This window comes from Theropithecus gelada, chromosome 1 (assembly GCF_003255815.1).
Source record: "Theropithecus gelada isolate Dixy chromosome 1, Tgel_1.0, whole genome shotgun sequence".
NCBI classification, from domain to species: domain Eukaryota; kingdom Metazoa; phylum Chordata; class Mammalia; order Primates; family Cercopithecidae; genus Theropithecus; species Theropithecus gelada.
The window spans coordinates 18,509,457-18,581,545 of record NC_037668.1 but is presented as its reverse complement, the minus strand read 5'-3'; the positions used below and the strand labels follow the sequence as shown (position 1 = coordinate 18,581,545).

The 72,089-nt window shown below is 42.1% G+C and overlaps 2 protein-coding genes and 1 long non-coding RNA gene across 3 annotated transcripts; all 3 read right to left on the bottom strand.

Annotated features, from left to right (window-relative positions):
• Positions 1-2,752: 2,752 nt before the first annotated feature.
• Positions 2,753-4,489, bottom strand: PRR9 (proline rich 9). Its single transcript, XM_025362831.1, has 2 exons — positions 4,454-4,489; positions 2,753-3,947 (listed from the first exon to the last, which is right to left on the bottom strand). The coding sequence occupies exon 2, from the start codon at positions 3,925-3,927 to the stop codon at positions 3,577-3,579; it is 351 nt and encodes a 116-aa protein (XP_025218616.1). The 5' UTR covers positions 3,928-3,947; positions 4,454-4,489; the 3' UTR covers positions 2,753-3,576.
• An 11,336-nt stretch (positions 4,490-15,825) lies between these two features.
• On the bottom strand, positions 15,826-17,496 carry LELP1 (late cornified envelope like proline rich 1). Its single transcript, XM_025355431.1, has 2 exons — positions 17,395-17,496; positions 15,826-16,252 (listed from the first exon to the last, which is right to left on the bottom strand). Exon 2 carries the CDS (start codon positions 16,229-16,231, stop codon positions 15,947-15,949), a length of 285 nt encoding a protein of 94 aa, XP_025211216.1. The 5' UTR covers positions 16,232-16,252; positions 17,395-17,496; the 3' UTR covers positions 15,826-15,946.
• Positions 17,497-29,337: 11,841 nt separating this feature from the next.
• Positions 29,338-57,809, bottom strand: LOC112614630. The gene is made up of 3 exons (XR_003117106.1): positions 57,682-57,809; positions 55,681-56,207; positions 29,338-30,917 (listed from the first exon to the last, which is right to left on the bottom strand). It is a non-coding gene; the product is annotated as an uncharacterized LOC112614630 (long non-coding RNA).
• Between the last annotated feature and the right edge of the window lie 14,280 nt (positions 57,810-72,089).

Here is a 72,089-nt window from a genome sequence, read left to right as displayed (position 1 = left end):
TAGGGTGCTACTCAGGGCTGAAGCATTTGTGGGTCCAAAAACATTAAGAAAACCCTAAGTCTGGGCGAGCCACTTCCCATCACTTACCTGTCTTCCTCCTTTCCTTTAGTTTCAAGCCATGGTCACACATTCTGCTGGTCCCCAGAAGTCTGGGCCCCCTGAAGAGCCTCCCAGGAGTGTTCTGGAAGCCAGGGAAACTTCCTGTCTCCTGAGGTTGCGGTCAGGTCTTCTGAATCTCCCTTCATGGGAGGCTTCCTGCCCCTGTGTCCCATTTCCACATATAAGTTAGAGTTAGAGGAGTCACAGTATTTGATGGATTGGGAGGAGCTGGTTGTCACCCACTGCCTTGCAAACCTCTAGTTCATGGGACACAATGCATCCAAAGGCAGCTCCTGTCGCCGTCCAATAGATCTCATTATAAGAAAATTCTTAAACTGAGCCCAATTTCATGATTTCTGCCCGTGGGTCCTAACTTTGTTCTTTGGCACTTCACAAAAATCTCACTCCTCCCTCATAAAAGCACTTAAAATATTTGAGTTCAGCTGTCCCACTCCCTCGGGTATTTTCTTTTGTAGACTAAATATTTTTCAACACTTCCTGATGTGAAAGTCTTTCAGGCCACTGCTCTGCTTGCCTGCCTCCAGGCGCTGTCGCAGGTTTCCAGAGCCTGACTTGGAATAGCAGTTTCTCCATGAATATCTTGAATGACTGAGTGAATCCGCAGCTCCTCCTATGAATTCCTGTCAGTTTGTATTTTTTCCTCTTGGCATGTGGGGCCCACAGATCCACTATTGTCTCATGTTGAGTTAACTGTTAACTAGAAACCCTAACATCTCCTTAGTAAGACCCCTCCCTACTTCCTGAGAGGCTCAGCACAGAAGCGGCAGCTGGGGAAGTCTGAATGCTGTGTCCTAGCTGTCCCTGTGGCCTCTGTGGCCGTGGACTTGGTCTGTGTCTTTAGAGACCAGGCTGCAGCAGCAGTGGCCCAGGCAGTGGCTGGGGCAGACCTCTGTGAGCACGAGGAAGTGTGGAGGTCCCTATGACAGAACTAGATGAAAGCCTGCTGGCTGCTTGGCGTCTGCTCACCTATCTGCAATCTGCAGACTTGTCCCCTTCCTAACAGTAGAGGCCGGCCCCGAAATCAGCAGATTTCTCCTCTCTCTGATAAGTCTGGACTCCCCCTGTTCATTAGCACCGTGCTCCCTCTTAATGCCTGGGTGTCTGATCTTGGACTCCAATCTGTGCATGCCTTTGATGCTGGAGAACAAAGAGGTTTCTTGGACTTGAGCCAAGCTGGAAAAGTGTTTTTGAACAGAAGCTTCACTGATAGGAAGGCTTCTCTGGTGCATCTCTGAAGAATGGAGCTCTGGGAGCTGCTAGCCCTAGGGAATAGCTGGCTTATTCCAAAGTTGGAAAATGGATGAGAAAACCTATTTCAACTAGGCAAGGAGGCAAGAGAACTGTGATTCAGGCATCTGGAGATGTTCAGGGACTTGAGACACCCAGGAGATTTTCACAAAGGTACCCTTGGTGCATGTGGCCTGCAGAAGAGACAGCTTGTAGCTCTGCACAGGGATACTGACTGCCTGCTTCACCACTGTCTCTCCAGCACCTGGCACAGTGACTGACACCTGGTAGGTGATCAGCGAGCATGTTTTAGGTGGATAAATAAATGAATGAATGAGAAGACAGTTTTTGGAAATCTTTTCTGTATGCCATAGCACTTTCATTACAAAAGTAAGAGCTCCATTCTGGAGTCAGAGGGACTTGGGTGAGCATCCTGACTTCACCACTTACCGGCTTTATGACAAGTTCCTAAGCAATGGGCAGCATAGGAACTCCCCAAGGTTGCTGTTAGAATCTCCATAGAGAATGTGCATGGAATTCAGGGCCTGGTCCATGTCACCCACAGACTCAGTGACCCTCAGTTTAGCCAAACAACTGAGACATAGAGCTCCACACGCCCTACAGGGACGGGCTGTCCTGGCCCTCCACCTCCTCCTCAAGAGGCTTGAGGAGGGAGGGGGACCGGTAGAATGGGTAAGAAGCTACATCCCACCCCAGGAAGCTGGTCCTTGGCATAGCTTCCTTTGGGCTCAGGTTGGAGCTCGGGCCACTGCCGAGGGAGCAGCCTGTGACTATTTCATGTCAGTACAGTGCCCTCTCAACCCGTTCACAAACCCCAGTGGCCGCTGCCTGTATTTCCTGCATGGGTAGGGAACAGCAGACCGGTTACCCAGGCCCCAGGCCTACCTGAAACCTGGCCAGATGGCAGGGCAGACAGTTTTGGTTCTCGAGTCTGCATTCATCTCAGAGGCATGCTTCGCTCTCTCCTTTGACACAGATGCTATGTTTGTAGGTGTCATGAATTAACTTGGGATCCCTCTTCCACACATCTCCCCTCCTTTCCATTTCAGCCCTTTCCTTTGGAAAGCAAGGATCAGAGAGGAAAGATGCTGTAGCAGAAAGAACCTGGACCTGAGGTTTTGAGTGTGGGCAGGTCCTAGCCCCTTCCTGGATTTTCTCATGTGTGAAGTGTACAAGTGGGTGAACCTAGGATATGTTGTGGGTAGGGTGGTCTCGGTGACCTTCAGGAGGTCTCTTCTGGAATTGCTGTTTTATGCACCGGTGAGGTCTGTATTTTATTCCTGTTTCAGATTACTCCCCTCCCCCACCAAAGGAGGAGACAGTTATCACAAGGACAGTGAGGGGTTTGATGGTGGAGAAAAGAGAACACACGTCAAGTCAGGTATCAGCCTTAGGATCAGCTTTATTATGTATTTTACCTTCACCAGGGAGAGGAAGGCAAGGAAGCTGGAGAACAGACCAGCCTGCATCACACAGACACAAATCACATCTCTAAAGAGTGTACATGGTGAGAACTAAGGGCTCACATTAGACCAGCTGTGAAGCACAGAGATTGACAAGGGCACCAAACATCCATCTCATCTTTCCCTTCTGGTTGTTTTGATTCAGTTATTTACATACTTTTGGCTCATTTTAAAAAAGCACAACCAACATTTCAATGTTCAATAATTTCCTGTTTTTTTTAATGTACAGGGACAAAATCATCCAATTTTTGATTTTTGAAACACCGCAAGTCACTTTGTCTCAACACCTGTGGTGGCGGCGGTGGTGGTGGTGGTGGTGGTGGTGGCGGCGATGGTGGTGGTGGTGGTGATAAGTGGAAAGTCCATCAGAATTCAGTTTGTTTTGTGGCTCATTTGATAGCCTGAAACTCTGAAAGATGAATGAAGGCATCCTTGGCTGTTACACCCCCAGAGCTGGGTGAATTTTTGCACCAAGGAAGCTGTGCTAGGCTTCTGTGGTCTTCCCTGACAGTCACACCGTTCCTGCATTTGAGACCTTCATCAGACTGCTGAGAACAATGCTTATTCACAGAGGATGATGAAATATAGAAAGACACAGACCAAGTCCTGGAATGCTAAGGAAGCCAGGAGGCAAGAAGGTACATTGCACACAGAGGTACCCACAGAAGAAGGTCACCAGAGCACGGGCTGGGGTCAGGGTTTCATCTGCTGCCCATCTTCTTGACCCCAGAAGACATAGGAGCAGCTACTTCCCCTTGCCAGGGGATGAGCACTTCTCCTGGACTTTCTGTGGGCAAACCTCCACACATTTTGTCTGGAATAGCTCCTGGCATGGCTCTGCACACTGAGGTGGACATTGATCTTGGCATGGAGGTAGGCATGGATCTTGGCCTTGCTGTGGGCATTTTTCTTGACTTAATTCCTGGCACTGAGAAAGACATACCTCCTGGGCCTGCACTAGACACTTATCTTGGCAGGGGTGCTGGCACGTGGGGAGGCACACCTCCTCAGCCTTTCCCTGGCACTGCTCCTGGGTCTTTTGGAGGCATGGAGGGGGCACACATGGCTGCTTGCACTGCTGCTCACTGAAGGACATCCTAGGGTGATTTGCAGAGCCTGAAAAAAAACACAATATTCGAAATTATCTGTGTTAAAAATATCAGTGTGGGAACTGGGGAATAAAGGGTTGAGAAAGAGGAATGAGGAGTGGATGGAAGAACTAATGGAGTGGAATAAGGAGTGGAAGTAAGAACTAATTTCTTTGGCTGCTTTTTATCTCTTTCTCTTTTCTATCCTGGCTGCAGCTCCCTGTGGCACCTGTCTCTAAGGTGGGAGTACTCTCATGGCCTCTGTCTAGACATCCATAGCTCCAAACCCCAAGTCCTACTGCAGGTTTTTTTCCTTCTCTTCTAGTCTACGAATCCTTTCGAAAATCAGGTGCAAGAGACTAGATAGATAAATTCTAGTCTGGATAGAATATACAGGATAGTTTGTGAGGCCCAAGAAATGGCAAACCACTTAAAAAATCAGTAGAAAGTACAGTCCAGAGGAGGAACAGAACGGTGGCCGCCTAAAGACAGACAGAGTAACAGGAAGAGAGAGGGCACAGATGCCCCACTTACCTGATCTTCAACAAGACTCAGCAAAAGCTGTGGACTGTGAAGCCCGGCAAGGTGGGACTTTTATATGGTGCTTAGTCCAGCCTCCTGCGGGACTGACTGGCCACATGGGCTGCGGTACTAATTGTGGAGTCACCGTAACAAGCTTCCTCTGAAATCGCCGATGGTTTGAGTCACTGCTTGGGATGCCTGTTAATCAGACTACATTTTGGCCTGTGGGTCCTCATCAGACCTCAGCAGGGAGGGCCTTCCCTCAGATCTCTCTCATCAAAGGCAGCAGGAAAAGAATGTTCATAAAGTGTTATCTCAGTCTGTTCAACCAGGATTCCTTGTCTGCCCAAACTGGTACAGGATGTGGGGAGAGATAAGATCCACCTTGCTCATCTCATCTTCACCAATGGGAAGACATTATGCCTAAGGCCTGGGGCCTCTCTGGGTCAAGGGCTTACATGGCTTGTTGCAGACACCTCTTCATCAAGCCTAGAAAGTCACCCTTCAGATGCAAAGACGAAGGCTTGCCCTGTGGTTCCAAGCGAACAAAAGCCTTTCAGCCTGCTGAAGACAGTGATTTTCCTGCATGGTGGTCTTGACGGAAATTGGGATTCATTTGTTACTCTTGGGTTGTGAAGTGGAGTGAAGGGGAAAAGAGAGGAAGGAGAAGGCAGACAATCTTCATCTTCTCAACCTGGATTTATGACACCCTTCTGAAAGTGGAGTTACTCACAGAATTTTCATAGTGACCAGGAGAACAGGCTGGAACAAAGTTAACTTGTCTCTTTGCCTACTGGAAAAAGTTTTCTTAGAACTCAGGTCAATAAAAGTCAGGGGATGAAAGGAAAAGTTTCAAAGCAAACACACCCAGTTTTCTCTACCTCTACTTTCTAGTTTGGGCTGTTAGTTTTTACCTGATGTGTTCTCCCTGTGCCTGTGGAAATCCTAAGCATTCTGCAAAGCTTTACTCATGTCTACCACCCTCTCACAGCCTTTCCTGATTACTCTAAACCAGAAATGAATCCACCTCTCTATGAATTCCCATGGTATCTATTGTTTGTATTATTCATATGACATTTACTATTAAAATTAGGATTTTCCAGATATTTATATATAGATCTTATTTTTTCCTGGGTTATAAGTTCCTAGAGGATAGGTACTATGCCATAGGTATAGTAAGTGGAAGATGATGGAAGACAAATGATTATTGATGGGGTAAATGTATTAATGAAGGAATGAAGAAGGTGGATGTGGGAGAGCTGGGAGTAGAGGAAAATCTCATTTAATTGAAAATGGGAAAAGATTTACTTTGAAAGAAGCCCCTAGTTCCATAAAGTGGTGGTTCTGTGTTTGTTTGCTGAAGTTCATATTTATGAAGTTGAATTTTAAATATGATGATGTTCCCTTCCTTTCTCCTTAATTTGAAGTTATATTTAATCTCTTAACTTGAAGTGGTAGGTTTAAGTCATTTCCTAAGAAAAATATTTGGCTAAAATCAGAAATGTCTCAAATGTTTATATAGATTTTGGATGCTTGATACCTGAAAAGTTTTTAAAAGGTAAGCTGGGGAGACCAGGAGGCATTTTTGACCTTTGAGACTGGTTCTCAGAGGTTAATGTGACATCACCATGAGCCCCATTGGTGTCCTGGCAGGAGAGAGAGGCCTGGGTGTGGAAGGACTTGGAATACCCAGCTGTATATCTGAAGAGACAAAGTCATTTGGGGCATCTGGGAGAGTAGGTGTAGGGTGGGAAGACTCATCCTTCTTTTTCTCCTCTTTTTTCACCTCCTCCTTTCAATCTTCTTCTTTGCATTTTTCATCTTTTCTTAGAATGCCGTTGAAGAGACAAAGCAACTCTCCTGTGTCCTAGAAAACAAGGAATTTTCCATCACTGAGTTTAATAATATGTTCTTTCAGTCACTCATGGCCCCTATGTGATGTCAATGCCTTTCCCTTCCAAAATGACTCACAGTTTCATGGAGAATATGGCCAGAGGTAAGCTGCTATGCTCCAGAGGAAGGCCCCTTCCTTGGTTTTGGGTGGAAGGTTGTGGAAGGCTCATGGGGGAGGAGGTGTCTGTGCTTTGTCTTATTGGACAGTAGGAATTACCCAGGCTAGGAGGGTGGACAAGGGCATTCTAGGTGGCCTCTAGGAAGGAATCCTTGTTGGGAGGCTGTTGAAGTACAGAGATACAAGGGAGATGAAAGGAGAGGTGGAGGCCAACTTAGGAAAGGAATGAGCAAGAGACTCTGGGAAGACACTCTCTTAGCTGGGATTTCTGGAAGTTTCCTGTGACAGGATGCATGAGATGACCTTGCTCATGTCATGTACATGTCTGTGACTTTGGTTAAGCCCAAGGACAAGGAGACTAAATAGAAATGTGCAGAACAAGAGACTACAGCATGTTCTCATGGAGGGGAGGTGAGCCCAGTTAGGTAGAGCCCAGAGTTTGACTCCTCTCACTGGATGCCCTGCCTGCCATCGAGTTGATTCATGACAGTGGAACAATCTTGAAATTGACCCAAAAGTCCTTCTGTTGTAGGCAGAATAATGGCCTCCTAAATATGTTCGCCACCTAATTGCTAGAATTTAGGTTACTTGGCAAGAGAGACTGAAAGTAGTGAATAAAATCAAACTTGCTATTCAGACGACTTTAAAATAGGGAGATTATCCTTGATTATCCAGGTGTGGCCAACATAAGCACAAGGCTCTTAAAAGCAAGAAGAGTCTGTCAGAGTGATGTGATTTGGGAAAGGCTTAACTGGCCATTGCTGATTTTGAATATGGAAGGAGTCCACGAGCCAGAAATGAGGGCGGCCTCTACCGTCTGGAAACAGATTCTCCAGTGGGACCTCTGGGAAGAGGTGTAGCTTCGCGGGCACTCTGACTTCAGTCCGGAGAGACTTTGTCAGCCTCTGAGCTCCATCACTGTCATAGTGTTCACTTTTGTTGTTTGAAGCCACTAAACTTGTGGAAACTTGTCACAGAAGCAGTAGAAACCTAATAACCTTCCCAATGCTGGAGGCTCTTGGGAGCTCTTGAAGAAGGAAGCCTCAGATGAAGAATAAAATCTCATTTGCCATTCCCTCATTTAAATATATTCCTACTTGTCATATCAGCATCCTCAATCAAAGGCTAGCTTTTGATAAAGAGGCACTGAGCTGGGTGCAGTGGCTCACGCGGATAATCCCAGCACTTTGGGAGGCTGAGGCGAGTGGGTCACTTGAGGTCAGGAATTTGAGACCAGCCTGGCCAACATGGTGAAATTCCATCTCTACTAAAAATACAAAATTAGCCGGGCATGGTGGCGGGCGCCTATAATGAGGTGCCTATAATCCCAGCTAATGGGGAGGCTGAGGCAGGAGAATTGCTTGAACCCAGGAGGTGGAGGTTGCAGGGAGCTGAGATTGTGCCATTGCACTCCAGCCTGGGCAAAAAGAGTGAGACTCTATCTCAAAAAACAAAACAAAACAACAACAACAAAAGAGCCACCGAGATATATGGAGAAAGAACTCAGGATCCCATTCATCTGGGGTTGACTATCACATAGAGTATATGCAATATTGGATAAGTGATTTAACCTCTCATAATCTCAATTTCCTCTTGTTGAGAAAGGAAAATACTATTTCACAGATTTCTTGTGAGGAATAAATTAGAGAATGTATGCTCCAAAACTTAGGGCCATCAAGCTACTTATGAATATTACTGCAATCTGAATCAATTCAGGACTCACCTCCTCCATGAAGCCTTCCTTGATTCCCCTGGTTCTTCTTGTTCTATGTCCTTTGCTCTGTCCCTCCAATACTTGATTTTTGACTTGAAATTTTTTTTTTTTTTGAGATGGAGCCTTGGTCTGTCGACCAGGCTGGTGTGCAGTGGCACGTGATCTCAGGGCACTGCAACCTCGGCCTCCCAGGTTTAAGCGATTCTTCTGCCTTAGCCTCCCGAGTAGCTGGGACTACAGGCACATGCCACCACACCCAGGTAATTTTTGTGTTTTTAGTGGAGATGGCGTTTCACCATGTTGTTCAGGCTGGTGTCGATCTCTTGACCTCATGATTCACCCCCTCAGCCTCCCAAAGTGCTGGGATTAGAGGCGTGAGACACCACACAGTTTTCTTTAATACAGGTTCAAATTCTGCTATGCATTTCTCTCTCCACATGTGTGTCATAGAACATCTAATACATGCCCAAAGCCAAACTGCTGATCTTGCCTCAAAAACTCCTCCTACCACAGTCTTCCTCAGCTCTGTAAGTGGCCTGGCCTCATCGTCTTTAAAATAGGAAAGTTAGACTTTCAGTCCATCCCATCTCTGACATTCTGTGATACTATATATGTGATCATGAATGATCAGTTTGGGTAACTATGTAACTTTGTAGTGTGTGGACACATGTGTGTGGGCACTTTTCCCCTGGTCAGGTGGTAATATACCCACAGGAAGACCCAGTCTTCTGTCTTCTGCATGTGGCAGTGGCTCACTCAGTGACTGATTGACCTTAGGTGACCTGTCTTTTCCTAGGTGTAGGAGTATTTGGGGTCTGAGTCCTCAAAAATCAATCTTGGTGGCCCAGTATCTGGGGTTGTGGATTAGAAAGCTTTGGAAAAATTGTCTCACCCCAAATCTTAAGATAAGGTGACTAAGTTGTTTCTGTGATCATCTCCAGCCCTCCAGCAAGATTGGAGTTAATCTGATTTAATGACATCTGAGATTTAAGTTTTTAGACTTCTGGAGCTGTCATTACTGGGAGCCAGGGCATAATTAGACAGGATCAGCAGGAGAGTCTCAGGTGTGTGCAAGGCAGTTTTTTTTTTCCTCCCATTCCCATCAAACAACTATCTCCTCTGTTCAGATCTTAAAAGTGCTCAGACTCCTCTGATCCATTCATCTGCATATTACAGGGCAATGTCTCTGATAGAGCTGAATGGTGCAGAATGTGGTTTCCTGCAGAGCGGGTGCCACTGGGCAGCTTGCGAATTCCTGGGCAGAAGTCTACCACCCCTCTCCTTTCCTTTCCTCCTGTGTCACCCACACAGGGGTCTGAATCAGAGGTGCGAATTCAGGAAAGAGCTGTGAATCACAAGCCCTCAGGGCCAGACGGGACTTGAGAGGCCACTTGATTCTACGTCCTTGTTTTAGCCCCAGCACGTGCTTTAAAAAGGAGACACAGAACTATTTATTGACTGCGTTTTTTAGATGAGGAAATTGAGGCACAAAAGTGTCAAGGGCCTTGTTCAAGGTTACATGGTCAGGTCATGTCTGGTCTGGGCAATGGTCCACGTGAAAAACATTTAGCAGACCAGTGTATTGAGGATTCCTTATAAGCTTTGGGAAGACAACAAAGACGCAGACCAGCCAGTGGCTGTTCACAGTTTGGGATCATAGGAAATACTCATATGTACATGCCATCATCTATAGGGTGTCCAGGGCCCAACCTGGGAGTGGCGGGGTGGCCCCTAACTCTACTTGCCTTCAAAGATATTTGTCATCCTTTTGTGGAGCTCCCTGTTTCTCCCTCAAATGTACTGCTTCACACAGCAGATAGCAGGAAGCTTTTGCTGCAGTAGGTGATGGGTTGTGACTCCAAGTGTGTACATAGGTACTAAAGTACTGTTGGCATCTTGGCTTCCTAAGTGCAGTTGCCCACACTAGGGGCTTGACATAAGTTATCTCACTTCATCGCCCCACCCTTGCCCCTTGGTGAGACTTTTTGTCTCATTCCTCAGGTGAAGACCTCGAGCTCCCTTCTCCCACTGAGGTGAAGCATCTTGCCCGGCTCCACAGCTGGCTGGTGCAGTGCTTGCTTGGAGCCCATGTCTGTGGGATGCCAAGCCCTTTCCCTTTCCTTGCTGCTGCGCGAGGTGAGGGACCCACATGGAGGTAGCCTGCATCTTCCTGGCAAGGCAGGAGGAGGGTTGGCAGTATCTGCATCTTGTGCCTGAAGGAGAAAGTGGCCAAAGGCAGGACTGCGACAAGGGCCAGGGCTGCCTTTCAGCCCCAGGTCACTCATGCTGAGTCCCCTTCCTCTCTCCCCACTGTCGTGTTCTGGGGATGACTCCATGCCACGAGGTTAAGGAGCACAGTGGACAGGGGCTCAGTCCAGAGCAATCCCCTCTTGTTTGGGAAAGTGGCTCTGCAGCCTCTGAGCATCCACTCATTGGTTATTACTGCATGTCTGTGATGTGTGCCCGGCTGCCCCTTCTCAAAGGGCAGGCTGGTGGGACAGTCAGGTTACAAACACGTGGCCAGAATGTGGAGTGATAAGGAGACAAAAGCATGGAAGCTCTGAGACCACAGAGGGGCATCTAGCCAGCTTGGGGGTGGGACATGGGGAAGATTCTTGGAGCAGGTGACCCCTGAGTTGACTTAAAGGGTGAGGATTTGCCCAGGTGGATCATTCAGAGGAAGATTCAGTGGAGGCAGAGAAAAACGATAGAAAAGGGAGTGTAAAGTCACAAAGGCCAGAGACTCTGTGCTGTGTGCCAGGAAATGCCAGCAGTTACTTGCTACTGGACTGTAAAGTTCTAGAAGGAGATGGAGAAATGGTCCTATGGCTAGAGAAGGAGGCAGGGGCTAGATCCTAAAGGCTTTTGCATGACAGAATGTTATTTGAGCTGCCCTCTAGGCAAAGGGGAGACTCAAAGGTTTTAAGCGAGGACATCATGTATAAATTTGATTTTAGCAAGACTGCCTTGGCTGGTTTCCACTGGAGTAAGGACTGAAGGCAGGTTAACTTTGAAAGCCAGTTAGGAGGGTTGAATGGTGTAGGTGAGAGATGATGAGTGCATTTCTGGGCAAAAGCTATGACTCCTTAGTCTGAGAAGGCTTTCCTTTGAGCCTGGGAGGGGGCGTATAGCTCTCGAGATGAGACATGAGGTTTCCTGCACTTGGAAGACAGGTACAGCTGAAAATATCCTGGTATGCATTTTACGATCAGTTTGTATCTTAGAATCTTTACGTGTTTGGCAAATGGCTTAGTGTTTTTACTGATCTCTTTGTGGGGCATCAACACCTGTGACATGGAAGCAGTTATGACTTATCACTAATAAAGCCTTCTAGAATGTGCCTGTGCTCGTGTGTTGAGCTGCAATCTTTGGTCATGTGGGAACAGGACAGGAAAAATAGGACGTTTGGTAACTGGTTACTTCCTCCCCTCTCCCCAGTTGCCATTCAAGCGTGGAGGTGGGGGATGCAGGAAAATGGTCTCTAAGGTTCCTTCCAGCTTCAAAGTCAGACGCCCCCGAGGTTCTGTGCCCAGCCCTCACAGTGCCAGCCACCTCACAGCCAGTTGCCTGATTTGGGAGGGCTTAGAAGCCCTTTTAGAGAGCTAGCTGTACTCTGCCTGATTCTCAAGAAAGCACAACGCAAAGGGGTCTGTGGTGGAGGCTCCTTTTGTGACCATCTTAATGAATCCTCAGAACTGCTTTGTCATGAAGGGAGAGGTCTCAGTCCTGCCCGTCTTGTTATCTGGGAGTCATTGAGCCTGGTGCTGCACAGATGCCTGTGATGTCACTCTTCAGGCGTTGCTTATTTATACAGCCCTCTACTGTTTGGGGCAGAACCCTGGTGACTGCCGCTGGGGCTGGGAGTAATTATGGCATTCTGCAGGGAGGTGGCACTCTCATCATGTCCCAGCCATCTCCCCAGAATTGCCTTTGATCCAGCTTTTTGTTGGGAAAGTAGCCATTAAGAGATGCCTATCTTGGTTGGGTGCCGTGGCTCAAGCCTGCAATCCCAGCACTTTGGGAGGCTGAGACAGGTGGATCACGAGGTCAGGAGATCGATACCATCCTGGCTAACATGGTGAAACCCTATCTCTATTAAAAATATAGAAAATTAGCCAGGCGTGGTGGTGGGTACCTGTAGTCCCAGCTACTCGGGAGGCTGAGGCAGGAGAATGGTGTGAACCCGGGAGGCGGAGCTTGCAGTGAGCCGAGGTCGCGCCACTACACTCCAGCTTGGGCGACAGAGCAAGACTCTGTCTCAAAAAAAAAAAAAAAAAAAAGAGATGTCTATCTTTCGTTTCATTTACATGGGAGAAACGAGACCTAAACTGGCAACGAATGGTTTCATGTTCCCAGAGCTGGCCTCCTTTCAGGCTGTGCCCAGAATTCGCAGAACCACCTGGGAGGGCACAGCCCCCTGACCCATTCTCCCAGGCCTGGGACTGAGATCCTGCCCCTGGAGGGAAGGCATCCACGGCGAGGTGCCTTCGATGTGGTGCATACTCCCTAAAATGTTCTTCCTTCCCTGTTTTTGTACATTGAGTAAAATAAAGGACTTTGGGGGTCTCTGAAGTAGTCATGATTATTTCATAAATTGTTGATTATTTCATGATTATTTCTTTTTTAACCCATTACAAAACAAAAACATGTGAAAATCCAGATGAAAATAGAAATAAACTACTAGTTACCCATAACCCCACTGTCTTAAAATAATGAGAATATCCACAAATTTCCTTTTTTTATTATTATTACATTATCAAGGAAGGTTTTGGTTAAAGATAATGGCTATATGTTATATTTTCAATTGAGGCCTTACTTTCTTTAATTCATTTTAATGTATTAAGTTAATTTAATACATTGAATAGATTAATACATTAAAATTAAATTAAAATTTATTTTAATGTTTTAAAATTATTAAATTTAATGTAATAAATGTATTAATGTATTATTAAATTTAATGTCTTAAAACAATGTTTCATCATATAATAGGTTCAAGTTTATTTAATCAAACCTTGTTAGGTATTTAAATTGTTTCTAAGTTATGCTGTGATAATCACCTTTATTTATATAGCTCCCCTACCCACCATTTTGCAATTTTTTTTTTTTGAATAGGTTCTATGAAGTGGACTCATTGGGCCAAAGAGTTGAATCATCTAATGCTTTTGATGATATATATTCCCACATTCCTTGAATTGTTTTCTAAAAGGATTTTTGTCTATTTATATTCCCACCAACTGCAGCACACTTTTTAGCACTGGGTTCTGGGATTTATTATTTAAAAGTGACCATTTAATAGAGGATGGTCTATTGACCATGGATGAAGATGCCATGTTATTGTTGTATTCTCTCTCTCTCTCTCTCTCTCTCTCTCCCCCTTTCTTCTGTCCCTCCTCCTTTTTGACTTCCTGTGAGGTAGAAGGGTTTGCCACCTGTTAACCACAGCTGAAGGGGTTTCCACCTGTTACCATAGTCTCCAATGCTCTAAACTAGACCCTCAGAGTCTCCTGGCATCCAGTGAGTGCCTCTCTGCAGGGATCTAGAGTATGGGAACCTCAGTGTCTCAGAAGACCCTGAGACCCCAAGGTCTCCTCATGTCACACCTGGAAAATGGGGGGGGGTGCCTTAAATGCTCTGCCTGCTTCATGTATTCCAAAAGCCTGCTCCGTCACCAGCTGACTGTACAGCCTCAGTCTGGTGGGGTCCTAGGTATTTTTTGACACATTTTGGACTCTCTATACTTGCCATACCCTTTGCTGTCTGAACCATCCTTCAGGCTCAGAAGGATGAGAGCTAGTTTTGTGTCATGGTTCCATAGGGAGCCATCCCAGATATGGCTCTTCAGTTATCTATTACGATGATAGCAGGGAATCCTTAAATGCTGTTCACTGTATCGCTGCTTACGTGCAGTGCACTGAAACAATTCACAACTGGTCTGTCTGTGTGTCAAAGCTCTGTCACCTGCTTGGCCACGGGGGCATGCTCGTGACTTTCTAGGCAATCAAGTTCCTCTCCTGGTGAAAATAGGAATATCCTTGTGCCCAATCTGTCAGCAAGCTGGGTCTGCAAACTGGCTCAGGACCTTACTGAATGGCAGGGGGGTGGTGGGGGGGGGGACGCACTAGGAGAGGATGGGACATATTCTGAGGCATTGTAGAGGCTGGCGAGATGAGAGTGACTGAGATGGTGGAGTGGGTCCCTGATCCCAGGACTTGAAGTCTTGATTCCTACAGTTCTCCCTTTAATCCTATGCCCTGTCCCCAAACCCTTCTCAATGTGAGCTGATAAATTCTGTTTTGTGTATTAAGCTAGTTTGACATGGACTCTCTCTAGCTACTTGTAAATAATCTCCACTAACACGTCAGCTATGAATACTTTCCCTATACATTCCTAATTGAGGTCCAAGATATGTACAATATCTTTTTTGTACCTAAGTTTTTATTTTGAAATTTTATAGATTCACAGAGTGTTGCAAAAATAGAGGTTTCATATACCTTTCACTGGGATTCTTTCAATAGTGACATGTTATGTAACTATAGTTCAGTATTAGAGCCAGGTAACAGATAGTGGTATAATCCATAACTCCTTTTTGATTATTTTTTAAAGAATGTCTAATTGTACGCTTACAGATGTCAAAGCCTGACTCCTGTGGTCAGGAGATTTACAGGCTAGGAAGAATTACACAAAGCAATTAAGTTCAGGCATGATGAGTGTTACACTGTGGTGGGTGTGGGTGTGGGGTGCTCCCTTTACCAACTTACTATGTCCCTGTAAACCAGGCACTTGGCATTTGTTAACTCTTTTTTTTTTTTTTTTTTTTTTGAGGTGGAGTCTCACTCCCTCACCCAGGCTGGAGTGCAGTGGTGAGATCTCGGTTCACTGCAACCTCCACCTCCTGGGTTCAAGTGATTCTCCTTCTTCAGCCTCCCAAGTAGCTGGGATTACAGGCGTGCTCCAAACCCAGCTAATTTTTGTATTTTTAGTGGAGACGCAGTTTCACCATGTTGGCCAGGCTGGTCTCGAATTCCTGACCTCAGGCGATCCACCTGCCTTGGCCTCCCAAAGTGCTAGGATTACAAGCATGAGCTACCGCGCCTGGCCTGGCATTTGTTAATTCTTTAGCCTCACAACAACTCCATAACAGCAGTACTGTTAGCATCATCATTCCTTTTGCAAAGAGAAGGAAACTGAGACACAAAGAAGTTAAGCAACTTGCTTAAGGTTACAAGGTGTTAGGGAGCAGAGATAGAGTTTCATTAAACCCGGGCAGCCTCTACTGGGAGCCCTTCTGCATAAACATTATGCAACAGGACTAACAGGAACGTAGTACAATGCCTTTTCCTGAGCCTTCCTGGACCTTTCACCAATGTTCTACTCCTCTTTCTCCCTCATACCCTCTCCTTTCTGCTTCCCGGGGTTGGACACTTTCACAGCTGCAACCATATTTATGGATCTCTCAGGCTTTGCTGTAACAGGGCCTGGCATTCCCTGGGTACACCTTTCAGAGGTGGGCACCTGCAGGTTGGGTCAGAGGGAAAGTCAGTTCTCAGAGGTGGTTGAGAGTGCAGGGTTCTAGCCTCACTTCCCAGGGATTGCCTGCTGGTCGTTTAGTGCTGTAAAACAACAAACAAAACAAATCGAGACCCACCAAAACACCAGGAGAAGTCTTGCACAGCAGAGGAACACGTTTACTTGTCAGTTCATGGCTTCAGTCCCCAGCCCCACAGCGTTGTACATGGTGGAAGTGGCAGTGGTAGTGGGGTTGGGTAATGCCCACAGTGCCTCACTCTGGGGGAGGGCAGGGAGGTGGGCAGGAAGAAGGGCATTTAGGAGGACAAGGCTTGGCGCAGGGCTTGGGAGGGCAGGATGAAGGGGACGGCGAGGGGCAGGGCGGGCACTTGGGTGGTGCTGGACACTTTTCCCGTGGGCACTTTTCAGAGCAGCGTTGCAGCAGCTTCTTTAAACAGCTGGGCTGGCATTTGGACTCACACTTTTGTTCACACTTGGGATCGCAGTTCTTGGGCTCAGTCTTGGGGTCATTTGATTTACTTTTATCATCACTCGACATTGTTTCTTGATTATCTGAGCCCTGCAAAGAAATATGAGATGGGTCGTAGGTGGGAGAGGATTCCTACAGGCTTCTTATAGCTTATCCTTGTACTTAAGAAAGTCTTCCCTGGGATGCGCTCAGGCTCTAGATCATCTTCTCATTTAGGGCCTTGTATGAGTGTGAGATAGCATTTCTTAATCTCTCCACCCTTACTCTGCTTTCTTTTCACTTATTCTTGCTTCTATGCCATAGACCCTAGTAGGAGTTCTTAACCTAGGGTTTTGGACCCCCCACCTCCCCCACCCCACTGAAACTGTATTTCAGTAGAGTTGGTGTCTCTGTAACCCCAAATGTTGTATTTAGTTCATTTAGAAACATGATTCCAAGGAGTCCCTAAGTTTGACCAGATTGCTCAAGGCATTCATGGCACAATAGAAGTTTCGCTCCTCTCAGGCCACTTCTCGTTCCTCTGAAGATAGATGGGAGGTACATTAGCAGACTTGGGGGCCTAGGATACTGCTTTCAATCCTGTGTCCCACCCACGTCCCCTAAACCTTGAGAATTGCTTTCTTTACTCGAGGCCATGGGAGGGAAAGCAATTTAATGCCTGCCACGAGTGGGTTCCCATGGGCTACTCTAGAACTGCCCACTCCTTTGCCTCCATCCAGGTTCTGATAAATAATAGGGTAAGGGAAGAAATCAGGAGATGAACCATGAAATTCCAATTTATCTGAAAATCTGAACGACAGAGCCACAAAATATGATTTTCCGAAGGGAATTCCTTTTCTCCCCTGTTGAGTTTTGCCCTGAGCTAGGCATTTCTATATGGACAGTTTAACTCCTAGATATGGACAGGGATTTCAGTCCCTCATAATACTTCAAGTTGGATCTAATTGGTTATATTTCTTTGATTTTTTTAGCAATATAAAAATAACATTTTAAATTTTGTTTTAAAATCAGTATAGCTCCCTGGGGAGGCATATTATTAAGCTGAACTCTAAAATTGTTGAGACCCTGTTCCAAGGTGAAGCACACACCGATTCTTACCACTGAAAATAACAGGAAACTTTCATTCAAACATGACTTTCCCAACCCTGCTCAGTGCGTGGGGTACTTCAGGTCACTCCCAGGAAAGAAGAGGCCAAAGAGTGGCCACTTCCATCTGTCCAAATGCAACTTACCCCTCTGTGTTGGTGGTGAACTTGACAAGCAGTTGAGTGAGGTGGATGTTACGGCTGTGCTGGGGAAGGTGGATTTTCCCTCTGGTTCCTCTGCCCAGCTCTGAGGAAGCTGGGGTCGGGGGCAGGGGCAAAGACCTCCACTTATGAGGTCATTGCAGCATCATCGAGGGGCGATTGTTGTGTGACTCCATAGCTCCCAGCACAACTCAAGCCCTGGACACCAGAATACAGGCATGATGAACCATCCCCCGCTTGGCTGTCCCACCCCTCCCTAGACCCCTCAACATTCAGGCCGGTAAAATGAGGCTGCAGTGAAGGGTCCTAGGCTCTGAGGATGGGAGGCTCGTTGTTGATAGGAGCAGAAAAGCTGGCCCACTGTTAACACATGGTCTCTAGCTCCTCTTCCATGCCCAAAGTTTAATTCCTCTGAACCTGCCCCTTTCCCACCTTTCTAGGAAAACAACCCTGAATTGATCACAGCCATTTCGACATTCTTCTTTTCTTTATTTTTCTTTTTTTGTGTAATACATGTTTAATTTTATTTATTTTATTTATTATTTATTTTTTATTATTATACTTTAAGTTCTAGGGTACATGTGCATACCCGGCGAGAGCTGAAGCAGGGCGAGGCATCGCCTCACCTAACATTCTTTATTTTTCTAATATTAGATTCTGAAACCTCTTCTTACCACTCCACACAATTGGGTTAGCCCCAGATCCTGCCTTAGGGCAAAAAGTTTTGCCTCTCAGAATTCCTTCCTTACCTTTTTTAAAGGCCTGACCAGGGTCTTTGTGGTTTGAATTGGGGTGTTTCAGGAGTGGCAATGGGAGGCTGGAGTGAGAAAGGTGGGTAGGCTTAGTTAGACACAGGGTGCCTGAACTCAGGTTTAAGAGGTTCATCCCGGCGGTCATCATGAATGAATCACGAGTGACTTTAGATTAAAATCGTGACACAATTGTGCCTAAGGTATTGAAATATTAGGATGGATTGGGAGATGGGGTGGTAAAGTAAAAGCTGAATGAGACTGTTTTAAAGAAATTATGAAAATCTCCACATCTGAAGGAAGGCAGTCATGGGTCTGGGTACCCATGAGAAAGGCCTCATTAAACAGGCAGATTCATGGGACTTATTTACTCACTGCAGAAAATTAAGAATTGAAGATGGCTCCAGAGCAAAAGGGCTGCTTCCCAATGTACTAGAAGCCAATATGATGACACCAGCTTTTCGAGAAAAGAAAAGCTTTTTACTGCAACTCGACCATCAAGGAGACAAGAGTCCAGCTCGAATCTGTCTCCCTGTGCTGGCTTTAAGGCAGCGATTTTATTGGGAAAGGTTTAGGGATTAGATTCTGGGGTTAGTAGGTGATTGGTGGAAGGAAAAGGGAGGTCTGGAAAAAGTCCTCGGGCATGGGAAGTTATCTCTTCATGCTACCTCATGGGTCATGCGTGCAAATTCGAGGAGAGTCAGTATGAAACGTGCGGTGGAAATTTGTGACATCAGCACGCTTTTTCTGTGCAGACTCCAGTCTGCCAGTCTGCCATATTGGCTCCAAAGACTTCAGCCAATTTTGTTATCTGACAAGTGGAGAGAGTTTCAGCATTTTAGCAAGTTGTTCATTTTTTAAAATCTGCCATCATGTAAACTCAAGAATTTGTGTTAGTCGCTAGTTTCTTTAATTCTTTGGGACAATGTTTCACCAGGTTTTAGGGTGTTAGTGTTACTGTTAATGAGAGCTGAGGAAACAGGGGAACAGATTTGTGCTAAAAGAATATGGGTTTAAGTCTGAGAAGAGTGTAGTTAGAATGAATGCTCTTGGGTGGTTACTGGAAATATGGCTTTGGCCCTTGGGCCACTGGGGAGACCTGAGGCCTTCAGTTCATTTCAGTTCAACAAGTGTTTATTGAATAGATGATCATGAGATGACGATGGAGAAGCCTCATATAGGGTTTATTCACAAGGATAAATAATGCCATATTCAATGAAATCTCAGATGAACCTAAATAGAAGGGGAGAATGGGTTGGGATTTAACCCCCATCACTGGAATAATTGATGTTAGAGTCATAGTTCTGGTGCAGCCCACTCCTCCCATAAGAATTTCCTCGTTCTTCCATAATTTTGTTCATCAGCTCTCTCTCCTCAAAGTGGTTGAGAAGCAGCTCTCACCCCCATCTCAGGAGACCCAGCCTCGCCTGACGTTCAGCTCTGGACCAAAGCTACCAATCTAGATATGGAGATAGCAGTCATTTGTGACAGCAATGTAAAAAATGTAGTGACTTCTACTAGCCATTGTTATATTTCTCTTTCTCCTTTCTTCCCTCTCCTATTTCTTGCTCAAGTTCTCAGTGAATGAAAGTATACCAGTCACTGGACTCAGTAGGACACCATTTGCCCATTATCTTTCTAGTATTTAAAACCCTCCTTTGTAAAGGTCAGCACTCCTGGCAGTGTCACATTTGGTATCCCAGCTACCAGCCTTACCTTTCACTTAGGGTTTGGTGGCTAAGTGCCTTCCCTGGCTGGAAGGAAGCACTACTGAGACGAAACACAGAACAGGCTTCTTAGGCTGTTGGGCCTCCACGAGAGAGACTGGAAGAAGAGATAAATGCCAAAGCCCAGCTTGCCTAGATTAGGGTTAGAAGAGGACTCTGAAGTCAGATTTCTGGGTTTAAATCCTGCTTTTGCTAGGTGCAGTGGCTCAGGCCTATAATCCCAGCACTTTGGGAGTCCGAGGTGGGCGGATCACGAGGTCAGGAGTTTGAGACCAGCCTGGCCAACATGGTGAAACCCTGTCTCTACTAAAAATACAAAAATTAGCTGGGTGTGGGGGCGCATGCCTGTAATCCCAGCTACTCGGGAGGCTGAGGAAAGAGAATCGCTTGAACCCAGGAGGCGGAGGTTGCAGTGAGCCAAGATCGCCCCATTGCACTCCAGCCTGGGCAACAGAGCGAGACTCTGTCTCGAAAAAAAAAAAAAAAAATCCTGCTTTCATCCTTTACTTGCTGAACAACCCCTAGTAATTTACTTAACCATCCAGGTCTCAATTCCCTCATCTATAAAATGATATAATGCCACTATCATCTTAAGATAATGTATAACTTAGGTTGATCGCTCATAACATGCCAGGCATATTTGCAAGTGCAAAACCTACACCCTCATCAATTATAGTGCCTCACTAGACTCATAGAATTGTAAAGACTGGAGATGCCATGTATGAAGTACCCCACAAAAATGTTTGTTATTCATATTAATTATTGTTTTTGTCAACACTGGCCAGGTGTCTTCATTGGTTTGCTGAACCTCTCTCTCTGTGTCTTCATTTCTGTCTCATTCTCTCATTCTCATTTTCTGGTGTTGGCCCTATAATCCCACTTCTCCAACTCAATATTTTCCTCAGACATCTTCTCCATAGCGTTCTTTTTTTTTTTTTCCCGGCCTTCCAGCCAAAGCTCCTAGTGGTGTTCACAGTAAGATTAGACATTTTAGTATTAACTATTAATGGATGATTTCACTTTTGAGTAGGAAGGGTTGATATCAATGTTATTGATAAAAGATAGTAACTTAATTTTGGCCAAAAAAGTCATTGGGCCATTCAGTGGTTCCTCTGTGTGTGTCCGAAGGCCCTGTATGTCTGCATATTGTATCAGCCCAGGGACATGCTATGAATCAGCAATTTCAACTCCATTAGGATCCGCCTCACTGCTTTTTTGGCAAAGTATTTCTATTTTTTCCCCTGCCTTTTTCTGTCTCTCTGTGTAATTCTTGTTGAACAAGCAGAACCTGCATGCTAGTCAGACAGCAACTCTATTTCTTCTCTTGATGCCTCTTAAAACCATCTCTATGGGGCTGGCTCTTCCCTTCCTCTTGGAGTGAAATCTCTAGCAGATGCCCTTGACTTTTAGAATCATGCTAAGAAATAACATAATTTCTTACTTCTGGTTACATAAAAAATCACTTCTATTTACATAAAAAAATCTTATTTCAGTAATCGGAAGGTCTTTCCTTGAATGTTGGATTTCCTTTTCTTTCCTACTTGGTACTACTGCAGGAAGGAAGGCTGCATGGAAAAGAAGAGTATCTTCTCTATTAGCTACTAGAGGTTTTTAATTTTCTTCCCTTGCTCACCCAGCTACCTCTTGTCCATTTGGGTAGGGGCTGCAAAGGAACGAGAAAGAAAGACCTGAAAACTTTGTGAACTGGCATAGGAGCTTTCTGGGCTTGGCAGGTGCTTACGGCTGACCTTTCTCCTGTGGAGAACTTGAATGTATTCTTCACAGACTCTCCCCTCCCTGCTGGCTGGGTGTTGGCCACGGTTCTTTAGTATGACAGGCACGTCTGCTTTGTCTAGCTGTGCATGGCTCCTGCAGCGCCTAGGCATTGGCAGGCTCTCCTACAGCTTCTCTTGGCTGGTATTCCTCATCTTCACCTCCTGGACAGGATTTTAGACAATCTGGACAGCTAGTTTTCCCGCCCTTATGGCTCATATCTGGCCCATGGGAACCAGTTATACATCCTCCCCTTTCACTGTTTATTAATCACCATTGGGTAAGTTTTTCTTGATATTTGTATGTTTTGCTCATTCATTATATAAAGGGGTAAGAATGTTCTATGAAATCCTCATGGACATGGTTCAGGGATTAACCTATTTGACTTTACTGCAGTATTTGACACAGTTATGTCCTATATTTTACCCCTCTTCCCTTTTGGCCCTCTGTGACATGGGTAGCCTCCCACTTACAGCCTCATCTACTCTCCTTCCTGAGCCCTTTCTCCTCTGCTGAATCCTTTCAAAATCACCTGCACCTTCATTTTTCACCCTTGCTGCTGATATTATTATCCACCATTGCTGGAAGTATCAGTTCTGCATAGAGAATCCCAAAGCCCACCCTCTTCCCTGAGCTCTAGGTCTCAATATTAACATCCATTGGATGTACTTTGGTACCTCAAGCTGACTTTACAAAATCAGAGTTCAACACCTTCCACATCTTCCCTAACATGCCCCTCTTGCTCCTCTTATGCACTCCAACTCTGTGAATAGCATCCTGTCCACCAAGATTTAACCGGAAACCTGGGATCATCCCAAACTGTTGCTTCCTACTCAACCTCACAGCAGATGTGCTACCAGGATCTGCAGATTCTACCTCCTGAGCCACAGGCTTCTAAACCAGGCTGTGTTTGGGAGTTGCAGGGTACATTGCTCTCAAGTCGGTCACCCATCCTCTCACAGTCATGGTTGCTGCCTTTATTGTGGCATCATCATCACAGGTCTCCCTGTCTCCAAAGAGTCCCACCACTAGTTCAACCCCCAAAGCATTCCCAAAGTGAATTTTATAAAACAAAAGCTTAATTTTACTATTGAATTTAAGATGAGGCCCAAGGCTTTTGGTTGGGTCAACAAACTTTTACTAATCTGGTGTCTACTTTCAGCTCAGTCTTCTACTTTTACCATAGATTCTGGGATAAAGCTACTTGCAGTTTCCAAAATATGCTAGACTTTTTAAATTTTTTAAACTCTGAGTTTTTGCTCTGCTGGCCGAGTCCTCCCTGTCTCCTCCTCAACCTTGAACTCATAGGAAATTCTCCTTGGGCATGATTTCTCTCACCTTCCCAGGCTGTTCGTTGTCTTAGCCAAGCTCATTATGATATTTTTATCCGTATATTTTGTAGTTATTTATTTCCCGATCTACTCTCTCACATGATGTAGTGTAGAGATCAGGAACCAATTACTTCTTTAAATCTCTGTTTCTGCAGTGCCCAGTGCATGGCTCGGCACATGTTGGCCAGGCAACAGTTAATGCTTATTGTCAATAAGGTGATGGAATAATATTATTTCAATGGTTTTGCAGTTGCTTTTCTTTCTAACTGGAGTATCCCCCTCTTTTTTGCCTTGATATTTATTTATTTTTTATCTTCCAGATACAACTTGAAAATTCCACCTTCCATGCGGACTGCCCTGGTCCTCCACCCTGCTGCAGTTAAGAGATACTATCTGTGAACATGCCTGACATGCTCCCCGTGGATTGACTCCCCACCTGTTCTGCCAGGGGGCAATGCTGTCTCCTGTCTCACACTGTGCCCTAATCCAGGAAAGGGCTTTCTTATTATTCTTTGCATCTTTAGTGCTGGACCAGGGCCTGACATATAATAGATGCTCAATGAATGTTTGGGGAATAAATGAATGGATATACAAGACAAAGTTCAGCAGGGGAGGTAAGAATCAAATAAACTATCTGTCAGAGGAGGGAGATCCAACTTTATGGAGAAAGAGATCTATTTCTCAGGGTCAGCTTCCAACATGAATATATCTGTATGAGGCCCAGAGATTCCAGGAGGCAGGAACCGCTGGGCTGTTTAGGCTGGAAATCCCAGATCATGTTGGATTTGTCCAGGATACAGCCACTGTCTGATCCAGGCTCCCAAGCAGAGATGGACTCAAGTGTCAGGGAGTCTCCATCTCCCCTTCCCTGCAGCTGGGGTTTCTCTTGCCCTGCACCTCCTCTTCACTCCCCAACATGTGCATATGTGCGTGCATGGGTGCGCGCGCACACACACTCACACATTCTCTGCCTGGTGAGACCCTCTTCAGGAGCACTGAGGAGGACACAGGATGGGGTGCACTTGGCAGGGAGGTAACTGGGCAAGGCACAGTAGGGAAGGATCCTGTGGTTAGATGGGAGTCATTCTCTTGAGTGAAGCTCTACCCCACTCCACTGTGCAGTCCACGTTCTACCTGCGGGCTCTTCCTAAGGTGCCCACCAGGCTTCTGTTTCCTTTTTCCTCCTGTGACTCCATCACCTTCCCAGCTACCAGCAAGCACAATAAACTGGGGGCCCACTGGGGCAGATGTCTTAATGGGGAGAGCAGAGATGACGAGAAAATCCCTCAGCAGGTTGAGAATGCCTTCTGCAGGCTCAGGGCACAAAGTGAGAACTCTTTGCACAGGTAAGGAAGGCAGTGAAAAGCACTTCCTTCACTGAGTGTGGGATCACAAAGTCAGGAAATTTGGGGGAAATTTTCACATGATTTAAAATAGTTCTTGTCAATTTCTTAACCAACTTTACAAGGTCTTCATATTTTTTAATAAAATGGGAGGCAACACTGTGTTTCCCTAATGATCTTCTTTTGTCACAGGAGGCAGCATGGGCTGGAACAGTAGCAGCTGGAATAAGCAGCTTTATCTAATCAAACTTTAGCTAAGATGTGAAAATAACCTAAATGTCCATCAACAGATGAATGAAGAAAATGTGGTATATACACATGATGGAATACTATCCAGCCTTAAAAAGGAAGGAAATTCTGCCTTATTCAACAACATAAATGGCCCTTGAGGACATTATGCAATGAAATAAGTCAAATACAGAAAGACAAATACTGCATCATTCCACTTACGTCAAGTATCTAAAAATAGTCAAATGCATTAAATCAAAGAGCGTAACAGTGGTTACCAGGGGCAGGGGGAGGATGAAATGAGTTATTAATCAACAGGCATAAAATAATTAAGTAAGATGAATAAACTCTAAAGATCTGCTGAACAACATTGTACCCATAGTCAACAATATTGCATTGTATTAATACACTTACAATTTGTTAAGAGGATAGAGCTCATGTTAAGTGTTCTTACCACAAAAACAAAAATAAATTAAAAAAGAGGATAAGGAAGGGGAAGGATGGCACACCTGGTCCCCAGGAAGTTCCTGAATGTACTTTTGTCTAATTCCTGCTGTTTTCTGGGAAGGATCTGGGAGGAGTCACTCACCACCTATGGAGGCCCAGTGGCCTGGGAAGGTCTTCTCCTTGGTGCTCATGAGAGTTGGGGTCTTGTGGGCTGTGGGGTGCTCAGGGTGGGAGCACGAGGGAAGGAGGTGTGTGTGATGAGTGAGATAGAGTTCCCGTGCCTCTAGAGGAATGGAAGAGTCATCTCAGCATGTTCAGAACAGGCTTAGGAGCAGAGTGAGGGGGGGTCAGCTCTCTTAGGAGAGGAGGTGATAAATAAATGTTGTAATTGTCTTGATTGAAGTTGAAGGATTGGAAAGAGAAAATTCTTAAGATTTTACCATTGTCCAAAGCAGTTTTTCTTTCTTAGAATTTCAATCATCCTTGCTACACAAGACCCCCAAAATGGTGGAACCCAGGGGTACAGAGAGCTAAGGAATGAAAACTCCATAGTTGAGATGCCTTCTTGAGCCAGCAGGTGGCAGTAGTGTTGGTGGAGGCAGCAGTTAGATGGACTGACTGGTCCTGACCACACTTGTGGTCAAAATAGAGAATGGAGAGCAGATCTGCTGTTCATGGCCCACATGTCCAATCCTTGCTGTTGTCTGGAAGAGGAGCTGGGAGGAGACCATTGATGAACTACTCTCAGATTGGTGGTCTGTAAAGGTATCTTTCCCTTTCAGTAGATGAAAGGTAATTTCTGGGCTTTGTGGTTCTAGAATAAAGAGATTGGAGAGGGTGCAGGGAGCAACATACTGCCTAGATGCTGGGGGAAGAGAGGCTTCAGAAGAGCCTCTTCGGCTTTGGTGGTATTCCTGTTAGCATGGAGAGGAAGTCCACGCCTGCCAGCTGTGGAGTACAGAGCAGGGCTTAGGGGCCCAGGAGGGGACTGGCAGGGGATCTGGCACTGCTACAGCTGCTGCTAGGTTGTCTTTCCTGTGTTGATGATACACTGCAAGAAACAGGAGATAAACTTTTATGCTTTAGTGACAGCAGTGGAGGAGCTTCCTCCTGAATGTTCACATGTGAGACATTCCCTCTCCTCTCCCTCCCTCATTCTCCATCCTTGGGGACTACGACCTTCACTCCTACTCACTCACTGCCACGATCAAAGCCATGGTTGCCTCCATGGAGCACAGCACTCAACCAAGGGGAGTGTCTCTGGGGCTGCACCAAGGAGCCGATGCCTGCCCATGTCTACTCCAACCTCAGAGGGCTGAGGCCAGTTATGGATGCTGCTGTCTGAGACAATCAAGCTCACATTGCAATGATTCAGAAAAAAAAGCAAAAAGTTAGGGAAGCACCAAGATAGAGTGCCTGTTAAAAAATGGAAAACGGAGTAGGGGAGTTTTAGTCTGAGGAAGGAAAAGTTTGGAGGAGGGAGCACAGACCTGCACATAATTCAAGGTTGTCCCTAATGAAGACATGCTCCCAAATGTTCCAGACAGTGGGAGCAGCATGTGTGGGTGGAAGTGGCAGGAGGTAGGGAAGAAGTTGCTAACATCCTCTTCTCAGGCCAGTAGCAGCACTTCCTAAGTTTATCAACTGGCCCAGCAAATGTTTAATTAAGTGCCAGCTAATCTTTTGAAGGCCTTTTGGTGGAGAATAATTTAATCGGAGGCAGGACTAGAAGACTTTTAGAATGTCATGCAAATTTTCCTGTGTTTTGAGCCATTCTGTTAATAGTTACACAGACATTTTGCCTTTTCTCCTATTATTGACTGTTTCTCTTCTTCATCTATGCTATTCCTCGTTACTTTAAAATCTGATCTCTTTTTTTCTGGAGGTTAATACATGCCAGTTTGAGTTGGTGAACTAAAGAATCAGAATTGAACACCAGAAAGAGTAAATTCCCAAGCTTTTGTTACCCTAGCCTGGGTATAAGCTGAAGATGATGCAGAAGGAGGAGCAAAGCATGGGGATCCAAGAAAGTTAAGTTCTACTTCAGGTCTAAGAGAATCATGTCTGTGATCTGTGTCTTTGGTTTCTTCATCTACAGCTGTCATCTTGTGGGCTGGAGCATGGTGGCCAGGCAGTATGCAACGGGCTGTGGTGTCCATATAGCCCTCATAGACCTGCAGAGGTATTATTGCTCTAAGCCCCCAGTGGGGTTCCAGTTTGATATCTGCCCTGGATGGAGATGTGGGAGTGAGAGAAAGGGATATGGAGGCAGGTCCACTTTACTCAGCAGCACCTCAGGTCTTTGGGACATCCTAGTGTCTGAGAGGAGACAAGCAGAAAGGACTTGCTGAACTTCTCATCTCCACGAAACAGTTCTTCTGCAAGGATTCCTGGCTGGGTGTTTAGCATCTATCATATACCCCCACCCCAATCCCACCATCTCTTTGAGGGACTTGAAATGAAATCACTTAACATTAACTCACACCACCTCTAGCGCTGCTCTTTAGGATTAAATGAAGTTTAAAGTCATTGAGCCTCTCCCAGAGACTAGACCCTGTGTGTGCGTATGCATGCCTGTGTGCTCATGTGTGCATGCGTGTGCATGTGAGTGTGTGCGCACGCACATGTGTGAGGACAGCATAGGGGATGAAGATGCAGAGCACCCTGGACAAACACTCTGCAGTCTAGGCAAGAGTGAGCGGAGTCACCGATGTTGAGGCACAGAGCTAAGTATGGGGAGATATGACTGAAGTTTGATCAGTGTGCTGTGGAAATCCATTTGGATGATAGGTGGGGGTGAGTGGGTCACAGAAAACCTCCTGGGGAGCTATCACCTCCAGGGATGATGTAGAGGAGATTCTGTCTCTTTCTAGGTCAATGCATGTCGACCCTCCTCTGGCAGTTTATCCAGTCTTTTGTTCTCTAGCTGTATTTGTTTATGGATACTACATCCTTTTCTTCTCTTCACCAGGAAGACTTCCTGGGCTGGTCAGTGGGCCAGAAGAAGCTTTGCCTAATCTCTCAAAATAAAAAAATGGAAACCTAGTCCTAGTGTGTGCCTCACAAAGGACACACCTTGTGCTCCTTGCCAAGGCATAGCCCAGGTAGCTCTGATCTTTTGATTCCACCAGTTTCCAGGTGGTGGTGCTAGAAACACGTCAGTGGTTTGGGGCCAGACAGTGAATGATGGATGGAGGTTCTTAACTACCCAGGCAATAGTGTCAGCTTAAATTTTATTTAAGAAATTCTGCCTGCTAAACTTAAAAAAAAAAGACTTTAAGCTGTGGAATTTGCAGAGAAAAATATATTCTACATACCTACAATGCAAAGAGCTTGAGAAAAATTTAGGCCCAGGAGAAGAGTTTAATAGTAAGATTTAGAAACAAGAACCAGAAGCTCTAGTCTCTTTGTTTCAGTCTGAAATCAACTAGCAGGGACTTTCCTGTGCTCAGTGAAAGGACCCAGGAACTTATAATCTTGACTAGGCAAAAGGGAAGTGGGTGCAATTTGGGGGGACTTTCCCAATCCTACTATAAAATTAGTTCTTATCCTTTCTCTTCCACCTCCACTCTTGATTGTTCTTAAAATTTTTTATCCTTCAGGTATATTTTTCAATTGACTATGATGTGATTTTACCTCCATGGAAATAAGGGAGACGCTATTGTGTAGCTGGTGGGAGGAGAACTGGGAAATAATATGATTAGATTCAAACTTCCATAATCACTGAATGTGATTAGCTCCCAAGGAAACTCCTGCTGGTTGCACTTAGGAACACAAGGAAGAAACCCAGATAGGAACCCAGGAGACATCCTCTGCTCTGCCTTCTTCCTCACCTTCCACGTTCAATACATCGTCCCTCACACCCTCTGTGCCTGATGGAAGCCCTGGTCAGATCAGCCTAATGGTTCATGCAGCATATGTGTATCCCCACTGCTGCAAGAGACAACCGAGGAGGCTTCTCTAGAGAGCTTCAGTGTCTTATTCTCTTTGTCTTCAGGTTTTATAAAATAGACGCTTTCTAGGCGTTGTTGTCAATGGTTGTTGAATGATGGTACAGAACTCAATTTAGCAGTGCTAAATTGGTTCTGATTAATGATTATGGAATTAAAGGGCAGAACTTAATTTGGCTGGATAGTTAAACAACAGGCATAAATAAAACCCACAAGTAAGCTGAGACCAAGGAGAACATCCTCAACCCTTTGAAACTTGTGCTACTGTGGTGTGTTGTGCTCTGAGACCCTGGAGGCCTGGCCCACAATCATGCCCTAGACCAGTGGTTGTCAACATGTGGTGCGGGGACCTTGGGGTCCCTGAGATGCATTCAGTAGGGTCAGCGAGGTGGAAACAATTTTAATCATAATGCTGATATTATTTGACTTTTTTACTTGTATTTTTTCATGAGTCTATGGTAGAATTTTCTGGAGAGTAGATGACATGCAATGACATCATCACTCTGCCAGCTAGTGCAATATCTACTTATGTAAAATGTGTTTAAAATTTTCTGGTTTTAATTTTTAATACAAGAAATATCAATAGATGTAAATCACGTGAATAAAATCTATTTGGGGTCCTTATTAATCTTAAGTGTGTAAATTACTTTCAAGACCAAGTAGTGTGAGAACTGCTGCAGTAATACCTCTCTCTGGGGTCCATCCCCAACAGACTGGGCTCCGTGCAGAGCCAGGCTCACAATTCTGGTCCCAGATGCTGAGCGCTCACACATCTATGAACCTTGCAGGGCATGTCATGTGCTCATCCCTCCTGCAGCCTTGACACTGATGGCTCCTTCGTGCACTCTCCTCACCTCCCCTGCATGGCGAGTCCCTAATTAGAAATGGATAGGTGCCTCATGTAGCTGCTGGAAGCAGCTGAAATCAGAGACTGAGACTGGGCAACCAGAGAGAAAAAGAAGACCTTCTGGCTTGAATCGGGTCCCCTTGTCACTCTTGGGTGGCCCCTGATTGCCTCTAGGGTCCTTCCAAGGATTTCCCATTCAGTCTCCACTTTCCTCCACAGGCTCCTTTGTCTCTCTGTGACTTTTTTCCATCTCTAGCAAGAGAGCAAAGACATGGTGAGTCAGGGATACATATGTTTGATTGGGAAGCAGAGAGAGAAAAAAAAAATCATAGGTCTTGGAATAGGTTCAAAATCCAGAGGAAGGGGTGAGCTTTGTTAGGATTTATGGAGATTATTAGGGAGAAAATACAAACAGACAATGTCATTGTCTTCATCAAAGAGTGTGTAGTTGTGCTGTAAAGAATTCTGGAAAATTTTTCATTGATTTAAGCAGTTTTCATATGTTAATTTTTTTTTAACAATATTTGCTCCTAGAAACCTTAATGAAGTTGTTGAATCCCATTGAGGCAGAGAGCTGAATGTTCTGTGTTCTTGCAGGAATCTCATATAGCCAGCAGAAGGCAGTGTGGTAGAGAAGGTAGCAGGTGGAAACATGGCATATTTGGATCACAGGCGGAAGGTTTGAAAACGTGGCATTTTGTCTAAACCATGTTGTCTCCTGGGTGAAAAGCTGGGAGGGGTTGTCGATTCAGGGAGGAAACCCCAGTAGACTATGACAATATCTTCCATCTTGAATCTGAAGACAGGTAGTATCTTCTAGGTTGTGTGGTGGTCCCTGTTGTTGGAAATAAGAGGATGGAGGGGGTCAGGGGGATGCAGTATCCTCTTGTCCAGGTCAGAGAAGGTGACTTCTGAGGGTCACTTCTGCTTTGGTGTGCAGTCTTGCTGGCATAAGGGGTACTTAACGGAGGGACTTCTACTGTATGAAGGGTGGGAGAAAGGGTTCAGGCACTGGGAGGACAGGGCTGTGGGACCTGAGTTGGGGGTGGTGCTGGCAGGGGACTTTGCCTTATTTCTGCTGCTGCTAGGACATTTTCCCTAGTTGAAAGTAAACTGAGAGAAAGAAGAAAGTACTTTAGTATGACACAACATCAGTGAAGAAAATTATTCCCCAAAATACCACAAGGGAGAAACACCCTCTCTCATCACCCCTCTCTTTAACGTCAATGACAAGACATCCCCATTGCATTTGCTCCTGAGACTGCCCACCCCACAGGAGACTTTTGTGGGGCTGCCCCACAGATGGTTGGGACCTGCAGCGTCTGCCCCTCCCAGGAGTTGGTGTCTGGACTGCACTCTGTCCTTCGCCTGGAATATTTTCACACCACAGCAAGTCAGGGGAGAGAAAAGATGTGAAGGTATCTGGGAGGCAAGCCTTGAAGTGAAAGGTAAAGCAGAATGCTGGCTAAATTAATCAGATCTGTTGTTGCAGATAATCTAATTTGGAGGGAGATTGGATTATATTTTTTCTGCTATGAAACATGTCCTTTCTTTGACTCTGTGTCCCCTGCTCCTAAGACATTTTTTTCTCCTTACTCATCCCTCCTTGGCAACTTCCCTGGACCTTCTGTACTGCCCCTATGACTTACAACTTGATAATTACTTCTTCAGGAACATCAGTGTCCCTTGTCATGACCTATCTTATGTGTTAGAATCTGGGAGCATCTGGGTGTCTCATCATCCTCCGACCTAGGTCCCAAAGCTTGATAATCAAATAAGAGAAATACTCGAAGTACAAGAAGAGCAGAGACTGGGAGCTTGAAAGTAGGTTCATCTCAGCTTTACCAAAATCTATGGGATACCCTGGAGCTGCTTTGTTTTCCTCAATGCTACCTTTGATCTCATTGATCTCAAAGTAACTTTTAGGTTTATAACAGTGGTCAGTAATCCTTTTCTGCCAAGGGTCAGATGGTAAACATTTTACACTTAGCAGGCCAGACAATCTCTGTCACAACTTTTCAGTTCTGCTGTTGTAGCACAAAAGCAGTCAGAGACAACATATGGGAGTGGCTATGTTCCCGTAGAATTTTATTGTCGTAGTAAACAGGTGGCAGACTGGATTTCGGCCACAACCTTTTTGCTGAACCTTTTTTTTAGAGTATCTGACTTTTGGGTCTGTTTTCATCTCACTGCTTTCTGCTTGCCATCTGTCCTACACTCTGTCTTCATTTTCCAGTCTGTTTTGTGCATCTTTTTCAAGTGCTGTTTCTGGACATCTGTCTTTCATTTCTGCATCCTACCCCAACCCGTAACTACACCATCTTCTCATTCTGTCTAATGGGAGCTGATTGCTGGCCTGAAGGCTTCCTCTTCCACAGAAGTCTCTTCACTCCCTGCTTCGCTTCAGGCTGTTCTAGCCTCAGGGATCCACATGGCATGAAGAAGCCCAGAGCAGTGTCCTTTTATTCTGGGCCCAACTTGGACAGGAGGAAACCAAGTCACCCACTAATTTCTCAGTGTACCAATGTCTCACTCAATTCTCTAAAATACACGCCAAACTCTCTCTTTGCACTCCAAGCTTCAGTTTTGCAGCATTGGGGTGAATAACAACATTTCTATTTCCTCTGTAAGGATTTTGTATGTGTGTGTGATGGGTGGGGAAGGGGGATATAAGGTCCCATGCATTTTTCTCAAGTGTACCTGAGTCCTTCAGTGGAGTTGTGTGGCTATGAGGAGACAAGAAGAGAGAAATCCCTAGGTTGAGTTTCTGGAATTGTGGCTTCTTCTAGGATTACAGGACTGGATCCTAATGCACTTCATATTCCATTCAAATGTCTCATCCTCACATTTTACATAAAGTAAATAAAGTTGCCATCCATGCCACACATACCGTATCTAGCACTGATGTTTTAGGTCAAATGAATTTAAGATCATTTACCCAAAGGCTACTGAGCACCTACTAGGGGCCAGCTCCTGAGAGTGAGGAAGGATGCAGTGATGATAGGCCCAAGGGAAGCTCATGGTCTAGTAGGAGGCACATGTGAGCAAGCAGAGTGAAGAAACAGTGCTATCTGGTAGGTGTTGATCAGTACGCAACATGATTGCTGACTGGTGATTAGGCAGAAGAAGATTCTCCTATAGTGATGCTGTACAGGGGATTTTTCCAGCACCACCCTATGCTCTGAAGTCTGACTTCACCCTCCTCCCTCAGCTTCACACCATCCACAAAGTGTTATTGCATTATCTCCTCCATTCCTCAGCAATGATTGACACACAGGATCTTAGAATACGTTCCATATATCCAAGAATAGGAGGAGAACCTCTCGCTTCACCACTTGCCCTCCTTTGTGATCCCTGGAGTCTCTTTCCTCCCTGGGGCTCCTTTCCTTCATACAGGCCTACGATCTCAAAGTCCTGGGCATGACCTTTTCCCACCTGGTAGCCCAGAATTTCTTGGGAAGGTCTCAGTAGTGTGAGCAGATAAACGAGTGCCTCAAACAGAGTCTAAATCTCCAAAAAATCTGCTTCTCAAATTTTATAAAGAAACCATGTTTAGTGAAAAATGCAATAAAGGTGAATGTATCACCCTGAAAGGACCAATTTGAGAGGAATTCAGGGATAAGAGCAGAGAGTAATATCAAGTGTCAGAGAAAGAAAGACAAGCTGTAGCTGCTGTCTCTGTGTCCTGACCTGCCCCAAATCTTGAAACTGACCGACCAAGACATCCTCTGTCATTCAGTGGGCCACATTTCCCCAATGGCTGCTGCCCAAAGATTGGCTCCAGGAGGAATGAGAGAAGGTGCCCACTGAGGGAAAGAATTGGACACTTGTCAATCTTATGAAAGGCAAAATTGTAGATGTATTTCTTCTTCACTATCACCCAAGACTGTTCTAGAATTTTTTTTTGTGATCCCTCCAAATGGCTTCTTCAAGTGATTCTGATTCTCCCTGAGTCAGGGAGGCTCTTGTGTGGCAGGAAGGTACAAATTGAAATGGAAAGTGATTAAAAGTCCATAAAATGTGATTAGCATCAACCTTTCACCTCCATGGTCAGCCCTGCTTCCAGTGTGTCAGGGGCTCAGGGAGATTTACTGATTTTCCTTTGCAAGTGCCCAGATGGTGCACTGAAGTTAGAACAGTATACGGGAAGCAGTCTCCATCAGACCCACATGTATCTTTTTCCATGCTTTGGTCTTCTACTCAAAACCCTGAGAAACATTGCTGATCTTTTGGCAGTAGCCAAATTAGACTTTTCAGTGCAAAGAGGGAGTGTGACACATGTGTTCACAAAAAGTGGCATAAGATACCCTGGATGCAGTAAACTCATGGAATTCCCCATAATTTCTGAGCCTGGTTTGAGTCCAGGATAAAAGGACTCAGGCTGGGGCCCTCCCTGTGCTTTCCTATCTTCAGGGACAGGAGCAGCTCACTGTGTGAGGTGGCCCTGGCTTTCTGGCAGGGTAAATGGAGGCTCCTGGTCTTCCTACTCAAATTCCCTGGTGGGGTACAGCAACCTATGTATTTTGACACTAAATCTGCTTTGTAGATGGATGTAGAGGAGTTGATGTGGGTAAATACTGATTTGGTAAGGAAATGGAAATGAGAAAATACTTACCATTAAAAGGACATTAGAAATTTGGGTGTTGGTTTAAAGATACATAGTGTAAATATTTGTCAAAACTCATTAAACTGTGCACTTAAAACCTGTGCATTTTATTGTAAGAAATTATCTCTTAATTTCAAAAAGAAAGTGAGAGATATCATGAGATACAATATTTCACGTAAGAAAATTGGGGTCCATGAATGGTTTGTGGCATAATCAGGACCAGAACCTGGCTACCCTCATTGTTGGTCCAGTTCTTCTTGTACTTTATTGATGTCTTTCATCATCCGTGGCTTGAAAATAAACTTAAGACTGCAGAACACAGTGGATTGTAGAATATCCCTGTATTCCTATATCTGACATGGGTAACTTTGAAGGAATTCTTCTTTAGAGCTCTCTTGATTTGGAAATGAGTAGTTTTCATAACATCCTTCATGGAGGGTATGCTCAGGAAAAGTGGAAAGAGAGATGGGGAAAATGATGTATTTACATAGGGGTGTGTGATTTGAGAGCCAACAGAAAGAGAAGGAAGATGCTTTAGAAATTTTCTGCTAAGGACAGGTTCAGTAAGCCTGGGATGACAGAAACCAGCCTTCCTCCCTGGGAGAATCTCTCACCAGCATGGAGAGCACTTGGACTTGCAGCTTCTCCTTGGTGTCTGACTTCCAAGGAAGGGGATCCTGAGGGAGACCAATGTGCACTGGGATGAATCTGCCCTCAGAGTTTCTACCTTTCTGTAATGTGCCTTTAGCATTACAGAATAAGCTTTAGAGTCTTCCCACCAGGGATTGAGGACCATACTCCTTGTCTCTCAAATCCATTTTTTTTTTTTTTTTTGTCCAAGCATCTTCCTTTATTTTACTTTTCTCTCCTTTTCTGGTTGTGTTGCAGGAAGTCAGGGACCCTGAATGGAGGGACCGGCTGGAGCCATGGCACAGGAACATAAATTGTGAAGATTTCATGGACATTTATCACTTCCCTAATAATACTCTTATAATTTCTTATGCCTGTCTTATTTTAATATCTTAATCCTGTTATCTTCGTAAGCTGAGGATGTACATCACCTCAGGACCAATATAATTGTGTTAACTGTACAAATTGATTGTAAAACATGTGTGTTTGAACATTATGAAATCAGTGCACCTTGAAAAAGAACAGAATAACAGCAATTTTCAGGGAACAAGGGAAGACAATCATAAGGTCTGACCGCCTGGGAGATCGGGCAGAATACAGCCATATTTTTTTTCTTGCAGAGAGCCTATAAACGGATGTGCAAGTAGGGAAGATATCGCTAAATTCTTTTCCTAGAAAGAAATAATAATAATTAAGACCCTGGGAAAGGAATGCATTCCTGGGGCGAGGTCTATAAATGGCCGCTCTGGGAGTGCCTGTCTTATGAGGTTGAGATAAGGACTGAAATACACCCTGGTCTCCTGCAGTACCCTTAGGCTTATTAGGGTGGGGAAAAAACCCCACCCTGGTAAATTTGAGGTCAGACCGGTTCTCTGCCCTCGAACCCTGTATTCTGTTGTTTAAGATGTTTATCAAGCCAATACGTGCACAGCTGAACATAGACCCTTATGAGTAGTTCTAAATTTGTCTTTGTCCTGTTTCCTCAGAAGCATGTGATCTTTGTTCTCCTTTTTGCCCTTTAAAGCATGTGATCTTTGTGACCTACTCCCCATTTGTACACCCTCCCCACCAACTTTCTAAAGCCTTAATAAAAACCTGCTGGTCTTGTGGCTCTGGTGGGCATCATGGTCCTACCAATATGTGATGTCACCCCCAGAGGCCCAGCTGTAAAATTCCTCTCTTTGTACTCTTTCTCTGTATTTCTCAACTGGCTGACATTTGTGGAAAATAGAAAGAACCTATGTTGAAATATTGGGGGTGGGTTCCCCCAATATGGTTGCCCAGGGTTTCTCTGCTAGTTTCCTAATTTGTCTCATGTATCAGGTATTTTCATATTCTCTTAACAACTGCAGTGTCCTTCCTCCACTCCAGACCCTTCTGTCCTGCTTCGTCTACTTTGAACTTGATCCCACTGTTAATGTCCCTATTAGAATACTGAGGTCAGGACAGGGAAAGTATCTAACTAGGGCAGGAGACCATGCCTGGTATTTTTACAACTAGGAAAATGTTGGTATGTCCTCTCAGTAATTCATATTGTGGTTAGATGTTGCCAGTGCTGGATCCCATAGGCTGGTGGTTGTGCCCAAATGACAGGTGGTGCTATGCATTGAATGTGTCACCCCAAAATTTATCTGTTGAAATTCTAACTTCAAGGTGATAGTATTAGGAGGTGGGGCTTTTGAGGGTGATTAGATTATGGGAGTAGAACCCTCATGAATGGATTGGTGTCCTTATAAAAAAGGCCCAAGAGAGCCTCCTTATCCCACTACCCTGTGAGGACACAGTGAGAAGGCACCTTCTATGAACCAGGAGGAGGTGCCTCCTGCCAACTAGACACTGAATATGATGGCACCTTGATATTGGACTTTCCAGACAAATTTTGTTGTTTATAAGCTTCCCAATATATGGAAGTTTGTTATAGTAGCTTAGACAGACTAAAAGAGATGGGAAGGACTTTGCCTCTGAGGATGTGATGGAGCTCCTGATGATTAATGCAGATTGTGCACCTCTGAAGAAATCTGTCTCCTGTTTCCTGCAGATGTGCTTAAATCTGGAATAATGTTCTATCAGCAGTAACAACAGTGCAATGTCCACTGCCAGCCTCCTCTCCAGGGCTCTAGCCCTATCCTCCCAAGGCCCCTGTGCTCTGCCCTCCAAACTTCCTGTGCCATCTTCTCCATCTCCTGGCCAGTAAAGAGCCACACTGTGCTATTTCCCCATGTCAATAGGAATACCTGTCAAAGCAGAAGTAATACTCTTTGGAATTATCCTTTCCCAAATGTGGGCATGAATAGCTGGAGCCTCTCCCTTTTTGTTATCTTTCCACAAACAGCCTTGAATCCCAAAGATCCATAAGAAGCTTCAAGATTAACTCATTGAACACAAGGGGAATTGAGTTTTCTGATTTATCAGCTGGTGTTCAAGTGGTTCTTTCCTGTACCTCCAAGAAAACATGAAAGGGTTTGGGAAGATGTGAAAAGTTGTCAGGAATCTCCTTGGAGGATAGATGTGTCTGTCCTTTCCTTTCTACCATAGTCTGCTACAAATTAGGATCAATTTTATACCTTTGGCTACTCTCTTTACTGATGTGATCCCTTAACATTCAACCTTCATCACATAGGTTAGGGAAGGGGCCCTGATGGGAAAGATATCCAGATCTCATGAACCATATCATTTTCTGATAGACTAAAATAATTATCATAGTTTGACAAAAGAATCCCCTTTGAGGTTAACACCGACTGAAGGGTACCTTCTTTGTATCATGCACCTCAAATAAATTGATAAAACTGTGCCTCTTGCTCCCTTCAATGGGGGTCATTTTAAACTTCTGCCTATGACAAAGATGCACTTAAAGAAGAGCCATTATGTTATTTTGTTTTTCACTTCTGCTTCCATAATTACCTTTCTCACAATTATAATACAATCCTATCTTTCAGCCATGTAAAATTTTACTCTAGTAAATTTCACATATGTAAAAACCTACTGAATGCTATATCTTGTTGTCCACTGGGATTTTAATGATTGAGAAAGAAATATTCTTCCAATGTGATTTCTAAGTTTTGATTCCCAGGAAAATTGAAGGAATACAAATCAAGTTTTTAGTTATTTAAAATCAATTGTAAATATCTATATCTGTAATAAATGCTGTGGTCCACCACCCAGATCCTCCGCTTCAGGTCTGAGACCCTCATAATTACAACTTCCCAAGAGTTTCTGATGGTTCAAGGTGAGTCCCTTATGGAAATTTCTCTTGGTCAATTGGAACATACTCTTTTGTGGTTAAGCCTCTTTTCAGGAATAGCCACTTCCAAAGGCCTTTTGAGGCACGAATGGAAATACCTTACTGTCAGACTTTGCCAAAGGGTCCTCCCAACCCCAGAGCTCTCTTTTGCAGTTGTAATAATGAGGTTTAACTTCTGTCTTTGCCCAATTTTGTCTCTGTCACCCTCTGGCAGGTTTTACCCTGAAAGCACTCCCCAGTATGCTTCTTGCTTGTGATTTTTCCTTTTCAGAGCATGTTTCCTGGTAAATATGACTTAAGATAATCACTATACAAATTTTGGCATAACTTGAGAAGAGTGCGTAGAATTTAGTGCCATTGCTAAGATACAAATCCTTTCATTTTACTTTACCTATCTATGTATAGGTGATGCCTTCCTCATCAGATCCCCTTTGCCAGAACGATGTACCCACCCCCTAGCTGCTATTGAGTATTGGCTGTCAATGGCAAATAGTAGCCCCCTGGTTGATCAGTTCACTGGAGCTGCCTTGCCTGGGAGGCTGCACTTTTTCACTCTTGTTACAGGCCACCCTTTTGTCTTTACACATGACATCTCTATCATGCAGTTTATTGTTTTTACACATCTGTATCTCTATAGTGCAGCTTATTTTCAACAACTTTCTTTTGTGGGTCAGACAAAAGCTAGGCTTTATCTCAGCCCATACGTTTGCTTGACATATACACTTTCTTGTTCTGTTTCTTTCACTATCCCTTACAGTTGTTTGTTTGTTTGTTTTTAAATACTTCCTTACTAAATTGTATGTCTTGGCAACCTCACTCATCTCTGCCAGGAAACCCAACTTGAGTAGCCACATAAACAAGTTTCCTTAGTTACTTACATATAAAAAGATGAAAACTATCAACAGATAATATTTTTCTATGATTTTATGAAGTAATTGAAAACAAAAAGAGACAGCTCATATAAGTTCATTAAATGTTTCTAATAAAACTTTAAATATAATTATCTATAAAATATAAATATATTTTATTTGGTAACATGAACAATAATTATTATTAATACTAATAAGTATAATGATGTCTGACTTAGAAGAATTTATAAACACATAACCTTATAACCATAGGGAATAATAGACAAATATTTCAATTCAATATACTTACACATTCTTATGAAGAGAGTAGTCAATAAATATATTTAAGTGTATGTTACACTAAAAATGTCATAAAGAAGTAAAATGGAAATTCAAGCTGAAGTAGAAGAAAATAATATAAAAATTTCAGTCAACCTCTTTCATGAACATAGATAAAAAATTTCTTAAAGACAGCTGGAAAGATGACCGAATAGGAACAACTCTGGTCTGCAACTCCTAGCAAGACCAATGCAGAAGGTGGCTGATTTCTGCATTTCCAACTGAGGTACCTGGTTCATCTCACTGGGACTGGTTAGACATTGGGTGCAGCCCACAGAGGGTGAGCAGAAGCAGAGTGGGGTGTTGCCTCACCCAGGAAGTGCAAAGCGGTGGGGAACTACCTCCCCTAGCCAAGGGAAGCCATGAGGGACTGTGCTACCCAGTCCAGATACTACACTTTCCCCATGGCTTTTGCAATCCACAGACCAGGGCATTCCCTTGTGTGCCTACACCATGAGGGTCCTGGGTTTCAAGCACAAAACTAGGTGGCTGTTTGGGCAGACCTCGAGCTAGCTGTAAGAGTTTTTTTTTTGTTTTGTTTTTTTGTTTTTTGTTTTTTTCCATATCCCAGTGGCACCTGGAACCCCAGTGAGACAGAGCTGTTCAACCCCCTGGAAAGGGGACTGAAGCCAGGGAGCCAAGTGGTCTCAATCAGCGGGTCCCACTCCCATGGAACCCAGCAAGCTAAGAACCACTGGCTTGAAATTCTTGCTGCCAGCCTGAAGTCAGCCTGGGACAATTGAGCTTGGTGCAGGGAGGGCTGTCTGCCAGTACTGAGACTTGAGTAGGCGGTTTTCCCCTCATAGTGTTAAGGAAGCCAAACTCACCACAGCATGGCAAAGTGGCTGTGGCCAGACTGCCTCTCTAGATTCCTCCTCACTGACTGGGGCGTCACTGAAAGAAAGGCAGCAGCCCCAGTGAGGGGCTTATTGATAAAACTCCCATCTCCCTGGGACAGAGCACCTGGGGGAAGGAGCGGTTGTGAGTGCAGCTTCAGCAGACTTAAAATTTCCTGCCTGCCAGGTCTGATGAGAGCAGCAGATCTCCCAGCACAGTGTTCAAGCTCTACTAAGAGACAGACTGCCTCCTCAAGTGGGTCCCTGACCCCTGTGCCTCCTGACTGGAAGACACCTCCCAGGAGGGGTCGACAGATACCTCACACAGGAGAGCTCCAGATGGCAACAGGCAAGTGCCCCTCTGGGACAAAGCTTCCAGAGGAAGGAGCAGGCAGAAATCTTTGCTGTTCTGCAGCCTCCACTGGTGATACCCAAGCAAACAGGGTCTGGAGTGGACCTCCACCAAACTCCAGCAGACCTGCAGAAGAGGGGCCTGACTATTAGAAGGAAAACTAACAAACAGAGAGCAATCACATCAACATCAACAAAAAGGACACCAACTCAAAAACCCCATCAAAAGGGCATCAGCATTAAAGATCAAAGGTGGATAAATCCATGAAGATGAGGAAAAACCAGCACAAAAATGCTGAACATTCCAAAAACAAGAATGCCTCTTCTCTTCCAAATGATCACAACTCCTCTCCAACAAGGGGATAAAATTGGACGGAGAATGAGTTTGACGAATTGGCAGAAGTAGGCTTGAGAAGGTTGGTAATAACAAACTCCTCTGAGCTAAAGGAGCATGTTCTAACCCTATGCAAGGAACCTTGATAGAAGGTTACAGGAATTGCTAACTAGAATAACCAGTTTAGAGAAGAAGATAAATGACCTGATGGAGCTGAAAAACACAGCATGAGAACTTCGTGAAGCATACACAAAAGTAACAATAGCCAAATCAATCAAGGGGAAGAAAGGATATCAGAGACTGAAGATCAATTTAATGAAATAAAGCATAAAGACAAGATTAGAGAAAAAAGAATGAAAAGGAAAAAACAAAGCCTCCAAGAAATATGGGACTATGTGAAAAGACCAAACCTACAATTGATTGGTGTACGTGAAAGTGACAGGGAGAAGGGAACCAAGTTGGAAAACACACTTAAGGATGTTATCCAGGAGAACTTCCCCAACCTAGCAAGTCAGGCCAACATTTAAATTCAGGAAATACAGAGAACACCTCTAAGATTCTCCTCAAGAAGAGCAACCTCAAGACACATAATTGTCAGATTCTCCAAGGTTGAAATGAGGAAAAAAAAAAAAAAATGTTAAGGCCAACCAGAGAGAAAGGTCAGGTTACCTACAAAGAGAAGCCCATCAGACTAACAGTGTATCTCTCTGCAGAAACCCTGCAAGCCAGAAGAAAGTGGGGGCCAATATGCAACATTCTTAAATAAAAGAATTTTCAACCCAGAATTTCATATCGAGCCAAACTAAGTTTCATAAGTGAAGGAGAAATAAAATCCTTTACAGACAAGCAAATGCTGAGTGGTTTTGTCACCACCAGGCCTACCTTACGAGAGCTCCTGAAGGAGGCACTAAATATGGAAAGGAAAAAATGGTACCAGCCACTACAAAAACATACCAAAATATAAAGACCAACGACACTATGAAGAAACTGCATTAACTAATGTGCAAAATAACCAGCTAACATCATGATGACAGGATCAAATTCACACATAACAATATTAACCTTAAATGTAAATGGGCTAAATGTCCCAATTACAAGACACAGACTGGCAAATTGGATAAAGAGTCAAGACCCATTGGTGTGTTGTATTTGGAGACTCATCTCATTTGGAAAGACACACATAGGCTCAAAATAAAGGGATGTTGCAAATGGAAAAAAAAGAGCAGGGATTGCAATCCTAGTCTCTGATAAAACAGACTTTAAACCAACAGAGATCAAAAAAGACAAAGAGGGGCATTACATAATGGTAAAGGGATCAATGCAACAAGAAGAGCTAACTATCCTAAATATATCTGCACCCAATACAGGAACACCCAGATTCATAAAGCAAGTTCTTAGAGATGCACGAAGAGACTTAGACTCCCACACAATAGTAGTGGGAGACTTTAATATTAGACACTGTCAATATTAGACAGATGAATGAGACAGAAAATTAACAACGATATTCAGGACTTGAACTCAGCTCTGGACCAAGCAGACCTAATAGACATCTACAGAGCTCTTCACCCAAAATCAACAGAGTGTACATTCTTCTCACCACCACATAGCACTTATTCTAAAATTGACCACATAATTGGAAGTAAAACACTCCTCAGCAAATGCAAAAGAATTGAAATTATAACAAACAGCCTCTCAGACCACAGTGCAATCAAATTAAAAGGTAGGATTGAGAAATGCACTCAAAACCAAACAACTACATGGAAACTGAAAAACCTACTCCTGAATGATTACTGGGTAAATAATGAAATTAAGGCAGAAATAAATAAGTTCTTTGAAACCAATGAGAACAAAGGTACCATGTACCAGAATCTCTGGGACACAGCTGAAGCAGCATGAAGAGGGATATTTATAGCATTAAATGCCCACATCAGAAAGCAGAAAAGGTCTAAAACTGATACCCTAACATGATAGCTAAAATAACTAGAGAAGCAAGCGCAAATTCAAAAGCTAGTAGAAGATAAGAAATAACTAAGATCTGACAGAACTGAAGGAGATAGAGACATGAAAAACCCTTCAAAAAACAATGAATCCAGGAGGTGATTTTTTGAAAAGGTTAACAAAATAGATAGACTGCTAGCCAGAGTAATAAAGAAGAAAACAGAGAAGAATCAAATAGACACAATAAAAAATTATAAAGGGGAATATCACCACTGATCCCACAGAAATACAAACTACTATCAGAGAATACTATAAACACCTCTTTGTAAGTAAACTAGAAAATCTAGAAGAAATGGATGCATTCCTGGACACATACACACTCCCAAGTCTAAACCAGGAAGAAGTTGAACCCCTGAGTAGACCAATAACAATTCTGAAATTGAGGCAATAATTAATAGCCTACCAACCGAAAAAAAAAAAATAAATCCCAGGACCAGAAGGATTCACAGTCAAATTCTACCAGAGGTACAAAGAGGAGCTGGTACCATTCCTTCTGAAATGATTCCAAACAATAGAAAAGGGGGAATCCTCCCTAACTCGTTTTATGAGGCCAGCATCATCCTGATACCAAAACCTGGCAGAGACACAACAAAAGAAAATTTCAGGCCAATATCCCTGATGAACATTGATGTGAAAATCCTCAATAAAATACTGGCAAACGGAATCCAGCAGCACATCAAAAAGCTTATCCACCATGATCAGGTCAGCTTCATCCCTGGGATGCAAGGCTGGTTCAACATATGCAAATCAATAAATGTAATCCATCACATAAACAGAACCAATGATTAAAAACCACATGATTATCTCAATAGATGCAGAAAAGGCCTTCAATAAAATTCAACACTGCTTCATGCTAAAAACATTTAATAAGCTAGGTATTGATGGGATGTATCTCAAAATAATAAGAGCTATTTATGACAAACCCACAGCCAATATCATACTGAATGTGCAAAAACTGGAAGCATTACCTTTGAAAACCTGCACAAGACAGTTATGCCCTCTCTTACCACACCTATTCAAGATAGTATTGGAAGTTCTGGCCAGGGCAATCATGCAAGAGAAAGAAATCAAGTGTATTCATACAAAAAGAGGGGAAGTCAAATTGTCTCTGTTTGCAGATGACATGACTGTATATTGAGAAAACCCCATCATCTCAGCCCAAAAACTCCTTAAGCTGATAGGCAACTTCAGCAAAGTCTCAGGATACAAAATCAATGTGTAAAAATCACAAGCATTCCTATACACCAATAACAGACAAACAGACATCCAAATCGTTAGTGAACTTCCATTCAAAATTGCTACAAAGAAAATAAAATACCTAGGAATACAACTTACAAGGGACGTGAAGGACCTCTTCAAGGAGAACTAGAAACCACTGCTCGACAAAATAAAAGAGGATAACCACAAACCACTGCTCAAGGAAATTAGAGAGGACACAAACACTGGAAAAAATTCCATGCTCATGGATAGGAACAATCAATATAGTGAAAATGGCCATACTGCCTAAAGTAATTTAGAGATTCAATGCTATTCCCATCAAGCTACCATTGACTTTCTTCACTGAATTAGAAAAAAGTACTTTAAATTTCATATGGAACCAAAAAAGAGCCCACATAGCCAAGACAATCCTAAGCAAAAAGAATAAAGCTGGAGGCATCATGCTACCTGACTTCAAACTATACTACAAGGTTACAGCAACCAAAACAGCATGGTACTGGTACCAAAACAGATATATAGACCAATGGAACAGAACAGAGGCCTCAGAAATAATGCCACACATCTTCAACCATCTGATCTTCGACAAACATGACAAAAACCAGCAATAGGGAAGGAATTCCCTATTTAATAAAAGGTGCTGGAAAACTTTCTAACTATATGCAGAAAACTGAAACTGGACCCCTTCCTTATACACTTTATACAAAAATTAACTCAAGATGGATTAAAGACTTAAATGTTAGACCTAAAACCACAAAAACCCTAGAAGAAAACCTAGGCAACACCATTCAGGAGATAGGAATGTGCAAAGACTTCATGACTAAAACACCAAAAGCAATTGCAACGAAAGCCAAAATTGGCAAATTGGATCTAATTAAACTAAAGAGTTTCTGCATAGCAAAAGAAAATATTATCTGAGTGAACAGGCAACCTATAGAATGGGAGAAAATTTCTTCAATCTATCCATCTGACAAAGGTCTAATATCCAGAATCTACAAGGAACTTAAACAAATTTACAAGAAAAAAACAAACAACCCCAACAAAAAGTGGACAAAGGATATGAACAGACACTTCTAAAACAAGACATATATGCATCCAACAAACATATGAAAAAAAGCCCATCATCCCTGGCCGTTAGAGAAATGGAGATCAAAGCCATAATGAGATACCATCTCACTCCAGTTAGAATGGTGATCATTAAAAAGTCAGGGGCCAGGTGCAGTGGCTTACACCTGTAATCCCAGCACTTTGGGAGGCTGAGGTGGGTGGATCACCGGAGGTTGGGAGTTCAAGACCTGCCTGACCAGCATGGAGAAACCCTGTCTCTACTGAAAATACAAAATTAGCTGGGCATGGTGGCACATGCCTGTAATTTCAGCTACTTGGGATTACATGCATGCACCACCACACATTAATTAAAGAATCACTTGAACCCAGGAGGCAGAGGTTACGATGAGCCAAGATCACATCATTGCATTCCAGCCCAGGCAACAAGAGTGAAACTCTGTCTCAAAAAAAAAAAAAAAAAAAAAAAAAAAAAAAAAAAAAAAAAAAAAAAATTCAGGAAACAACAGATGCTGGAGAGGATGTGGAGATACAGGAACACTTTTACACTGTTGATGGGAGTGCAAATTAGCTCAACCATTGTGGAAGACAATGCAACAATTCCTCAAAGATCTCTAACCAGAAATATCATTTGACCCAGCAATCCCATTACTGGGTATATACCCAAAGGATTATAAATCATTCTACTACAAAGACATGTGCACATGTATGTTTATTGCAGCACTATTCATAATAGCAAAGACTTGGAACCAACCCAAATGCCCATCAATGATAGACTGGATAAAGAAAATGTGGCACATATACACCATTGAATACTATGCAACCATAAAAAGAATGAGTTCATGTCCTTTGCAGGGACATGGATGAAGCTGGAAATCATAATTCTCAGAAAACTAACACAGGAACCGAAAACCAAATACATCATGTTCTCACTCATAAGTGGAAGTTGAACAACGACAACACATGGACAGAGGGAGGGGAGCATCACACACCAGGGCCTGTCAGGGGTGGTGAAGTACAAGGGGAGGGAGAGCATTAGGACAAATACCCAATGCATGTGGGGCTTAAAATCTAGATGATGGGTTGGTGGATGCAGCAAACCACCATGGCAAATGTATACCTATGGAACAAACCTGCATGTTCTGCAGATGTATCTCAGAACTTTAAGTATAAAAATAAAAAAAATGACAAAAACCATGATAACTTTTGCATCAACCTAATAAAAAAATTCTTAAAATGCAAGTAAATCAATTAAGCGAGATACAACAAAGAATAATATATAACAACAAAGTTGATTACATTTCAGGAATGCAAGTTTAGTTTAATATTTGGAAAGACATCTTTGAAATTTACTACATTAATAGAAAATGGTAATTATATAAAAATCCCAGTAGATTCAGGAAATGTTCTTGATAAAATTCAACAACAACTCATGATAATTCTGATTATACTAGAAATAGAAGAGAATTTCCTTAAAGGAGTAACTGTAAAAATATGTAACAAACTTTCTTATTAATGGTAAAATCTTGAATGCTTACCCCAGAGATTGGAATGAGACAAGGATATTCATTATCTTCATTTCTATTTAGAATTCTATAGGAGATTCTAGATGGAATCATAAGCCATGAGAAAAAAAAAGCCTGAAGATTGAAAGAGAAGAATACAATTGTCTTTATTTAAATAATATATAATTATGTTAAGACAAAAATAAAAAAAAAACTGTAAACTTTGAAACCTAAGAAGTCAATTTATCATTGGAAATAAAATCAATGCATAAAAGTTAACTGCATTTCTTTGTATCAACATTAAAATGACAATTAAAAAAGTTATAAAGTTTATGATGTCATAAACTATCCAAATACATGAATATATTTAGTAAAGATGTGCAAAATCTTTAAAGTCTGTAGAACATTGAGAGAAATTAAAAAAGATTTAAATGAAATAAAAATATCACATGTTCTTAGTTTGAAGACTCAATAGTAAAATATGTTACGCCCAAATTACCCTATAGATTCAATGTGTATGAATTATAGTGCTGTCATTTTTGGTAGAATTTGTCCAGCTTATTTAAAAATCCAATGTTAAAATTAACTTGTATTTATTGTATATTTATTCTGACATAATTTTGTTGGTAGTACTTGACAAGCTTATTTTAAAATGTATTTGGAGAGACAAATAGCTAACAATAGCCAAGAGGTTCTTAGACAATAACAAAGTTACAGAATTTCAACTACTGGATGTAAATGCTATAGTAATTAAAACAGCATGTTGCTGGTGTAAAGATAGACCAATGGAATAGAATAGAGACTCCAGGAACAGACTCACACATATATAATTGCTTGATATATGAGAAGGATGACTACATGGCAGTAGAGCCTTTTTGATAAATGGTGCCTGGGTCAACTGGCTATTCCTATATTCCTATGGGATAAAAAAATATAACTTCCGCCTACCTTACACCATAAACAAAAATTAGTTCCAGGTGGATTACAGATCTAAATTTGAACAGTAAAACAACAGAACTTTAAAAAATAACCGACAGACCAATAATGAGTAACCAATAATGAGTAACACGATTGAATCAGTAATAAAAGTCTCTCAGCAAAGAAAAGACAAAGACATGATGGCTTCACTGCTGAATTCTACCAAACTTAGAAAGAACTAATACCAATTCTCCTCAAATTATTCCAAAAACTAGAAGAGGAGGGAATTCTACCTAACTCATTGTATGAAGCCAGCATTATTTGGATATCAAAATCAGACAAGGACACAACAACAAAAAAGAAAACTATAGGTCAATATTCCTGATGTACATAGATGCAAAAATCTTCAACAAAATACTAGGAAACCAATTCCAACAGCACTTCACAAATATAACACACCATAATCAAGTGAGATTTATCCCAGGGATGACAGGATAGTTCAACATATGGAAGTCAATAAATGTGATATACCACATAAACAGAATGAAGGAAAAATAACGTGATCCTCTCAATAGATGCAGAAAAGGCAGTTGACAAAATTCAACATCCTTTTATGATAAAACTCTCAACAAATTACATATAGAAGAAACGTACCTCAACAAAATAAAGGCCATACACAAGCCCATTGATAACATAACATTGAATGGGGAAAAGTTTAAAGTCTTCCGCTAAGAACCGGAATTAGGCAAGGAAGGCCACTTTCACGATGCATATTTAACATAGGACTAGAAGTTCCAGCCAGAGTAATAAGGCCAGAGAAAGAAATAAAAAGCATCTAAACTGGTAAAGAGTAAGTCAAATTGTCCCTCTTCACAGATGACCTGATCTTCTATCTAGCAAAACCCAAAGACTCCATCAAAATCCTCTTAGATCTATAAAACAAGTTCAGTAAAGTGGCAGGACAAAAAATCAACATACAAAAATCAGTAGCAGTTCTACACACCAATTACAAACTATCTGGAAAAGAAATCAAGAAAGCAATCTCATTTACAATAGCTACAAAAATAGCTAGAAATAAATTTAACCAAAGAGGGAAAAGACCTTTACCAGGAAAACTATGAAACACTGATGAAAGAAATTGAAAAAGATACAAACAAGTGGAAAGAGATTCAATGCTTTTGCATTGGAAAAATTAATAGTGCTAAAATAACCATACTACCCAAAGCAATCTACACATTCAATGTGATCTCTATCAAAATATCCCTGTCATCTTTTTACAGAAATAGAAAAAACCTTCAATTTGTATGGAACCAAAAATGAGCCTGAATAAACAAAGGAATGCTGAGCAAAAAAGACAAAACTGGAGGCATCACTGTAGGCTGTTTGTTTTGCTATAAAGGAATACCTGAGACTGGGTAATTTCTAAGGAAAAGAGGTTTATTTTGGCTCACAGTTCTGCAGGCTGTACACAAAACACAGTGCTGGCATCTGCTTCTGGTGAGGGCCTCAGGAAGCTTACAATCAATCATGGCATAAGGTGATAGGGACCTAGTTTGTCACATAGTGAGAGAGGTAGCAAGAGAGAAAGAGGGGATGAGGTGTCACACTTTTTTACAACCAGATTTTACGTGAACTCACAGAATGAGAACTCACTTTTTACCATGGAGAGGGCACCAAGCCATTCATGAGGGATCTGTCTCTGTGATCCAAACACCTCCCATCAGGCCCACCTCCAACACTGGAGGTCACATTTCAACATGAGATGTGAAGGGGACAAAACATCCAAACCATATCAATCACACTACCTGACTTCAAAACATATTACAAAGCTATAGTAACCAAAATGGCATGATATAGGATTAAAACAGACACATAAACCAATGGAACAAAATAAAGAACTCCCAAATAAACTCATGCATTTAGGGCTAATTGACTTTTGATGAAGGTAACAAGAACATACACCGAGAAAAGGACACCCTCTTCAATAGTTAATCCAGGGAAAACAGGATATCCATATGTAGAAGAATGAAACTAGACCCCTATCTCTCATAGTATACAAAAGTCAACTCGAAATGGATTAAAGACATTAAATGCAAGACCATAAACTATATAACTGCTAGAAGAAAATAGAGGAAATACTCCAGAACATTGGTCTAGGTGAGGATTTTATGGTTAAGGACTCAAAAGCACAGGCAAATAGGCAAATAGTATTACATTAAACTAAAAAGCTTCTGCACAGCAAAGGAAGTTATCAACAAAGTTAAGAGATAACCTGTTGAATGGGAGAAAATATTTGCAAAACATTTATCCAACAAGTGACTAATATCCAGGGTATACAGGAACTCAAACAACAGCAAAAAAACACAAACAATCCTGTTAAAAAGTGGACAAAGGATCTAAACAGACATTTCTAAAAAGAAGACATATAAATGGCCAACAAGTATATGAAAAATTGCTCAACATCACTAATTCTCAGGGAAATGCAAACTAAAACCACAGTGATATATCATCTCACTCCAGTCAGAATGGCTATTTTAAAAAAGAGGAAAAATAACAGATGCTTGAGAGGATGAGGAGAGTTCTCATATACCATTGGTGGGTATGCAAATTAATACAGCCATTATGGGTAACTATGGAGATTTCTCAAATAACTAAAAATAGAACTACCATGTGATCCAGCAATCCCACTACTAAGTATTTATTCAAAGGAAAGAAAACAAGTATTTCAAAAGGATTTATGCATCTTAATGTTTACTGCTGCACTATCACAATAGCAAAGATATGGAATTAACCTAAGAGTCCATCAACAGATGAATGCACAAAGAAAATATTATATATATATATATATATGGAATACTACTCAGCCACAAAAATAAGGAAATCATATTATTTGCAGCAACATGGATGAAACTGGATGCAGGTCATTATGTTAAATAGAATATGCCAGACACAGAAGGACAATGATCACATCTTCCGTCATATGTGGGAGCTAAAAACGGTGATTTCATGAAGGTAGAGAATAGAATGATAGTTACCAGAGGGTGGGAAAGGGGTGTATGTGCATAGGGTTGTGGGGAAAAAGAGAGGTTGGTTAATGGGTACAAACATATAGTTAAATAGAATAAATAAGTTCTAATGATTAATAGTAGAGTGAGGTGACTATAGTTAATGAGAATGTGTTGTATCTTTCAAAATATCTGGAAGTGAGGAACTGAAATGTCCTCAACACAGATAAATGATAAATGCTCATGGTGATGGATATTCTAAATACTGTGACTTGATCATTATACGTTCTATGCGTGTAACAAAATGTCACATGTACCCCATAAATATGTATATTATGTACCTATAGAAAATAAAAATATATTACACATCCAAAAACAAAATTCTAAACTCTGGGAGAATGTCTTCAGATCTTGTCAATAGGAAAGATTCCTTAGTCAGGTAATAAAAAGCATACCAATAAGGTGGAAAAATGACAAATTGGATGTCATTAAAATTAAAAATTTCTGATTATCAAAAACACCACCAAGACTGCAAAATGTCAAGCCACAGGGATGGAGAAGCTTTATGTAATACCTATATTTAACAAAGGGCTTGTTCCCAGAACACATATACATATGTATTCCTACTTACAGATCAACAACAACAACAACAACAACAACAACAAAAACAAGAAATGAGCAAATAGAAAAATGTCTGAACAACTCAAGCAGGCAATTCATGAAAGGGCATTTCCATATTTCTGATAAACATATGATAAAGAATTTAATCTCATCATTCATAAGAGAAATGCAAATTCAAATCACAACGTGTTATCTCCACATAGCCACCAAAATGGCTAACAAGAAAAAAGATAGACAATACCAAGTTTGGTCAGAGTGTGGAGCAATTGAAACTTTCATACACTGCTGATAGGAATAATAGATGGTAGAAAGAATTTGGAAAAGTTAACAGTATTCCCTAGAGCTAAGCATATCCCTATCCTCTGACCCAGTCATTATATTCCTAAGTATGTACCTAACAGAAGTGTGTACATATAGTCACAAAAGGACAAGTATGTGAATATTCAAATTAGTGCTATTTTTAAAAATTCAAAATTGAAAACTACTAAAATGCCTTTTAGCAATCAAATGGATGCATAAATGGTGGTATATTCTCATAGAGAAATACTATACAGCAATGAGAATGAACAATCTATATATGCCAGAGATATCACAAACAAAATTTTGAGGAAAAAAAATCCAGGTACCAAAGAGTTCATACTGTATAATTCCCTTTATGTACAGTTCACAACATGAAGAACAAATATATGGTGTTGGATGCCAGGAAAAAGGTAGTGTTTGGGGGCTAGTAGTGACTGGGACTGCTTCTGAGGACCTGCTTCCCAGGTGGACTGCTTCTGAGATGCTGCTAACATGTTATTTCTTCATCTGTGCGTTGGTTGCATGTTTGTTTAGCTTATGAAGCTTTATTGAGATGTATACCTGTAGTTGGTGAGCTTTTATGAATTTATACTTCAATTTTAGTCAGTTAAAAGGTTACTTTAAAGGGAAGGAAGTCACCAGAATGCCAATATTCCTGCAACGTAGTGAACAAGGAAAGAAAGATATGATGAAGTCAGCATAAGAGTCAGTGCCACAGCATGAAGTGCTTTGTAGGACAGTAAGGACTTCAGATTTTTCTCTAGCTACAATGGCAAGATATTCGATCATTTCAATCAGGGAGGACACAATCTTCTCTAAATTTTATATGATTGCTGTGGTTGTTCTGATATGGGACTGCTGTGGCACAAGATAGGAATAAGGAGACAAGATAGAAATCAGGACACAAGATAGGAAACTTCTGCAGTTGTTCAGGTGAGGATGATGGTGGCTCTAATTAGGGTAAGAACATTGAAGATAATGAGAAGATGAGAAGTGACAATAAACTTAAGGCAGAACTTGGGATCTAGGAAGTAGTATGTGGGAGGTGAGGAAAGAGGAATAAGAGATGAATCCTAGGTCTTAAAAATTATTATTATGACTACTATCATTACTTTAAAAATTATTATCCTTATTTAGTTTGTGGCTTGAGTACCTTCACACACATGATGATGTTATATATTTAAAAATGAATAGAAACCATTTCACAAATGATAGGTGTGACATTTTTAAATTTAAAATGAGTGGATATTATAAACAACTTCATATTGAATTCTACAACTTAGATGAAAAGCACAAATTCCTTGAAAATAAAAAACTAACACAGAAAGAAATGAAAATTTGACAGCCCTGTGACGTCTTTTGATGTGTCAGCTTGGCTGCGTGACAGTCCCTAGTTACTCAATCAAATACTAATCTAGGTGTTGCTGTGAAGGTAGAGTAATTAAAGTCCATTATGAATTGACTTTAAGTAAGGGAGAAAATCCCAGTTTATATAGGCTGGTCTGATTCAATCAGTTGAAAGGCTTTAAAAGCCGAGCTGAAGCTTCCCTGAAGAAATTCTATGTGTGGATTACAGCTTTAGCCTATGACAGAGTTCCAGCAAACCCTCCTGATGTCCTGACCTCTGGATTTTAGACTTGCCTAGCTGCCTTTGCAATCATGTAAATTGAGTCCTTGTGGTAAACCTCTGAAGTACAGTTCTAACTGGTTCTGTTCCTCTCATTGTACCCTGACTGAGACAATCTCTAATTATTACAGAATTAAAACCCATAGTTTAAAACCTTCCCATTTAGAGCGCCCCAGGTCCGAAAGGATTAACTGGTGAATTATATCACACACTTAAGAAATAAAAATTTCAATCATACATAATTTCTTTCATAAAACAGAGAAAGAGGGAATATTCACCAAGTCTTTTACAGGTTAATGTAGCCCTGATATTCAAATTTGACAAGGATGTTAAATGAAAAGAAAGTTACAGATCGGTATTCCTCAGGAGCATAGAAGCAAAAATCCTTAAGAAAATATCAGTAAATTGAGTCTAGCAATGTATTAAGAGGATTTGTCATAGAATGCAAGGTTTATTTAATATTATCAGTGTAATTCACCAAATTAACTGAATAAAGGAAAAAATTGTATTGTCTCAATAGATGTAGAGAAAGCATTTGACAAAATTCAACACGCATTGAGGATAAAACTCTCTGCAAACTAGGAATAGAAAGGAATTTTCTCTATGTGATGAAGGTCATCTATGAAAAACCTATGGCTAACATTATATTAATTGTGAAATATTTTTCCCCTAGTATCAGAAACAAGGCAAGTATATCTCAATTTACTACTTCTATTCTAACATTTCCTGGAAGTTCCAGCCAGTGCAATAAGGTAAGAAAACTAAGTACAAGAATGGATTGGAAAGAAGCAGCACAAATGTCTTTACTCTCAAATGGCATAAATGCCCATATAGAAATTCCTAAGAAACTTATAGAAATATATATTGGAACTAATATGGAACTTTATCAAGGCCACAGAATACAAGGTCAATATATAGAAATCAATTATATTTCTATATACCATCACCACACAATTGGAAATAAAATTTAGAAATAACTTTATGACAGCATAAGAAGATAAAATGTTAGCAACATATTTAACAAAAATTTGTAAGATTGCTACACTGAAAATTAGAAAACAATCTTGAGAAAAACTGGACAGGACCCAAATAAATGAAGAGATATATGTTCATGTATTGGATAACACACTATTTTAAATGTATCAGTCCTCTTAAATGATCTATTTATTCCTTGCAATCCTAAAATAAAATCCCAGTTGGCTTTTTTTTTTTGAGAAACTAATGGACCAAATTTAAAATTTATATGGAAATTCAAAAAATCTAAAAAAGTTTAAACAATAGTGGAAAATAACAAAATTGTAGGTCTCATACCATCTGGTTTCAATACGTACAATCAAGGTTCATCAGTCAAGAATGTGTGGTTCTGGTGTATGAATACACATATAGATAAATGAAAAACATAAAGAACTCAGAAATAGACCCACATTTATGTCCGAATGAAAATGTGTAAATGACCAAAACGCATGTGAAATCCTTAATCATGTTATCAGTCAGCGAAATGAAGTTAAAAAGCCTCATGAGATATTATTTCAGACCCACGAAAATGGCTAATATTAAAATTAATGACAAAGCAAGTGTGGCAAGGAGATGGAGCTCCTGGAACTCTCATACAGTGCTAGTATGAATGCAAGGTGGCACAATCAATGTAGAAAACAATTTGATGGTTTCTTATAAAGTTAAACATACAACTATGCTATGACCAAGAAGCTCCACCCCTAAATATTCATTTAAGAGAAATAACATGTTCACAAAAGACTTGTACATAAATATTCATAACAACTTTGTTCAAATAGCCCCAAATGGTAATAACCTAAATGTCCATCTGCAGGTAAATCAATAAATTATGGAAAATTCATACAATGAAATACTGCCTAACATTAAGAAAACTAAAGAAACTATTAAAAAAGCAGGAATTTAATGTGTATCAAGACGCTATGTTTAGAAAATAAGCCAAACACAGCAGAGTACGTTCTGTATGATTCTATTTATATAAATCATATTAAAATGTGCTTAACAACATTATTAGTCAGGGAAATGCAGAATAAGGAAAACTAACCTATGGCAAGGAATCTGAAGTGCCTTTGGGAGGGGATTAACTAACTGCAAGGGGGCATTGGAAATATTCTAGATCTCCCTTGCACTCAGAGGTTCCAGGGGCTGTTATGATGGGATTATGGTTTCTATTCACTTCTCTCATTGTTCTCAGTTCTTTGTTGAGATAAAATTACACTACCAGAAATCCACATACTTGAATTATCTTACTCACATTAGCCTTAAGGAGATAATGCATTATTGCTGTGCTTTTTCACTTTTACTGACATGGACTGCAAGAATTGGCTATATGAAATCTAAGTCTGCTTTCACCTCGCCCCTTGGTGAATGCCTTCTCTGTGAGTCCCAGGAGTGCTAGAAAAAGTAGCCTTTGTCACACCCATACAGACATGGTGTGTTTTCTCCTCCAAGACTGTTCTTCCAGGTAAGGGAAAACTGTTGTTAGTACCTGTACAGTTGCCAAAGTGGAATTTTCTTTGAAAGTCAGAAGTTAGTTTTCAGGAATTGAAGTGAATCAAAATTGTTGGGGAAAGACTTTTTATGTGTTCCAGACCAGTTTTATCTGGGATAAAATTTTCCAAGTCAGTTTTCTTCATGCCACTGGGATCTTCTGAGGACAAGAGCACCTTGGACAGGTGGGGGTAGGAGGTAACTAAAACTGACAAGCAGACATGGACAATGGATAAATACATGTGTGAGTAACAAACACGAGTGCATAAAGGAAGTTCCAGCAAGAAGGAAATCCAAAGTCCATGTGTTCCAGCTGCTGAACTGAGGTCTAGAAATGTAAAATAACTTGTCTAGGGTTACATAGCCAATACTAGGACCAGTTAGCGGGTTGACAGTGCCCTATTCCTTCCTTGGTACTATCAGATCTCACCTCCCCTTGCTTGCATGGCCAAGGCTTCATTTCTAGGAGGAAAGAGAAATGAATCGGATTGTAAAAACCATTCAACAATTTTTTTGTTTTTTTTTTGAGATGGAGTCTTGCTCTGTCGCCCAGGCTGGAGTGCAGTGGCGCGATCTCAGCTCACTGCAGCCTCTGCCTCCCGGGTTCCAGCAATTCTCCAGCCTCAGCCTCCTGGGTAGCTGGGATTACAGGCATGCAACACCACATCCAGCTAATTTTTGTATTTTTAGTAGAGACGGAGTTTCACCACCCTCAGGTGATCCACCCGCCTTGGCCTCCCAAAGTGTTGGGATTACAGGCGTGAGCCACCATACCTGGCCAAGAAATATTTATTGAGGCCTCATATGTCTTAGGAACTGTGAGGTGCTGGGCCTATAGCAGTGGTGAATAACACATGGAATTTAAATTCAGCAAGGATAGCAGACATTAAACAAAACAAATGGTTACCTTGATTATTACTTAAGTATAATGGTTACATGTGTCATGAAGGAGTTGTTCAGATTTATAAAAAGCATAAAACAGAGGGAACTAACCTCATCTGAAAGAATCTATGAGAGTTAGCCTGAACCTTGTATGGAACATGAAAGTCCATCAGGGAGAGTTCCTGGCTGAGACAGCAGCATGTGTGAAGGCTGGGAGGGAAGAAGGAACCTGGCACATATCGGGAGTAGAGAGACCAGGGCCTGTTAAGCCAAGCCCAGGGAGAGGAGCGTTGCGTGGACTGGACTTATGGGAACAGCCAAACAATTAGAACCTTACTGGTCAATGTTAAAGAGTTCAACTATTTTTTCTAAGTGTAACAGGAAGCCATTGAAGGAAGGACAGCGGGCAGGATAACACAATTGTCTTTGTATTTTTTAAAGATCATTTTGGCAGTGTGGTGTTTAGCTTATAGAGGATTGGGAGTTGAAGACCAGTTAAGAGGTTCTTACGGTTAGTCTGAGTGAGAGATGATGGTACCTGGATGAAGGTAGCAACAGTGAAATGGAGAAAAGTAAATGGAAGATATAGAGGAGATATCAGGTGGAATTGTTAAGCTCACAATATCAGCTCTGATCATTCTAACAATTCCCCAGGTCTGGGACCCATAATAACATCTTAACAGTCAACATTATAGCACAATTAAGAAATATAGCTACGTCTACCTTACTCTAGGGTACAGCCTGCTGCCTGAGGTGTTAAGTATTTCTTTTCTTTTCTTTTCTTTTTTTTTTTTTTTAAGCCCAGCATCCATCCAGGTCATTTTCAGCTAGCACAACTGTATGCCCTGACAGATGCTTCAAATATGTGGCTGACACTGCAGGTGTTGTCTCAACTTGCCTGGATCTAAAACCAGTGACAATTTGAGCTTGTAGCAAATATGTGTAATCTTTTCCCTTGCTTTCCAGTACTCTTCGCACATTGTCACTATGTAAGGACTATTTTACAGACTTGTATTCCTTCTCCCCAAGGTAGAACCCAGAAAGTAAATCTCACAGTCTGTTTTGCAGTCAGGGTGCGCCCTGTGATGGAGGCTCTACCAGTCAGAGCTACGCTCTGGAAAGGAACAATTGGAAGAGGGTCTCCTTGCAGAAGACATTTTGCTGGCAGGGGTGGTGGCTCCCTTTTGCTGCTAGCTGAAGATGCAAGGACGTGTTCCTGGCATGATGCAGCAATGGTGGAGCAGTCGCCGTGGCAGTAGAGCTTCCTCACCAGGCTAGTTTTGTGGTGTGGTTTTTGGACATTTCTCCTATATGCTTAGCCTCAAGCCTCCTTCTGAGGCTTTTCCAAGAGTTCTATAATCTACCCAATAATATTTTAGTAAACCCCTTTTCTGTTAAACAGCCAGAGTGAGCTTTTGTTGTTTGTAATTAATATCCTGAGATGATACAAAACTAAATGCTATTAATTACACAGTATTAGCCTGCTCTTTAAATTCTACTGAAGCAACATCATGATATTGTAGTGCTTGAAAGAGTGACCAAATGGGAAGAAATAGGTCTAATCAAAACTTTTGTTCATACTTGGCTTACATATGGGTTATGCCAAACGTTTATCAACATATAAGAGAAATGTATGTCCCTATAACATTCCAAATAAGCTCTTTCATAGGCCTTCTCATAGATGAATTTCTGAGCCCATCTGCTAAAAATTAAACTATAACAAAGTAAAAAATGTGAATGCCTCTGAATTACTGAGTGAAACTTTCCTGCCCCATCCTCTTTGGTATGTAAGAATCTGTAAAATTTCCTGAGAAGTCCATGAGCAGGTGGAAGAGTGGCCTAGGTGGGGAACCAAGGCATAAACAATTCCTGAAGCCAATGAGAGACTTGAGTTGTGCCACCTCCAACCCCATGGAAGGAGCTCCCTGGAGCATCACTGACTCAGGACTTCTAGCCTCTGCTACGACACCTCCAGTGACAAGGAGGGAACTGCTCTGTAGTTCAGAGCAGAATTCTCCTAAAGTAACAGAAGTCACTGGGAAGCACATTTCAGTCCAACCAAGGAAATAGTTTCTAAGTAATTTCATTAATAATAAATCTGGTTGCCTCCCTTGTACAGAGCATTCTATTATGGACAGACTTCAAGCAGAGGCTGAAAGACCATCAGGAGATATTTTAGAGCAGATTTCTGCTCAATATGTGCTTCTGATACCGTGATTCCTATTCTTATCTGAGATTTTTTTTCTATTTGACTTCCCTTTAGAGCCTCCATCATTTCCCTCTATTTATTTCCCTCTCTCTGTAGGACAACCTCACTCTTATTGTCCAAACCACAGGTTCTGAAAGAGGAGCCAGGGAGTAATAGAATATCACAAGGCTGGGGGTTCCGGAAGTGTTAGTCATGCTCTGTCCCAAGGCATTCACTCAAATTCTCAGGTCTGTGTCCCCACTTGAAGACTGCTCTTTGGGGTTTCTGAATAGCTGGGATTTGACTTCAAACTTAAGTGAAATAAGGCCTCTTGGGGTTGTAGAAAGAACATGAGATAGGATGTGAAGATGTGGATGCTAGCTTCACTGACATTAACCAGCTACGCAGTCTGAGTGAAGTTCCTCACCATCTCCATGACTTTATTTCTTCATCTCTAATATCGAAGACTTGCAAGAGTTCCAAAGTTAATTCCAAAATTATATTATGTTTGCCTGCCTGTCTGTCTATTTATGCACCTAACTATCCTAATTCTTTAAAACTGCACCTCGAAAAAAGTGGTCACTGTCAATCCAACCACACAATCTTCTTCCGGCCCAGATGAGGGCAGGCCAATCCCTAAGGGAACTCTTCTCTCCTTTCAGGGATAATCCCAGTCACTGTCTCTTCTTCAACTTCCTGCTTCAGAGGATTAAGGTGGCATAAAAAGTAATCTTGTACCTTTGATCCCACGCACAGTCAAACTTTTGGAAAACAAAAGGATTTGCCCCAGTTTTCTGTTTTTTGGGTGCCTCATTCCAGTTACTAATGTGACGTGTCTAACTCTTTTTTTGTATAGGAAACTCCAGTTTTGCAGGTATTGAGTGACCAGCAAGGTTTCCATCTCCTGAGGAAGGGCAGCCTGGGAGAAAGAGGACACAGAAGCCCTTTCCCACAGTACCTCTGGGTTCTCTGTGTGGGCAGCCAAGGGAGAGGTGCAATGAGGTGCATGGGGGGAAGGACCCTTGAGTGGGAGAAGGATGTGTGCAAGGACTCGTAGGTGCTAGTGGTAGAAGACTTGAACTTACATTGTAATGCTACAGCAAAAGTCAATCCTGTGAAACCAGACCAAGTATTGTGATAGGTGCCACCAGGAAAGAATTCTGTGGAATTGATGGATAAAAAGATCCATCGGAAAAAACTAAATGAGACAGTTCAGAGAAGTAGACCTTGTCTTCTGAGCATGAGAGTTATAATTTAAGAATGGTTTTATCAGTCAGGGAGTGTTAATAGACCCTGGAAGGTGAGAGGCAAAGTAGAATGGAAGCCAATTCCTGGTCCTCTCATGGAACATGGCTTGACTGTTACTTGTCCCATGTATTCAGGAGGATGCTGGATACCCGAAGCTGTAGGTCACTCCAATTTCAAAGGAGGATTAAAGTTGAGAGTAAAAGGAAATTGGTAAACCAAAGAAGAAGGTGTGAACTCGTCCTTAGCACATGGCCAAAGGACAGATGTAGATATTGATAGCTGGAGTACAGGGCTGGGGATTCAGGTGGCATGGGAGGGAAGGGCAGAAGCACTGGGCAGAGCTCAAGAAGGGAACTGTGGTCCTTGGGTAGTGTTAGACATCCACTAATTTCACTGGTTGATGTGTTTGGTTTGTTGTATTATTTGGTAGGGAAAACTGTGCTTATAGAACCATACATGAGCAAAAAAAGAGACTTCACTATCTGTGCCAGGGAGATGGGACTACCATCTGTTGGCAGCTATGAAGTTGAGAGGTGGCTGTTCACCAGAGATGAATACACAGGGTTTCCAGTCAACTTTCAGTATTTTGGCGCATGATACCCGAGCCCTAGCCACTGGAAAAAGTGAGCAATTATCTGTTGAAGTAAAGTCCAGAGTGGTGAGTGGTGGTAGGCTGGATGGAGGAAAAGTGGTGGCATGTGCAGTGGAGATTCAGGTACTGAAAGGGTATGTGGTATGATCACACAAGTCCGCATAAGCCTAATTCTCAAATGTCAGCTTGATGAATGAATACAGTGGAGCATTCCTGGGGAGGTGAGTGGGTGTAAAGGCTCCTGTAGTCCAGGAATCTTGAATGTTTATATGCAATCCATTAGCTCAACAGTAGCTGTAGTTGTTATTTACTCTCTTTTTGAGTTTCAGTGTTTGTCTGTGGTAAGACACACCTGTGTTTCAAGAAGTCCCAGGACAGCTGGGAAAAGGGTGGAAGGAGGGTGTTTACCTGCTCATATTCAGAGAAACTAATTGCCTGGGGGAAATTCAGGTTTAACCAATGAAAATGAGAGAGTTTCAACATTTCAGTCTTGCTGGCATTTAAGGCAGGTGTGAACATCAGTGACAAGAACAGCCTTGACAAGCAACGTACTATTCCGTGAAAAGAGGGAGGATTGACCCTCCCATCTGATGTCACTGCCAAGGCCAAAGAGGGTGGAATGAGCTGATCGTGGATCCTGGATCTTCTAGACCTTTGAGAATTTCTATGTCAGTTGCCCATGATACTCTGTTCTTCCTCATTTGTTGGCCACTTCTCTGAGTCGCTGACCAGCCAGTGCTGGTTTCTTTAGGTGGATTTGTGGGGTCCTGGCCTGAATCACCGTATGCAGAGGTGGCTCTCAGAGGGTGGCAGGCAGCTATGGGGAGGTGCAGGGAGGTAGGACCTTTGAGTGGAAGAAAAGCATATGAGGGGTCTGGTAGGTGGGTCTATGGGATCCTGGGCTGATTTACCATATGCTGGTTTATTTTATTTTATTTTATTTTATTTTATTTTATTTTATTTTATTTTATTAAAATTTATTTATTATTATTATACTTTAAGTTGTAGGGTACATGTGCATAACGTGCAGGTTTGTTACATATGTATACTTGTGCCATGTTGCTGTGCTGCACCCATCAACTCGTCATTTACATCAGGTATAACTCCCAATGCAATCCCTCCCCCCTCCCCCCTCCCCATGATAGGCCCTGGTGTGTGATGTTTCCCTTCCTGAGTCCAAGTGATCTCATTGTTCAGTTCCCACCTATGAGTGAGAACATGCGGTGTTTGGTTTTCAGTTCTTGTGATAGTTTGCTAAGAATGATGGTTTCCAGCTGCATCCATGTCCCTACAAAGGACACAAACTCATCCTTTTTTATGGCTGCATAGTATTCCATGGTGTATATGTGCCACATTTTCTTAATCCAATCTGTCACTGATGGACATTTGGGTTGATTCCAAGTCTTTGCTATTGTGAATAGTGCTGCAATAAACATACGTGTGCATGTGTCTTTATAGCAGCATAATTTATAATCCTTTGGGTATATACCCAGTAATGGGATGGCTGGGTCATATGGTACATCTAGTTCTAGATCCTTGAGGAATCGCCATACTGTTTTCCATAATGGTTGAACTAGTTTACAATCCCACCAACAGTGTAAAAGTGTTCCTATTTCTCCACATCCTCTCCAGCACCTGTTGTTTCCTGACTTTTTAATGATTGCCATTCTAACTGGTGTGAGATGGTATCTCATTGTGGTTTTGATTTGCATTTCTCTGATGGCCAGTGATGATGAGCATTTTTTCATGTGTCTGTTGGCTGTATGAATGTCTTCTTTTGAGAAATGTCTGTTCATATCCTTTGCCCACTTTTTGATGGGGTTGTTTGTTTTTTTCTTGTAAATTTGTTTGAGTTCTTTGTAGGTTCTGGATATTAGCCCTTTGTCAGATGAGTAGATTGCAAAAATTTTCTCCCATTCTGTAGGTTGCCTGTTGACTCTGATGGTAGTTTCTTTTGCTGTGCAGAAGCTCTTTAGTTTAATGAGATCCCATTTGTCAATTTTGGCTTTTGCTGCCGTTGCTTTTGGTGTTTTAGACATGAAGTCTTTGCCCATGCCTATGTCCTGAATGGTACTACCTAGGTTTTCCTCTAGGATTTTTATGGTATTAGGTCTAACATTTAAGTCTCTAATCCATCTTGAATTAATTTTCGTATAAGGAGTAAGGAAAGGATCCAGTTTCAGCTTTCTACTTATGGCTAGCCAATTTTCCCAGCACCATTTATTAAATAGGGAATCCTTTCCCCATTTCTTGTTTTTGTCAGGTTTGTCAAAGATCAGATGGCTGTAGATGTGTGGTATTATTTCTGAGGACTCTGTTCTGTTCCATTGGTCTATATCTCTGTTTTGGTACCAGTACCATGCTGTTTTGGTTATTGTAGCCTTGTAGTATAGTTTGAAGTCAGGTAGCGTGATGCCTCCAGCTTTGTTCTTTTGACTTAGGATTGTCTTGGAGATGCGGGCTCTTTTTTGGTTCCATATGAACTTTAAAGCAGTTTTTTCCAATTCTGTGAAGAAACTCATTGGTAGCTTGATGGGGATGGCATTGAATCTATAAATTACCTTGGGCAGTATGGCCATTTTCACGATATTGATTCTTCCTATCCATGAGCATGGTAAGTTCTTCCATTTGTTTGTGTCCTCTTTTATTTCACTGAGCAGTGGTTTGTAGTTCTCCTTGAAGAGGTCCTTTACATCCCTTGTAAGTTGGATTCCTAGGTATTTTATTCTCTTTGAAGCTATTGTGAATGGAAGTTCATTCCTGATTTGGCTCTCTGTTTGTCTGTTACTGGTGTATAAGAATGCTTGTGATTTTTGCACATTAATTTTGTATCCTGAGACTTTGCTGAAGTTGCTTATCAGCTTAAGGAGATTTTGGGCTGAGACAATGGGGTTTTCTAAATATACAATCATGTCATCTGCAAACAGGGACAATTTGACTTCTTCTTTTCCTAAGTGAATACCCTTGATTTCTTTCTCTTGCCTGATTGCCCTAGCCAGAACTTCCAACACTATGTTGAATAGGAGTGGTGAGAGAGGGCATCCCTGTCTTGTGCCAGTTTTCAAAGGGAATTTTTCCAGTTTTTGCCCATTCAGTATGATATTGGCTGTGGGTTTGTCATAGATAGCTCTTATTATTTTGAGGTACGTTCCATCAATACCGAATTTATTGAGCGTTTTTAGCATGAAGGGCTGTTGAATTTTGTCAAAAGCCTTTTCTGCATCTATTGAGATAATCATGTGGTTCTTGTCTTTGGTTCTGTTTATATGCTGGATTATGTTTATTGATTTGCAAATGTTGAACCAGCCTTGCATCCCAGGGATGAAGCCCACTTGATCACGGTGGATAAGCTTTCTGATGTGTTGCTGAATCCGGTTTGCCAGTATTTTATTGAGGATTTTTGCATCGATGTTCATCAGGGATATTGGTCTAAAATTCTCTTTTTTTGTTGTATCTCTGCCAGGCTTTGGTATCAGGATGATGTTGGCCTCATAAAATGAGTTAGGGAGGATTCCCTCTTTTTCTATTGATTGGAATAGTTTCAGAAGGAATGGTACCAACTCCTCCTTGTACCTCTGGTAGAATTCAGCTGTGAATCCATCTGGTCCTGGACTTTTTTTGGTTGGTAGGCTATTAATTTTTGCCTCAATTTCAGAGCCTGCTATTGGTCTATTCAGGGATTCAACTTCTTCCTGGTTTAGTCTTGGAAGAGTGTAAGTGTCCAGGAAATTATCCATTTCTTCTAGATTTTCCAGTTTATTTGCGTAGAGGTGTTTATAGTATTCTCTGATGGTAGTTTGTATTTCTGTGGGGTTGGTGGTGATATCCCCTTTATCATTTTTAATTGCATCGATTTGATTCTTCTCTCTTTTCTTCTTTATTAGTCTTGCTAGCGGTCTGTCAATTTTGTTGATCTTTTCAAAAAACCAACTCCTGGATTCATTGATTTTTTTGGAGGGTTTTTTGTGTCTCTATCTCCTTCAGTTCTGCTCTGATCTTAGTTATTTCTTGCCTTCTGCTGGCTTTCGAATGTGTTTGCTCTTGCTTCTCTAGTTCTTTTAATTGCGATGTTAGAGGGTCAATTTTAGATCTTTCCTGCTTTCTCTTGTGGGCATTTAGTGCTATAAATTTCCCTCTACACACTGCTTTAAATGTGTCCCAGAGATTCTGGTATGTTGTATCTTTGTTCTCATTGGTTTCAAAGAACATCTTTATTTCTGCCTTCATTTCGTTATGTACCCAATAGTCATTCAGGAGCAGGTTGTTCAGTTTCCATGTAGTTGAGCGGTTTTGATTGAGTTTCTTAGTCCTGAGTTCTAGTTTGATTGCACTGTGGTCTGAGAGACAGTTTGTTATAATTTCTGTTCTTGTACATTTGCTGAGGAGTGATTTACTTCCAATTATGTGGTCAATTTTGGAGTAAGTACGATGTGGTGCTGAGAAGAATGTATATTCTGTTGATTTGGGGTGGAGAGTTCTATAGATGTCTATTAGGTCTGCTTGCTGCAGAGATGAGTTCAATTCCTGGATATCCTTGTTAACTTTCTGTCTCGTTGATCTGTCTAATGTTGAAAGTGGAGTGTTGAAGTCTCCCATTATTATTGTATGGGAGTCAAAGTCTCTTTGTAAGTCTCTAAGGACTTGCTTTATGAATCTGGGTGCTCCTGTATTGGGTGCATATATATTTAGGATAGTTAGCTCTTCCTGTTGAATTGATCCCTTTACCATTATGTAATGGCCTTCTTTGTCTCTTTTGATCTTTGATGGTTTAAAGTCTGTTTTATCAGAGACTAGTATTGCAACCCCCGCTTTTTTTTGTTCTCCATTTGCTTGGTAAATCTTCCTCCATCCCTTTATTTTGAGCCTATGTATGTCTCTGCGTGTGAGATGGGTCTCCTGAATACAGCAGACTGATGGGTCTTGACTCTTTATCCAGTTTGCCAGTCTGTGTCTTTTCATTGGAGCATTTAGTCCATTTACATTTAAGATTAAGATTGTTATGTGTGAACTTGATCCTGCCATTATGATATTAACTGGTTATTTTGCTCGTTAGTTGATGCAGTTTCTTCCTAGCCTAAATGGTCTTTACATTTTGGCATGTGTTTGCAATGGCTGGTACCGGTTGTTCCTTTCCATGTTGAGTGCTTCCTTCAGGGTCTCTTGTAAGGCAGGCCTAGTGGTGACAAAATCTCTAAGCATTTGCTTATCTGTAAAGGATTTTATTTCTCCTTCACTTATGAAACTTAGTTTAGCTAGATATGAAATTCTGGGTTTAAAATTCTTTTCTTTAAGAATGTTGAATATTGGCCCCCACTCTCTTCTGGCTTGTAGAGTTTCTGCCGAGAGATCTGCTGTTAGTCTGATGGGCTTCCCTTTGTGGGTAACCCGACCTTTCTCTCTGGCTGCCCTTAAGATTTTTTCCTTCATTTCCACTTTGGTGAATCTGGCAATTATGTGTCTTGGAGTTGCTCTTCTCGAGGAGTATCTTTGTGGCGTTCTCTGTATTTCCTGGATTTGAATGTTGGCCTGCCCTACTAGGTTGGGGAAGTTCTCCTGGATGATATCCTGAAGAGTGTTTTCCAACTTGGTTCCATTTTCCCCCTCACTTTCAGGCACCCCAATCAGACGTAGATTTGGTCTTTTTACATAATCCCATACTTCTTGCAGGCTTTGTTCATTTCTTTTTCTTCTTTTTTCTTTTGGTTTCTCTTCTCGCTTCATTTCATTCATTTGATCCTCAATCGCTGATACTCTTTCTTCCAGTTGATTGAGTCAGTTACTGAAGCTTGTGCATTTGTCACGTATTTCTCGTGTCATGGTTTTCATCTCTTTCATTTCGTTTATGACCTTCTCTGCATTAATTACTCTAGCCATCAATTCTTCCACTTTTTTCTCAAGATTTTTAGTTTCTTTGTGCTGGGTACGTAATTCCTCCTTTAGCTCTGCGAAATTTGATGGACTGAAGCCTTCTTCTCTCATCTCGTCAAAGTCATTCTCCATCCAGCTTTGATCCGTTGCTGGCGATGAGCTGCGCTCCTTTGCCGGGGGAGATGCACTCTTATTTTTTGAATTTCCAGCTTTTCTGCCCTGCTTTTTCCCCATCTTTGTGGTTTTATCTGCCTCTGGTCTTTGATGATGGTGATGTACTGATGGGGTTTTGGTGTAGGTGTCCTTCCTGTTTGATAGTTTTCCTTCTAACAGTCAGGACCCTCAGCTGTAGGTCTGCTGGAGATTGCTTGAGGTCCACTCCAGACCCTGTTTGCCTGGGTATCAGCAGCAGAGGCTGCAGAAGATAGAATATTGCTGAACAGCGAGTGTACCTGTCTGATTCTTGCTTTGGAAGCTTCCTCTCAGGGGTGTACTCCACCCTGTGAGGTGTGGGGTGTCAGACTGCCCCTAGTGGGGGATGTCTCCCAGTTAGGCTACTCAGGGGTCAGGGACCCACTTGAGCAGGGAGTCTGTCCCTTCTCAGATCTCAACCTCCGTGTTGGGAGATCCACTGCTCTCTTCAAAGCTGTCAGACAGAGTCGTTTGCGTCTGCAGGGGCTTCTGCTGCGTTTATTTTTTACTGTGCCCTGTCCCCAGAGGTGGAGTCTACAGAGACAGGCAGGTTTCCTTGAGCTGCTGTGAGCTCCACCCAGTTCGAGCTTCCCAGCAGCTTTGTTTACCTACTTAAGCCTCAGCAATGGCGGGCGCCCCTCCCCCAGCCTCGCTGCTGCCTTGCCGGTAGATCACAGACTGCTGTGCTAGCAATGAGGGAGGCTCCGTGGGCGTGGGACCCTCCCGGCCAGGTGTGGGATATGATCTCCTGGTGTGCCTGTTTGCTTAAAGCGCAGTATTGGGGTGGGAGTTACCCAATTTTCCAGGTGTTGTGTGTCTCAGTTCCCCTGGCTAGGAAAAGGGATTCCCTTCCCCCTTGTGCTTCCCAGGTGAGGCAATGCCTCGCCCTGCTTCAGCTCTCGCTGGTAGGGCTGCAGCAGCTGATCAGCACCGATCGTCGGGCACTCCCCAGTGAGCTGAACCCAGTACCTCAGTTGAAAATGCCGAAATCACCGGTCTTCTGTGTGGCTTGCGCTGGGAGTTGGAGACTGGAGCTGTTCCTATTCGGCCATCTTGCTCCGCCCCCTCATGCTGGTTAATTTTTAAAATCAAAAGCATTTTCTTTTGAAGCCATGGCATGATACCTCTCTTATCTTTCTATCGAGCCCTTCTTCCACCTTTTCTTCTTCTCTCCTTTCCTCTATCTTGTCCTATTGCCCAATAGTCTTCTGGAGTTGATTCTTAAACCCAGGTCTACGTTTTCTGCCTACTCTTTGCAACTCATAAAACTTTTGTTTTCTGTTCATTTTTCATTGCCATACGCTGTTTTTGTGTCCTTGAAGTTGGCTTTTGTGTATTACAAAGATGATTTAAGGCACACTTTGGTTTACAAAATTTATATTTACTTTATTAAAGTTACCAACTATGCTGATTTTTTTGAGTCATAAGCTAAATAACTAAAGTCATTAATTTAATTAAAATTCTAGAAACTTGTGTAATTTTTTCAAGGGGCTTTGGAGTAGTAATTGATCTAGTTAACAACTTTGGTTAAATTCTCTTAAACCACTTAAACTGATGTTACAAAGTTGATATCCTCAATTTTAGAGTACTTTAAGTCTCCCACTGACTAATACAATTCCGAATACATACTTGAAGAAAATTTATACATATTTTGATTCTTATGTTTTCTTAAGTATTTCAATGCTGTTTAGAAACCTAACCAAATTCCATTACAGTTTGTAACTTAAAATCATGTCTAAATAAATTAGTTACATTAGTTAATGTAAACTATAAGACTGTCAACTGAAGAATGATGAGATTCATATATTTGGAAAGGAGAGCACTCTTTCTTATAAAGGGGTTCAGTCTGCAAGGTGGCCATTCTAACATACTGGGAAGCACAGCCTCCACCATAAGCCAGAAATACAGATATTTGGAGGGTGAGTGAATAAAGCAGGAATTTATGCTGAATGGTGTGGCTGAATATACATGTTCAATAAGCTATAGGAGGAGTCATGAATATTTGTGAAAGGAGAAACGTGCACATACACAATTGGACTTCATGCCCTTGGGTCCCATGTTCAAAAAATGGCAGTGTCAACATGATAGAAGGCTGAAGTTTTCAGCCTTCTGACATTAAAAGGTGAAGTGGAGGACATGAAAGTCATCACTGTGCATCTTCTGTTGACTGGCCAGAACCACTTTGTGGTTGGTGGCTTTTTTTGGTTTGTTTGTTTGTTTGTTTTTGAGATGGAGTCTGACTCTGTTGCCAGGCTGGAGTGCAGTGGTGTGATCTCAGTGCACTGCAACCTCTGCCTCCCAGGTTCAAGCGATTCTCTTGCCTCAGCCTCCTGAGTAGCTGGGACTACAGGTGCACGCCACCATGCCCAACTACTTTTTTTGTATTTTTAGTAGAGATGGGGTTTCACCATGTTGGCCAGGATGGTCTCGATCTCCTGACCTTGTGATCCACCCGTCTGGGCCTCTCAAAGTGCTGGGATTGCTGGCTTGAACCACCATGCCCCCGGCTGGTTGGTGGCCTTTCATCAGGGAGGAATGTTGGTCCACTGTAGTGTTCAAAGGCAAAAGGGAGGAGTAGTCACAAGGTTGTTTGAAATCAGTGGGGAGCAAGTTTTTCAAAATGACTGGTTTCTGATTAACCCTGAGGGAAGAAAGCCTAAAGGTGGTTAGTGAGGGAGGGAGTATAAGAAGGCACCTCCAACCTCTCATTCTGTAATGCTAGGAACTCAGTTTTAAGGTTTCTCTGGGGCCCCCTTGGCCAAGAGCAGGTCCACTTAGTCATTTGGGAGGCTTAGGATTTTATTTTTGTTTCTCAAGGCTGATTTATTTGATGATCTAACATGCCAAATTTTATATCTTAAACACACACAGACACACACAGACACACACACACACACACACACACACACACGAGTATATCAAGATGACAGTTGGGATTGGCATCCAGGTAGGGTGCTCTCATAGTCTATGCTTTTCTGATTCAAATTGCACATTAACCAAGAATTCTCTGTTGTCCAAATCTGCATCTTCCTTCTCAGGTTTTATCGGATTTCATTCGGTACTTACTTACTTACTTGGATTTTTCACTGCTGGGGGTCTTTTAGCATATTTTTGTGTTCTCTTCACTAGCTCTAAGAATGTATCAATGTCTTTCCATAGGATCATTCACATGCTTATGTAATTCCTTCAAAACTTCTTTGAAATTTAAGAATTTTAGATGAGATAATAAAAAGTGGCATCTAGTAATGTCCCAAGCAGATAATAAGCACTTAATAATTGGCAACTATTGTGATTCTGCTATTATCATAAAAATAATAATAGTCAAAACCTGATTGTTATAAATGCCAAAATATAGGTACGGAATTAGTGAGAATGTGAGGGAAATCAATTTCCATGGGATTCACATCCATGCTTGCTGTAAAACTGAAGCTCTGTGCTGTGTTGAGCTACTGATGTACTTCTCTGTGATGTAAGATACAGTGAAAATTCTATCGAGACACAACTGAAGTGGAGCTTTGAGAGAGCAATTCCCAGACTGCTTGTTGAAAATAGATAAAGCTATGGGCAGTGCATTCAGCCTTTGGTCTAGGAGGTCCTTCTGTGGAACTGAATGTTTCCAGAACTGATGGTGCTTCAACAGTTGGTGGAAGAGTCCATTCTTTTTGGTAGATGTTGATAGCTATGTTATATAAAGCATTCTTCTCTCCTAGTAGCATTATTTTTGAGATATTAAAGTAAAACAGATTCTTCTTTGATTGAGACACTACTCAGAGCACCAAGAAGGTGATTTAGAATATAGCATTTCTCCTGCTCATGGGATCATGGAACCATTTATACTCAGGTTCTAATATTTTATAAGTCATGGGGTAGCAAATATTAGGCTAATATATTAAGTTAATTGCCATATTATTGGCAAGTATTACACGATTAAATAGAATGTAATTTTGGTGAATCTTCTTAAAAACATTACTATATTATTGTGGAAGGCACACATGACTTTTGGTCCAAATGACAATGAAACAGGTAAGATTCAAAAACCTTTATTATCATTTAAAATTATTTACTTGTAAGTTTATGTATTTTGGCTTATATCTTCCATAAGAAGATAAAGTCAGAGAGCACAAATATTTTTTGAGTTATTCTCCATTGTACATCCAGCATCTAGCAGAGTATTAGTTAAGTTCCACCTTCCTAATCTCTAATCATTAAGCAGATGTCAAACAAATTTGTATGGTACCAATACAGTAAACATATCAAAATAACTTACCGTAATTGCCAAATTTACCCTACCTAGTTTAGAGATTTCTTTTTCTTTTCTTTTTTTTCTTTTTTTTTTTAGACAGAGTTTCGATCTTGTTGCCCAGGACTGGAGTGCAATGGCATGATCTTGGCTCACCACAGCCACCACCTACCAGGTTCAAGTGATTCTCCTGCCTCAGCCTCCCGAGTCGCTGGGATTACAGGCATGCACCACCATGCCAGGCTAATTTTATATTTTTAGTAGAGACAGGATTTCTCCATGTTGGTCAGGCTGGTTGCGAACTCCTGACCTCAGGTGATCTGCCTGCCTCGGCCTCCCAAAGTGCTGGGATTACAGGTGTGAGCCACTGCGCCTGGCCAGAGATTTTTTTCTTTCCAAAACAAAGCATCTCTTGTTTATCTCTTCACATCATTAACTGCAGTATGGCATGCCAAGGTTGTTAGGATCCAAATATCTCATATATATTTTGAGACCTCTGTGATGGTGGTGGTGTAATCAAAGTAGATTGCGTCAAGGTCCCTTTTGGTTATTTATGCCATGGTTCTGGATCTCAGCCCCTCTTCTCCATTCCAACTTATGTTCCCTTTATAGACCTTTGTCAATTTTCAAGTGGATTTTTTTTTCCTAAACACTTTTCTGAAGTGATCAAGTGGATTTTTACAGTTCTTTAACTGCCCTAACATTCTGTGATACTCAACTTTTTAAAGTGCTGAGCACATCAAGAGATTTTCTATCTGTGTGGATGGTATCAGTTGTCCCAAGAGAGTTTTGAGTAGGCCTGTTCTTTTCTTAGGTTCAAAATCCATCATTGGACTTCCAGATGTTGATAATGTGGGCTAATATGGGAATGAGTGATGAATGAAATGACACATCTATTCTTGGAGATCTTCATCCCCATGGTCTGGAGACTGAAATGTGTTGCTTCTACCTGGTTGGGTGGTCCTCTGCTGTCCACAGGCCCAATTCTGCTTATTTGAGGGTGCAGCGTCAGAGCTTAGGTATCAAGGAAGAGAAAAGAAGGGGTAGTAATATTTTTATTGCTGCAGATATTAGGAACACTTCCTTGGGACCAAGAGAACAACAACAACAACAACAACAATAACAACAACATCA

Excerpts from the sequence above, each read along its gene's own strand:
- LELP1 (XM_025355431.1), bottom strand. The coding sequence starts at position 16,231 with ATGTCGAGTGATGATAAAAGTAAATCAAATGACCCCAAGACTGAGCCC.
- PRR9 (XM_025362831.1), bottom strand. The coding sequence starts at position 3,927 with ATGTCCTTCAGTGAGCAGCAGTGCAAGCAGCCATGTGTGCCCCCTCCA.